The sequence below is a fragment of the Capra hircus genome, chromosome 7 (assembly GCF_001704415.2).
Source record: "Capra hircus breed San Clemente chromosome 7, ASM170441v1, whole genome shotgun sequence".
Taxonomy (NCBI): Eukaryota; Metazoa; Chordata; class Mammalia; order Artiodactyla; family Bovidae; genus Capra; species Capra hircus.
This window is the reverse complement of record NC_030814.1, coordinates 73,656,915-73,729,003: the sequence shown is the minus strand read 5'-3', so window position 1 is coordinate 73,729,003 and position 72,089 is coordinate 73,656,915.

The following is a 72,089-nucleotide window of genomic DNA, read 5'->3' as shown; positions in this document are numbered from 1 at the left end:
TCCAGGTGAGTGTCTTCTTTTTCACCACCTTAGTATCCCAGTGCCAGCCCTCCCAGAGCTGGCCAATACCCGTGAATCTTAACACTCCATGTCATACGTAATAGGAGGTCAGTGGGAATGCTGGCTTATTAAACCTGAAATTTTAACACTAGGCTTGCCCATAGAAACATTTTCAGTTTTTGGTTTTGGCTTCCACTCTTTATACAAATTCTGACCAATTCAATCATTTTCAAAGCAAAACATGAACTTGTGCATTTCCATTACACCATGCACAGTGCTAACCATCAAACAGTTTCTTAATAAAAATAACTAATTAATTGCTCTTGACAATATTGGTTCCATGTGCAGTAAAAATCAAGTTCACTTTACATCTGATTTTTAATTACCTCAAATATATGATTCAATGGGTTTGTCTCAGAGAAAACATTCAGAGAAGCACCAAAAAATGTGAGAAGAGTACAACTACCGAAATATTGGATTTAATATCTTTGTGGTAATTTTTATCCAGATATAAAATTAGACTACACTTCTAAAAGGAATCAGATAGTTTCCCAAGAGAACTCTCTGCATTGGGCCAAAATATGAACACAGAAAAACCCGAATGACTTTCCACTAGATGTATACTGCAGAAGGACTCATCCCCAGAGGAATGACTAATTACTTTTAAAAAGAGAAAAATCCATAGAAATGTAGTAGAGACCACTGTTTCCTCCTTCCATTTTAGTAAGAGTATGTCCAGAAACATCTCTCAGTCTCTCCTCCTCAGTGATGAGTCAAATGACATGGTGGGCTTCCAGGCAATGAAAGTGTAAATGGTGAACATCACTTCTGGGTAGGGACTTTTAAGAGGGAAAGTACTTGACAACTAGCTGCCAATTTTAATCAGGTTCCAGTAGACGGCAGTGATACAATGGAAGAAATTCAGATCCCTAAATCATTGTGTGGAGAAAAACCACCTTGTAAACATCAGCACCTGCCTTGGACATGAGCAAGAATTAAAATTCTGTTGTGGTGAGCTATTATATAGCTAGGGATATATTTGTTATAGCAGTTTAGCATATGTTGTTGTTGTTACTGTTTTAAATAGCTAAGAAATAGTTAACAGCAGGGACTTAAGAAAGTCTCTGGAACAGACCTAAAACCTCGGGTCAAAAGGCAAGCCATTACAAAATATCATCCCATAATAAAAATTACAACTCCCTAGTTTCCTCAAGCACTAACAATGAACTAACAGTTTACAAAGGCGGATCCATCATTCTGTTAGCCATACCACCGAGGACCTAGTTTCTGCAGGCTTGGTCTATATATCATGCTAAAACCCATGTGACCACACTGTCTCATTGCAAAGAGCTGAAGAGTCCTTGACTTCAACTAAGTAAATATTGTAATAAAGCACATTGCTCTGGATAACTTAAATGTAGTGATTTTCTTTCCAAACTGCTTTCCAAAATACTTAAGTATTATTTTCTGTTACCATACTAGGAAAAGATACAAAACAAATCTCTCTCTAGCAAGTGGCCATTCAGAAGCCAAGTTATTCATTCTGATGAAATCTACATTTATCTGAAATAATCATTAGAAGAAAAATTTTTAGGAAGCTCTTTCTGAGTAGCCAAGGCTTCCTCTCAAGTAGTGCCACTTTAGTTAAGAGATGGGCCATGACAATTCACTAGTCCTAATCTCCTTCTTTGCCCTTTTCCTTCCCATGTCTCTCCTTGTAACTATCAGTTCTTTTCCCCCTTGTGTCTGCTCGCTGAGCACTTAATTGGGTGCAAATGTTAAGTACTAAGAAACAGGAAAACACTCAGACCTCACATATTTTCCAGAGACTACAGATACTAAAACTATAGTCTGCCAAAACATGGGAAAGGCAGAGAGAAAGCATTGCTTCTGTAATGATCTAAGGTATTTGTCAAGGCTATTGTACACTGTTAGTGAATTGGGGGTGGGGAGGTGGTTATTGACAGGAAGCCCATTAAGACTCCCAATTCAAGGCCCGTGGCTCTGCAACAAACTCAGGAGAAGCAGAATAGCTGTGTCTATTAAAAAAAAATGATTTACAACTATAAAGGAAGAATTTTTTATGAACTTGAAAAAAAGAGAAGCTGGTATTAAGAAAACATGAATTTAAAAAAACAGAACAAACTCCTTCTGGGGAAAGCACTGATCTGCAGAGACACCAAAAGTACACAAAAGTACAATATACAGGACTAAGACAATTAATAAATAGATGTGAATAGGTATGAGAAATCAAGCTACTTAGAATAAAATAAGGGCCATTGTAAACCAGAGAGGAATCTAGTTAGTGATGACAAAAAATGGAAAAGAGAGAGATGCAAACAGTCAGACACAACTTAGCGACTGAGCAACAACAAATAACTTGGCGTGTGAAAAAAAAAAAGAAAGAGATGGATGTTGAAGGGGAATGGGCAAGTCTAAAAGGAAAGGGTGGGGTTAGAGGAAGACATACAGGTGTTAAGTTATCTTTTGAAAAAAGCAACCCAGAGATCAGAAACTTCAGTGTTTCTGCTTCAGATCTTATAGGAATATATAAGTAGCCAATTTCAGAATAATTCACAGGCTAAGTATGTGCTTGAGACCACATAGGGCAGATAATGATGCTCAGATCTGCCACTTGGAAGATTCAAAATTCAGAAAAATTCCTACAGAAAGCACAGGAACCAAAAATCTCAGAAATCATGACAAAAATACTTGTTGGCTACCCTTCGTGATGAGAAGGTTTGAATGATTGGAACTTTGCCAGCAAGAGGCATTTTTACCTTCTATATGCCATATTCTGACCTAAAATTATAATTTTTTTGTTAGTTTTTTCCATTTAATCTCCTGGTAATAGATATCAAAAAGAAAATTCCATACCTTGTGCCTTTTCCATGCATAAGTTGTACCCATATTGCTTGGGTGTAGTAGCTAGAGGGTGAGGGCTTAGAGGTTTTGAAAAGATAAGCACCCCAATATTGCCTGGTGCACATCACTGTTACTGTAGTTATTACATTACGGCAACCTGGCTTGGGGTTTCGGCTTACGTATTTCTTGTTCTCCTACTAGATTCTGAGCTCCATGAGGTCTGGAAGGCATCTGACTCTTATTCCCTCTGGGAGGCTAGTATCTGGTGTGTTTGTGTGTGTGTTTGGGTTAGTCAGTCAGTCATGCCTGACTCTTTGTGACCCCATGGACTGCAGCCTGCCAGTCTCCATTGTCCATGGGATGCTCCAGGCAAGAATACTAGCCTTGCTGTGCCCCTCTCCAGGGGATCTTCCCAACCCCAGGGATCGAACCTGCATCTCTCAAGTCTCCTGCACTGCAGGCAGGCTCTTTATCACTAGGGCCACCTGGGAAGCCCCTAGTACCTGGTACAGACTTGCAACACAACAAGTGCTTGTTAATTGGATGAATGAAAAAAAATCAATCTAGCTACCCAACAACCTTATAGAAAGTTAGAAGAACATTTGTGTTGAAAACATATGAGGGTTTTCACCTCCAGGGAAATGAAGGAGATGTATTTTTTCTTACACCTCTCACTACAACCAAAATACCTTTATCTTTGTCAGAGAACAAACACAGCAAAATTCTGCAAAGTAGGAAGAAGCTAGACAGCCTAGAGAACTCAGAAACCTAAGGAAAGTTATGGTAGTGATTTCTGAGGCTCTCCTACCCTTCATACAGCCCAGACTTGGAGCTGAAGAAGCTAGGTACTCGGTAACACCAATAGGCACAGACAAGTGCCAACAAAAGCTTGGCCTTACAAGTCAAAGGACCAGGAAGGGAGCACTTACAAGGAGAAAATTTTCAGCCAATAACAGTGCTACTTCAGTTAAGCACCACAGTAAACTGGGTCCTGATCCACACCAGGCTGGAGAAGGCTGAATAGAGCACTGGGATGACACTCTGGCCAAGTTATCACTGAAACCGGGCTCCACGGAGTTAACAAAGCTGATAACTGACACAAACTCTTGAGTTTGTCTTGTGGAGCAACAGAAAAGGGGAACAGCTTGCTAAAACCCCTCTGCTTGTAAAGTGCCTTCAGATTATGCTTGCTTTAGTTGTGTGTGTGTTTGTTGTGTTTTTTTTTTTTCTGTTCTCCCTCTCTTTAATTGTATACCTGGCTGGCTTCACATAGCAACTTCCAGTCAGCTCTTGTTCAGACGGAACTGGCTACAGATGGCTGGGACCACCCGCCCTAAACCCAGGCCAGTGCTGACTGGCCTTCTGACATTGGAGGGCTGGGAAAACTCCACCCTCAGAACATGCTAAGTGCCTCGCTATTGGTTACGCATCTAACCCAGATACACTTGCACAGAACTCCAATTACCTTATCTTTTCCCCTGATTCCAATCACCTTCCCCAGGCCTACATCCCCCCTCACTTCTTATTCTACAAATATTCTAATGGCCTCACCTTCAGGAAGGCAGATCTAAGACATGTTCGCCCATTTCCTCACTTGGCTGCCTTGTGAATCAACTTTCCTGGCACGCAAGTCTTGGCAAGCATGTGGCTTGCTGCACATGGGGTAGATGGACCTGGTTCCGTAATATAATGAAGGACCGCGATCCCCCTGCTAGACTGGTATTAAGATTGAACCGAGAGCCTGGACTTCCGTTCCCGCCCAGCATGTGAAGCAGCCATTCCTTTCCCTGCTAGGATGGTATCAGACTCAGGTAAGGAGGACTGAAGATTTGTGTCACTGGCTCAGTCAGTAAAGAATCCTCCAGTAACGCAGGAGACACAGGAGATACCAGTTCTATCCCTGGATCGGGAAGATCTCCTGGAGAGGGAAATGGCAACTTGTTCCAGCATTCTTGGGAATTCCCATGGACAGAGGAGCCTAGCGCGCTACAGTCCAAAGAGGTGCAAAAAAGTCAGGCACGACTGAGTGGCTAAGCATGCAAGCAGTAGTAATGAGGCCACCCCTATCTACCGCAGGCCCCTTGTGGTCAGGGGAGATATGAGGAGAGCAGGAACAAGGGACTTCTATCCTTAGTAGAGGAGGAGTATCCTTAAGCAGGAGTGTCAGTAGACCCTCGTGGGGAGCCCACACTACTAAACTAACCCCACCCAGAAGCAAAGAAGGTGGGGATGTGAAATGGTGCAGCCAGTAGGGTAACCAGTATGACCATTTCTTTAAAAACTCCACACACAACTAGCATAGGATAAAGCAATGGTACTCCTGAAGATCTAGCTCATAGAAATGAGAATTTTTGTGCATAAGAAATTTTTACTTTTTCAGTATTTTAACAGCTTTAGTTATCACAACTGAAAAGCTAGAAATGATCTAGGCATCCCTCAGTGAGTGAACTCAACATTCTGGTTTATGTTCATACCACAGAATACTACTCAATGATCAAAGGGAATGAACTCCTGATACACAAAACAACCTGGGTCAATTTCCCAAAATTTTTGTATAGTTAAAAAAAACCTCACTCCAAAAAGTTACATACCATATGATTCCATTCACAAAGCATTCTTGAAATGACAAAATTATAGAAATAGACAAAGACTGGGGTGATTTCTAGTAGTTAAGGACGGTGTGAGGGCAGAAGGTAAAATCATTGTGTATATAAAAGGGCAATGTAAGAGGCCTCTGTGATGATAAAAATGCTTTCTATTTTAAATGTATCTGTTACACTGCATTACAAACTTCAACTAGTCATGATACGATACTACAGGTTTTTAAGATGTCTCACTGTGGCAAACTGAGAAAAGGATACATACGATTTCTCTGTACTGTTTCCTAGAACTTCATGTGAATCTCTAATTATCTCAAACTAAAAAGTTTAACGGAAAAACTGTACTTTCTTACAGAGCAGAAATAATACCTAAGGCCTAGAAATGTAATGGTCAATTTTTCATGGAGCCACGTTATTCTTTTATATTCAACAATATAAATCTGGTATTTCTTTTAATACCATTTTGTCCTTCACCACATGGGATATGGCATTATGATTACTTCTGAATTTTTGCTTTACAAAAACTAAGATTATTTTTAATATGTTCTCGTTTTTCACAAGAAAAAAAAGGTGAAGATTACATGTATAAAGTCTATATTAACTGCAAATGGAACTATAATCGAGATTTACAACTGTGTCAGCACGGAAGAATGACAAACAGGATATAAAATGCCAAAAATCTTTTGCTTCGAGCATTAAAATCTACTGTAAATCAATTTTTCAATCCAAGATACAGCAGCTTTCAACTACTAAAATCTCTAGTCTATACCAGTGTTGAATGGTCGTCTGAATAAGAACTAGAGTTTCTATTGAATTTTCTCATTGAGTTCATAGGGTCATGTGAATTTTTTGACAGCTCCAGTCCTGGTTTGGGGAGCAGAAGTTATTGAAATTTTTATTCCAAGATCTGACTCAAACTTGATGGCTAACTTTGAACAAGATATAGTACATTTGCTTTTCCTGAGAGGCTTTCATATATATGTGTGTGTGTGTATATATATATATAAGAATCACGTGTGCAAAGTTTCTTTAGTGTCTCTTTTAACCTTTTTATTCTCCTCTTGGCCAGGCTTAGGAAGAATAAACTGGAGAGCTCCAGCCAGAATCATGGCCATGGTTGATGCAGAAACAACACAACGGGGATCCACAGGGAAAATCAAGACAGCCATCATTCAACTGAAGATGTTAATACATGCCTCCCTTCTGTCAAATCAATTTCAGCTTTTGCCTTCTCCTCTTCCTCCAGCTTCCCTCATCATTGGCAACAAGCTCCCATGGACCTTAAAGTCCCATAGAGCCTGCTCACACAAAGGAATGGATGTTCAGTGCCCATTTCTTCTGGGACATTAGGAAGACATACAAGATATTCTTGGACTAATCTCTTCATTTGTTCATTTCTTCTTCTACACAGGGAATGGAGAGAGAGGAAGATGAGTCTGTAAAACATTAAATTTTAACCCATTGTCAGGTCTCTGACAAGAACACATCTAAAATCATTAAAAGGGAAATTGCCTACTTAGTGAAGAAATGTTCCACCTTATCAATACTCTAAGAAGTCTCAGATGATTGCCTACTTGGACTGTTAGGAAACAGTTCAGCAGCTCCCTGGAATCTACACATGTATAGTTAGGACTTCCATGTTTGCACCACACTTGGCTGAAGGAGGTGTCAGGGCATTTCTAACTATGAACTACCCAAAGATCCCATAATCATGGTCTCTGCTCTGCTTTCCTTTCACGATGCAACGAAGTAGAACTATCAACTGTTGAGAGATCAAGATACTAACAGATGTCCACCAAGCATGTTTGTTTTTAAAACTAGAACCATCATTTGAATTAGAATCACCATTTCAAATAACCAAACTAGACTTGGCAAGAAATAAAGCTTGTAAAGACATATATCTTCAGAAGGTATTGTAATTATGCATCAACATCTAAAGAATGGAAGGAGATAACTCCACCTCATGTGTTCTGATCTTCGGATGGAGACCAGGGGTGTATTACTGAGCCTATAAAAGGGGCTAAACTTGTTTAGTTTCTCCATGAGTTCTTCCTATGGGTGTGAAGGGCTGAGTGGGGAGCTCATATGTGTGTTTCTACAACATTTAGTCTGGAAAATTATCATTATCTTAGAGTGGTGTTTCCAAATAATCTTCAAGGAATCATCTCATCAGAATCACCTGGGGACAAATTAGAAATACACATTCCTGGGCTCTGGACCAGACTCACTGAACAAGAGCTTATGAGGCCCGGAACCTGGGAATCTGCATTTTAGAGAAGCTGCTGCAGTGAGTGCTATGTGCACTCAAACTTGACAAACAATGTCTTTGAGGTTGTACTTTTTTACTGATTGCACTCAGGTCTCATCTGTCAATCTCTGAGGAAAAATATACACTTTGCGTCCTAGGGAGACAGAGCTCTCAGCTGATCAGTTCAGTTCAGTCATTCAGTCATGTCCAACTCTTTGCGACCCCATGGACATCAGCATACCAGGCCACCCTGTCCATCACCAACTCCCAGAGTTTACTCAAAACTCATATCCATTGAGTCAGTGATGCCATCCAGCCATCTCATCCTCTGTCGTCCCCTTCTCCTCTTGCCTTCAATCTTTCCCAGCATCAGGGTCTTTTCCAGTGAGTCAGTTCTTGGCATTAGGTGGCCAAACTATTGCAGTTTCAGCTTCAGCATTAGTCTTTCCAATGAGTATTCAGGACTGATCTCCTTGCAGTCCAAGGGACTCTCAAGAGTCTTCTCCAACACCACAGTTCAAAAGCATTAATTCTTAGGCACTCAGCTTTCTTTATAGTCCAACTCTCATATCCATACATGACTACTAGAAAAACCATAGCTTTGACTAGACCAACATTTATTGGCAAAGTAATGTCTCTGCTTTTTAATATGCTGTCTAGGTTGGTCATAACTTTTCTTCCAAGGAGCAAGCATCTTTTAATTTCATGGCTGCAGTCACCATCTGCAGTGATTTTGGAGCCCCAAAAATTAGTCTGTCACTGTTTCCATTGCTTCCCCATCCATTTGCCATGAAGTAATGGGACCAGATGCCACAATCTTAGTTTTCTGAATGTTGTGTGTTATCTTGGTTGATATCCCCCAACTAATACCAGTTTCCAGAATATTTAAAATAAGAACTACATTAAAATGTATTAAATTATAACATTCACACTCAGATCTTTCATAATCTTATGATTACTGAGTAAACTTCAATGAAAATCTAGCAGAAAGTGCCACCTTCTAGAGTAACATTTGTCTGTAAACAATCTTTAAAGAAAACTTGGTTTTTCTTTAGCCTTTGCTTTGTGAGTTATAACTGACTTGTCTAGTTGAAGTTGCAAAGTGATATACAAATTTCTTTCCTTCAATCACATGATTTCTCAACCTGACCATGTATATCTAGCAAAAGTCTTCATGGACAAAGAAGCTTCTTTGGATCAGAACATATTTGAAGACTCAGATTTGAAGGAAAAAAAATAGCTTTGTGAACATCATGTTGTTTCACTGCTTAGAGTAAGACAGGTATAAGTGCCCCAGAAACATGACATGCAGGTCAAATTTCTCTTTAAATAATGGGATTTCAAATTAAAGAATGTAATGTGGATATTACAGAACATCATGTATCCTGCTCAACCTGCAATAGTTTGTTTCTATTTATATTATAAATTGCACTGCTATTAAAAACTCAAATGGTCAAAAACTCAGTCTCAAGTCAGTTGGTTTTGAGGTCTGTTTGAGCAGAAAGGAGGGACTCATGAGAAGTTCTCACCAGCGGTACAGACTGAAAAGGAACAACATGCCTACTAACCCTTGAGATCAGAAAATCTTTCAGGATACAAATTGTCATTGAACCCACAAGGATTTGCATCTAAAGGATTTGAATCCAAAGGTGTTCATCTCAGAAATGTTTCCCATCTAAAGTGCTAGAGGCAAGACACACTTCTATAAAGTAAAAGACTATATAAAATTCAAAAATAAATCCACCCAGTAAGTAAGCATAGGTGAGAATACAGGTTAAGCGAGTAAGATGACACTTTGGAAACAAAACACGATCTTCTCCCTGCTCCTGGAATATAAAGCCACACAGGCATTTGTCACATTTCTGACAACAATACAGAAGTTAAATCTTCCCCTGAACAGTCTCTGTCTCTTTGCTGTAAAGAATGAATAGCTGAGATTTGAAGACAAGTTGAATGTATCGTCTAGCCAGGCTGTCTTTATGAGTGTAGCAATGTTTAAGTTTGAGAAATTAATGAAAGATTGAACGGTAGCTTCTATCAACACTAAAATGCCTTTTTCATGAGTGACATCACAGACACAGTTGCTAAATATAGATGAGATGGCTTGATTTATACATTCTTTGTTCTACAAAAGAGTTATGCAGATTTTTGCTTCTCAGCTTCATTCATTAGGAACAATGCAACTAAACCTCCAGTTAATGAGTCTTGAACACTAAAAATCATTTCAGTAATTATATTAGACAAGAAAAGACATAACTTAAATACTACAAATTGACGACCTTATTAACCATAACCAATCAAAGTTGCCAATCTTTGCATATAATGTCTTTTATCTCACTTAAAATGATGAACAAGAATTTCATTTTTATAAACAGTGGCATCATGAGAAGGATCCATGTCATCCCAGGGCCCCAGACAGTGGGGGAAGAAAAAAACCTTCCATGGATGAGTGCTTTAAAAGTGGGTCAGAGGCTGGAGTGAAGTCTGACCCACTTATTAGGGCAGTAGCAACATTACCAACCAACATTAAGTGAGAAAATGAGTGTAGTTAAACTGGTCAAGTCCATTGCACACTCACGCTTTAACTCTGAGAATTGGTTATGTTTCTCAATATGCCAAAATACACTCATTGGTTTCTGATTTCACTTCTCCCCAGGGGACAAGGAAAGCTTATATGAAGAGCAATATTTATGCAGAAGAATTCAGGAGGGAAGCTTCCAGGGAATGAAATATGTATGTTGGCTGGTGAAAAGGAAACTGTCTTTCCAAGACTCATGAATAATCCTTGTTTACTCCATAATAGCTATGGAAGTATCAAATGCGCACACACACTCACACACAAGAATTTGCAGAAATCATGATTGAGGAACCAAGTACTGCAATCTTGCTGAAAAACTAAATAATATGATTTGTGTTTCAAAACACTCTTTGATAGCCTAGAATTATCAAAATTAAGGATGGTAATAATCTGGTAATTAACAGCAATTTCTTTTATCACCACAGAAATGGCATGATACAAACAGCAATGACCTATAATTTCCCTCATATGAGATTTGCATATATTATCACCATATTTGTAATTACCTCAGCAGTCACCCTAAATACTGCTCATCATTTGCTCATAAGATGTCAGAGATGTTAAAGTAGACTGGCTCTCCTTATTTTACAGAGCTATTGAACAAAAGGTCATTGCAAAAGGAAAAGCTAAACATGATGAGCAAGTACAGTGAAAAGGTAATTAGCACCATTATCTCTTTCTTGCCAACTCTTGGGTAACAGAAAAACTTGCATGTGTATATATTTATGTATATAAATAAAATTTTTTAAAGCTAATTTATGTTATTGCTTCTAGTGTAATTAAAACTAGAATTAAATAGCACAGAGTTATGAAGCTAAAATAAGCTAAATTCTAATGGAAGGGATTCCTCTCTGGATCTATGCCTGGATCTTCAATCCCTGTGGAGGCCACTTGTGAATGAACACATTGCTACCAGGGAACTTTTTATCTCAGCCCCCAGCAGTCAAATATCTAAGTTCTCTAAGGACACTACACTCCCGGGTTTCCTATTAAGTACCCATCCAATCTCTTCTCCTGTGGAATAACCCAGTAGAGGACTGCCGTACCTTGAAGCGCAACTCATATCCTAATATTACACATCCATGTTCTATGTACATTTCTAGAGCATCCAACCTACTGCCAAGTAGAAGGAGATCAGTACCACGTCCTTACTTGAAATTGAACACTGTAACAGGGAAGAGCAAATCTGACTCCACATTAGATTTGTTACTTTCACTTTAACCTTTGTATTCTATGGCAAAACTTGTTCTCCTCAGGATTGAGGCGTATGAAAGGAAGGGGGGATTGTAACCGAGCAGGATCCTACGGGGGCTTCTAGGACAGGCCATCCCCCATATCCTCTGCTTTGGCTCCTCTCTAAAGTACCTAGATAACAGATGCACATTTTCTGAGTTGTTTTATAGATAAGAACCCCTACCACCCAAAATGGAAGATATTAACTATTTAATGACCAGGAGCATATAGCCCCAGGTCTCCTGGAGCCCAAGGACTGAAAATGTTCACTCCTGTGACTTCACCATCAGCCAATCAGAGAACTGTGCAAGAGCTAATCACAAACCCTCATCTGGCTTTTAAAAATGCTTTGCCAAAACCCTGCAGGGAGTTGAGCTCATGGGTTTTTTAGTGCATGAGCCACCCATCTATTTTCATGGCCCTGCAATAGACCTTTCTCTGCTCTAAACTCCCATGCTGGGTTTGTTTGGCCTCACTATGCATTGGGCACATGAACTTAGGCTAACAACATCAGTGTCTAAGATCCCTTCATGTATATATTTGATAAATAGCACACCTGAATCCCACATGGCAGCATGGGTGTTACATGGCCACTTCAGAGGCAAGAGAACCTGAAATTCAACCTATATAATCTGCCTATTCTAACAGAGCCAGCGAGGGGTGGGCCTTGAATGCAAGTGGACCCCTGGGTCTACACAAACAGCCATTTTCACCATTCATGGGTTTAATCTGTCCACCGTATTTATGTCACACAATTTAAAGAAATCTGACTGGATGCGATCATTTATCATGATGAAGAGAATAACTTCCCACACAATAAAAACATAGATGTCACTATTTACAGAAAGTTAATGAAAGGCAAGATTTCGAGAACTAACGTGCTATTTACCCTAATTTTGTTTGCTCATATGCCTAAGGTAATAAACAGAACATAATGTGTTTCTTCGACTGCTTGATTGGTTCACATTTTTTAAAAAAGAAATAGTTTAGATGGCAAAACAAACCTAACAATATAAAAAAAGCAAATCAAAGGAAAATAAATCAGAGCAATGCCTCTTATAGTTAGCTTACATATCCCAGCAGAATAAGAGCGCCCCCCCCCCCCCCCCCCCGCCGCCACCCGCCAACACACACACACACACTGCCTGCATGCTTGGAGGGTATCATTTTATTCCAAACAAAAGGCAGCACACTACACACTGTTTTCTTCACCTTGTTTTTCACAAAGCAATAGAGCCTAGATAGTTTTCACTTCAGTATATAAACCTGCTTCTTTCTCTTAAGCTCTACAAGGTTTCTATTGTATGGCTGTACCATGCTTCATTGAACCCAGACTGAACCAAAGAACATTTTTGTTATTTCTGCAATTGTGCTATTACAAATGATGTATCAATAAAAATCTTTATGTAGACATCTTTGTGTAAGCATGTAGATATCCTGGAATTATGGTAGTGAATTATATTTTTCTTAAATCAGTGTTTATAAGGATGCAAACCCCAAAGAAATTTGACCTTGAAATACAGCTTTTATTGAGACTTCTTGAAATTGATAAGAAATGTGGTGTAAAGGAAAAAAAGTCAAATTCATATACACAGAGAGTCGAAGAGTGGTTGCCAGGGGCTGCAGGTGAGGGAAGGGGAGATACTGATCATTATTAAAGTCTATGTTATTCATATAATTTTCTATATCTTATGCTTCTATTTAATGAGGTACTTTGAAGATATTTACATAGCAGCACATACAGATCTACTTTGTTTTTTAAAGTATCTGGTACATCATTACATGAATAGTGAAGTACAATTCATTCATCCAGTTCCCTCTAAATGACACTTTCATTGTATCACTATTATTGATACACTAAATAATTCTTCAATGGACATTGTTCACTGGGATATTTTCCAAATATGTCCACAGGGTAAATTTTGTATCAATGTGCATTTTTAATAAAACTGTTTTCCTAACAAAGACTCCTGACAATGAAACATGAATATGCACATTTCTTCAAATCCTCACTAGTACTTAGTATTAAATTTTGCATGTCTTTGGAAAGGAAAAAAATGACATGTATTTTTATTTAGATTTGCAATTAATCTTGAGTGACTTTAAGATTAACGTCCTTGCCTCCACACACATACACATCCACACCCACACCCCTACACACACCCACACCCACACACCAGACTGCCAGTTCAAACCTCTCATCATTTTCTTATTGGGCTGAATTTGATGTCCTGCTTCACAGGTTCTTTTTCCCTTCTTCCTTCTAGAATCACTTCTTTTCTAACTTTTTCCAGTTGGAATTTACGTTGGTATAGGAGTGAGGAAGGAATGTGGCCCGATTTTCCTCTCCCTACACAAGCACTTAATGCTTTCCAATCATACCACTGCATAATACCTTTTTTTCCTGAAGATTTGAAGTGGCACTCAAATTGCACACTGTATTCCCAAACACATTTGGAACTACATCTGAACTCTCCATCACAGACATTCCTAGTATCTATGACATTTCTAGCCAGTGCTTCTCAACTCCTTGAGGTTAGGCAAAGTCATGGCTGACCGAAGGACTTCATTTTCAGGCTAATACAGGGAGAATAACTATGTGTCTTCACCCAGACTTGCTCATCCTGCTGTGAAGACCACAAGAAAAGCTCTGTGTTCCAGGGAATGCTGCTAGATGCCACAGGAGTGAACATGAGACTGGTCCCTGATAGACGACCTAGTGCTGAGCCTCCTGCAATTTCACTGACCAACAGCAAGCTTGGGGCGCAAGCGAGAAAGGAATCTCACTATGTCAGTCCCTATGATTACAGGTTGGTTTTGGGGGGGGTTTATTTGCTTTTACGTAGACTATTCCAATTAATACATGCTGATTTTACTTGATTTATTTTTTTCTATGGTCAAATATTTAGTTGTAGTCATTTTTCTAAAGTATCTTTTAGGTTATTATCTTCTCTATTTCTCTCAGAATTTTTCTAGATGGTCTTATACTTTTCAAGGTCAATGTTAACATTGTTTCAGGTTCTAAAAAAATCAAGTATTTTCATAGGGATTACATGAATGCCTAATTAGACAAAGTTGATACTCTTAAGAGTTTAAAGCCATTTTCCACAGAGTTCTACACAATTTTTGTTAAGCTTAAATCATAATATTTTAACTTTCAAGTTGCTCTTAGAAATGAGATCTTTTGGTTATATTTCCTAACTAATTATTGTTTATATATTAGAAAAAATGGATTTTTACAGGTGATTTTTAGAACTGCTCACTTACTGATTTCTCTTAATCCTATAGTGTTCCACACAATTATTTGGATGTGTTTCATGTAAATACTATCTCTGCAAATAATCATTTTTTTCTTCATTTCAAACATTTTTACACCCTATTTTCTTCTCTAATCTAACAATATTAGCTATTTTTTTTTAGAACTGTAGAGAAAAAGTTTTGCTATAAACAAATTCAAAGGAAGACAGACAAAATGGAAAACACAAGGAAAGAAGCAAATGCAATCCAGAGATGAAACGAAAAATGTGAGCATGGGAATTTGTAGAAAAGACAAGAACCAGATTTAAAACCGAAAACAGCCTCAGACTCAAATTCTTCAGGTCATGCCTTTTTTTCAGTTGACACTGAAAAAGAGGTAAAAAGGTATCCAATGCTAGAGTACATATAAAACAAAAAGATATATTCAGTGCTGTTAATGCTGCTAAGATTTACTGTTAAAGCACAGCCAATAAAAATTTTAAATTCTATTTAATTCATATGATCCACATTATTTAATAATGTATGTAATGTTTTTCCCTCAGTTCCTGAATCTCTTTATCTGTGCCCCCTTCCTTCTTTGTCCAGCTCCTTCTTTAGCTTTCTCTATGAATTTTGGCGTTATTTCTACTTGTCTCCAATTAGCAGCTGTTTCTTTAGCATTATACCTTTCTGGGCATAATGAGAGTCCCTACTTTTTTTTTTTTTTCCTAATGCTTACATTTTGAAACTTTCAATAACGTGGTTTTAGGCAGACTGTATACTCCCAGAGTTACCCTTGCATCATCATAGAGAGCATTTCAGCCCTAACCAGCGGTGTGCCCATGGAAACTAGGAGTCATCGTATCCTAGGAAACTATGGCAACCAACAGAGACAAAATGAAAACAGGCCCATTGTCATCATTTTTAACAAGTCAAAGATGCTGAGTATCCTCTACAATGAATCCAACTGCCATTTGCCAAAAAGAAGATGCAATTCAAGTCAGAGTCGGTAATTAGAACAAGTATTTGAAAACATACATATATGATTTTATCCCTACTGCTTTATGACAATCAGCACTTATTAAGTTTGTTCCTAAAAATAACCAAGATTATTAAACAGATATGATCAGCTGTTATGAGAAACTCCTAACAGTGTTATTAAATACATCACACTGGCCAATGTTTTAACAGTTTATCAATGTACACAGATAAGTGGTTGTTAATGTAGTACAAAGATGCCCAAAGATAACTCTGATCTCTTCTGTGGTTCTATATATATATAAATTACTTGAATAATGAATTTACATCCTTACTCTTCAGTTCTGGCCTCTCCATATGCATTCAACATTTAGCCCCCAGTTTTACGTACAGTCTTCCTCAGATTCGACTCAATAGTTTAGCTGTCTAATCAAACCAAGTTAATGAGAAGCCATACAGGTCATCCACATAGACATAGCATCTATTATTTTGACAAATGAGTTTACAGCATGAAAGGAGATATCCCACTGCACTGCAGTTTGTTGGGTTCATTTATTTTGCATATCACAGAAAGTTTGCCTCTAAAACTTCTCTCCTCAAGAAAATCTGGGTCTTATCTTTCCCTTTTCCTTACAGAACTGTGAAAAAACCCAGCTTACAAAAGGCCTGTGTGTCTGTGTGCATATCATTCTAACGTTACCTTTTCCTTTACAACATGTCATGTGACATTTATTAAGCTCTAGCAGCTCCCAGAAAACAAAGAGGAAAGAAAAGTGTAGAGTATCTGTGGTGGTGCTTTGTAAATTGAAGGGTATACCTCCACAAGTAGTGTTACACAAAGGGAAAAAAACAGTCAAACCCTTGGTAGAAGCCAATGATAGTGAATGACATTTATTGTGTACAAGTATTTGAAAGCATACATATATGATTTTAATCCCTACTGCGTGATAAAGTCAGATCTATTCCTTGGTAAATCAGAAAATCAAAAAAAGCTAAATAGATGAGCATTTAACTTAATCATTAAAAAAAACAGGAATTCACAAATATCAATATGAGACCAAAGCCTCTCCTTTGATTAGAGTTCCCTATCTTCTACCTTTAGAATAATTTCATTACCTATAATCTCAACTTTCAGTTCTTTAAGGAGCACTGAAAAACTTCATATCCTTGTAAAACAATGTGAGTATAAAATCCTTATAGAGTTTTACGAGTTTTACCCTTTCACAATTTTTTTGCTAGTATCTACTTTGGCAGCAATATTAGCGATTTACTTTTCCGAGAATATATTTCATAGAAAATATTGTCTTTATTTCCAAACATGCATATTGTTTTATATGGGGTTGCCCAAAAAAGTTTGTTCAGGTTCTTCCACAAGATGTTAAAGAAAAACCCAAACAAACTTTGTGGCCAACCCAATATAATATTCCATTAAATTACATAAGTTTAATCATAAACAACTAGCATAAACAGGTTTGAGAACAAGCACAACTGCTTATTGGAAAGTATAATTAGAAGGGAACAGAATCATGCAGACACACTAGGGTATGGCCTACAGTCCACATTCAGTAGAATGAAAAATAGTGTGCTTTTGAGTGGAAATCAAAAGGTGTTGAGTTGTGCTGACATCGGTGAAAACAAACTTTCTATAGCATACATTCAATTTTTGTGTGAAAGCTGTGTGGGGGTACCTCAGTGGTATCTAGGTTCCCGTGGGAATGTAAGGGCTGGACCAGAGCTGTGCACATAAACCTGGCCTCCAGTTGATGCTCAATAAGCTTAGGAGACCATCATAAACATGAAGTAGGTATTTTGCATATCCTGTGTGTTCACAAACACCAAAATCTCTTATTTTATTCAGGTGTAGCTCAATAAGGACAGAATAAAGAATCGGATCTATTCAAATAAAGTACAAGCCATGAAAGAAGAAATAATAGTCTGAAGATTCACAAAGATAAAAATGGCTTTGAAAAATGGTCCATAGCATGGAGATAAAAATTTCTAAAAACTGGATGGCTCACGATGATCTAAAATAAAGCTGAGGATAAAACACTAAGATATGTAATGGATACATAAAAAATGCTCTGAGTGTGTGGTGGGCGGGGCCCTGGGGCTGCCTGGGAAGCCCTTGGTGGGGAGGCAGAGAGCTGGGCACAAGTAAGACAGTCCTGGTGTCCTATGAAGGGATGGCAAGAAACGGGCTAAAAAAATTTTTTTTAATATGCTTTTAATTTTTTAAAGTTTTTAAAAGGAATGCTTTCCTGAGGAACTAATGTCTTACAAGAAAAATATTAAAGTTCATTTGGAGTAAACAGCCAGAAAGAAGATCCTGTGAAAAATCAAATCTATGACATAAAAGGAAAACTCCAATTATGTTTCCCAAACACAGAAGGAAACAATGAGAAATAAAGTTTACAGATATAAAAGACAGAAATGAGAATAACTGGATAATTTGGGTTCCTAGAGAACAGAAGGGAACAAGCAGAACAAAACCAACATTCACAGGTATAAACTAAAGACACTTTTCTGAGCTGACTAAAAGATCTGTGTAGGCAAAGTGGATGGCTCACTGCATCTTTGGGGAAAATTACGTCCATACATATTGGTTTTGCCCTTTTCCATCTCATCCTATTCCTTTTTTTTAATCTAAAAAGAAGAAACAAAGCAACACTGCCTATTATTATTAGTGTTATCTCATATAATGCTAGAAGTACTAGCCAATGAAATTAGAAACTAAAGTAAGGGAAATTATAACTTTTATAGTAATAGTACAAAATTAGTATTATTCTAAGATATGATGTATCCTTCAAAAAAACCTGAAAATTAGCTACCATCATAGAAAATATTAGAACAAGTGACTAAAACTATAACACTAAAGTCAGACTGCTTTTTCAAATCCAACAGACAATTTAATCTTTTCAAACTTTTCTTTCTTTATATGTAAAGTATATCTAAATTTCTACCCAGCTCAAGAGTACTGGCAGAATTTAATTAAATAACTGCAAAATTCCTTGTCATAGTAATTCACACCTTAAGTATATTAATTCATATTAATATTAGTAATTTCCTATATACTAACAATAGATAGGTGGAAAATATGGTGAATATTGTTTATAAGTAACAAAAATTACACATATAAAAATAAAGTTTTGTTGAAAGGCGTAAAAGAAAGTGTAACAAATATAACATGCTCCTGAGTAGAAAAGACATTGTTTCAAAATGTTATTTCCTCACTAAACTGCTTTAAAATTTAACAGAATCACAATTCTGAAGAATCTGAAAGATATGATCCATGATCATCTAGAAAAGAAGAAATGCAAGAATAAATTAGATTTTTTAAAGTCTGCTGCTGCTGCTAAGTTGCTTAAGTCGTGTCCGACTCTGTGCAACCCCATAGATAGCAGCCCACTAGGCTCTGCCTTCCCTGGGATTCTCCAGGCAAGAACACTGGAGTGGGTTGCCATTTCCAAACAATAAATGCTGGAGAGGGTGTGGAGAAAAGGGAATCTTCTTACACTGTTGGTGGGAATGCAAACTAGTGCAGCCACTATGGTAAACAGTGTGGAGATTCTTTAAAAACCTGGAAATAGAACTGCCATTTGACCCAGCAATCCCACTGCTGGGCAAACATACCACGGAAATCAGAACTGAAAGAGACATATGTACGCCAATGTTCATCACAGCACTGCTTACAATAGCTAGGACATGAAAGCAACCTAAATGTCCATCAGCAGATGACTGCTGTGGTATATATGCACAATGGAGTATTACTCAGCTATAAAAAAGAATGTGTTTGAGTCAGTTCTAATGAGGTGGATGAAACTGAAGCCTGTTATACAGAGTGAAGTAAGCCAGAAAGAGAAACACCAATACAGTATATTAATATATATACATGGAATTTAGAAAGACAGTAACAATGACCCTATATGCAAGACAGCAAAAGACACACAGATGTAAAGAACAGACTTTTGGACTATGCGGGAGAAGGCAAAGGTGGAAAGGTATGAGAGAATAGCATTGAAAATGTTATCTTACCACATGTAAACTAGATGAGCAGTGCAAATTTGCCGTGTGAAGAGGGCACCAAAAGCTGGTAGTCTGGGAAAACCCAGAGCGATGGGGCGGGAAGGGAAGTGGGTAGGGGCTTCAGGATCGTGGGACATATAAACATCCATGGCTGATTCATGTCAATGTACGGCAAAAACCAGCACAATATTGGAAAGTAATTAGCTTTCAATTAAAATAAATAAATTTTAAAACACATACACACATCCTATTGGTTAACACAAATGATTTAAAACTTAATTAAAATTCAGTGACCCAGTTAAAAAAAAGAAAAAAAAGATGACCCATAGATCAGAATGGAAAACCAATAAATAGGCTGAAAGCACTATTTCAAATAAAGAGAAAATGATGAATTATTTAATAAATTATGCTTTAAAAAACTGTCTCTAATTATTTGGGGTGGCAGGGGAGGTTATCTACTTTAAATCTTACCCTAGAGTAAACTCTAGCTAGATTAATGATCTAAATATGAAAAGAAAACTATCAAGTGTTTTAAAACACACAGATAAATATTTATTTACTATTTGGTGACAAAGTTTTTTCTCTCCTAAAAATGTGACCATAAGCAGAAACCCTTAAGGACAAAGAAAAAAAAAAAAAATGGATTGCTTTGACTATGCACAAACTAAACACACACAGAGTTCTATTTCCACTTAGAATGCATAAAGCTGTATCCGAGCATCACTCCCAATCTAACAATGAGAAAAAGATAATCTGCAAACTCATAACTTTTCTGGGTATGAACCTGTTAGGCAAACAAATGAACAAAACTCCCAAGAGCAGCAAGTCCTTCTCAGGCAAAACATATCAACTGCTTCCCCTCTGACGGAGGAAGAGGTAGCCACCATACAAGCAGGCAAGAAGAAATCAGCTGAAATTCCTAAAAATTCATAAGGGCTAACTATGATTGACTTACTTCACTTAGCATGACAGTCTCTAGATACTTCCATATTTGCTGCAAATGGCATTATTTCATTCATTTTTTATGACGGAGTAATATTACATTAGAGAAGGCAATGGCACCCCACTCCAGTACTCTTGCCTGTAAAATCCCATGGACGGAGGAGCCTGGTGGGCTGCAGTCCATGGGGTCGCTAAGAGTCAGACACGACTGAGCGACTTCACTTTCACTTTTCACTTTCATGCATTGGAGAAGGAAATGGCAACCCACTCCAGTGTTCTTGCCTTGAGAATCCCAGGGACGGGGGAGCCTGGTGGGCTGCCGTCTATGGGGTCGCACAGAGTCAGGGTCGCACAGAGTCGGATACGACTGAAGTGACTTAGCAACAGCAGCATGACCTAGAGTTCAGGATGGAATAGCTGGCAATTTCAGACTCTTGAGAAGTATGCATTCCTCAGCTAGCTCCCCTGACACAGAAGATGGGAGACAGGGCAGGGGACCCAAAAAAACTCCCACCACCGAGAAGTGGGAGGTGATCCATAGCTGCTGGAGGAGAGACACACCCAGGCCCACTTCCCTGGGCCCTCCTCTCCCAAGAACTGAATGCTGCAAACCTCCCTGCCTCTGCCTGCCCCCAGGGCCCGGGCAGCCATCCACTGCTTTCCTGCGGGTGCAGGAAGCTCTCCTTCCTACAGGATATAGGCAGGGATCTGCTGCCACTGGATAAGGAATCCAAGTAAAATGTTTTGTCTTAGAGGAGGCACAGAGAACTCAACTCCCTCTGGTCTTTTATGTTCATATAACATAAAATTAATCATTTTAATGTATATAGTTGAGTGACATTTAGGGCATTTGTAATGTTCTTCAAAAATCACCCTTATCTTATCCCAGAATACATTTATGAACCTCCAGTGTGTGCTCAGTCACTCGGTCATGTCCAACTCTTTGCAACACAATGGACTGTAGTCCACCAGGCTCTTCTGTCCATGGGAATATCCCAGGCAAGAATACTGAAACAGGTAGCCATTCCCTTCTCCAGGAGATCTTCCTTGCCTAGGGATCAACCCTGGGTCTCCTGCATTGCGGGCTGACTCTTTACCATCTGAGTCACCAGGGATTCGATAAATACCTTATAAATGAGTGAATAAATAAAGTAGACAATATGCCTTGCCTATCAGCTTGCCAAAATTTAAAAGAGCTCTATTAATCTAAAGAGCAAAGTGGAATATAAAGAAAAGAGCAGTGCCATATAATGCTGGAGAGAAGTGAAAATGACAAACTTTCTTGAGGGCAATTTGGCAATAAGTATTTAAAAGCTGAAAACTGCATATTCTCCCGTGCCAGTCATCCACTCCTGTATATTTATACTAAAGAACACGATTTCAAAGATGTGGGCTGAAGGATATTTTTGCAGCATTTCAAAAATAGCAAGATGAAGAATATCTATAATATCCAACCATAGGACACTAGTCCTCCTACAGGGCATCAATACAAAGAACTGTACTGCCCATTAAGAGATGATATGTACATTTTTATTGCTGTGAAAATACATTCATAGATTTCTGTCAATTAAAAAACTGGTTACAAAAAAGTATACACAGAAGAATCTAATTTTGGCAAAAGTGATGTATATGGTAATGAGAAAAGGAGAGTATGAGATCAAGATCATAAAACGTATCACTGGGTGATGTGATGGTAAGCAATTTTTTTTCTTCTGGCTCATAGCTAGTTTTCTTAAGTCTTCTAAAAGTTATATTTGTATTATACTTGTAAAAACAAATGTAAATAAATAATAACCTCAGGAATATAATATATTAATAGTTCTCTTGAAGACACAAAACAGAAATAAGGCATTTATCTGGGCATGTACATAATTTAAGAAAACACCAAACTGTGTAGGAATTTTCTGAATTTCAGAATACTTAGAGCCTCTATACTAACTCTCGGTAGTCATGTGTGGATGTGAGATCATAAAGAAGGTTGAACAACAAAGAATTTATGCTTTCAAACTGTGGTGCTGGAGAAGATGCTTGAGGGATCAAACCAGTCAATCAACCCTAAAAGAAGTCAACCTTGAATACTCATTGGAAGTACTAATGCTGAGGCTGAAGTTCCAATACCTTGGCCATCTGATGTGAAGAGCACACTCACTGGAAAAGACCCCAATGCTGGGAAAGAGTGAAGGCAGGAGGAGAAGGGCACAACAGAGGATGAGATGGTTGGATGCCACCACCAACTCAATGGACATGAGTTTGAGCAAGCTCCAGGAGTTGGTGATGGACAGGGATGCCGGGCGTGCTGCAGTCCATGGGGTCACAAAGAGTCAGACACGACTGAGCGACTGAAAAACAACATACTGACTCACCACCTGTATGAGTTGTTACTGCTAATAATACTCAAATTATTAGCATCATAAGTATGACCAATACCTATTTTTTAACTCCTAAAATTTTCCAGTTCTAGGTGGGTGAGGGAGGGATGGACTGGGAGTTTGGGGCTAGCAGATGCAAACTATTGCATATATAATAGATAAACAACAAGGTAATACTATATAGAACAGGGAACTGTATGCAATACCCTATAAAAAACAAGAATATAAAAAAAGAATGGGTACGTGTATGTGTGTGTAACAATCACTTTGACAACACTATAAATCAACTATACTTCAACTGAAAAAAGAAAAAAAATTCCAATTCTGATAACAGCACATTATAAGTCAATCCTTTACAATTCAGTCACTAAGCCATAGACACACAGAGCATATTCAAGGCACTACGCCTGTCCTTTCTCCTGGCCAAACTCAAAACTTCCTTCAGGAGACTACAGTCTCACTTTCTGCTACACACTGTGAGCATGCTAAGTTGCTTCAGTCCTGTCCGATTCTTTTGCGACGCTATGGACTGTAGCCCGCCAGACTCTTCTGTCTGTGGGATTTCCCAGGCAATAATACTGGAGTGGGTTGCCATGCCCTCCTCCAGGGGATTTTCCCAACCCAGGGATCGAACTCGCATCTCTTGTGGCTCCTGCATTGCAGGTGGATTCTTTACCGATGAGCCACCAGGAAACAGGAGCAAAGTGCGTGAACACCCTTGAAAAATAAAAACTCTCGAAGCCTGAAAGAGTTCAGCAACTTGCAAAGATACATCTTTCCATCAAGGTATAACTTCTAAAGGAAGAGCATCTCAAAGCACAATGTCTAGCTGGACCAGATCTACACAAGTCTTGATGTCTACAAGATCAAAACAAGTTGACAAGGGCAAGTGTGGCGGGGCAGAGGCGGCAGCAGCAAGCTCAGAGACCTAAGGAACCTGGCGGTTCTGAGTCACCCGGTGATTCATTAGGACTCTAGGAAAGAAACCAAGCCCAAGGTCTTGATCCACAGCACACATCAACATTCTGGGCCTGGAGGTTTATGGCCTGAGGCACATCTCAGTCACACCACCTGGCTGAGGGAAGATTTCCTTCACGGCCATGACTCTGGTAGGCTTGCAGCTGATGCCCCGCTCAAGATGAGCAAGGGCAGTGGAGGCGTTCATCTCTAGTTGGGACAGGGAGGAAGGCATCAGTGATTTCCCCCATGAGGGGGCAAGGGGAGGCAAACATTGACACTGTGAATGACGCTGCGAATGACATAAGGGTGGAGAAAAAAACAGATCCCTGATTAAGTAATCACGATCTAATTGGGAAAGACAGACAGACGGAGCAGAAATTTAAAACCTCACACAGTGAAAATGGGGTGAGATGCATTTTGAAGAGGAAAAATAGCTGTGGCAAATCTTGGAGGCCTGAATGCAGTGTTTCTATTCTATCCTACAAATTTAGGAGAAACCATTGAAGTTTCTGTGTGAGTGACTTCACAAATGTAAGGCTTCACAGGGATGGGTCTGACTGTAGTGGGTAGGGAGAGACAGCCATCTTTTCCTAAAGATGTATTTTTTAAGCACAATTTGTCTTCTGTCCTTTGGGGCTTTTCTATCTTTTTTTTTTTTTTTTTTAAATTTTAAAATCTTTAATTCTTACATGCGTTCCCAAACATGAATGCCCCTCCCACCTCCCTCCCCACAACATCTCTCTGGGTCATCCCCATGCACCAGCCCCAAGCATGCTGCACCCTACATCAGACATGGACTGGCGATTCAATTCTTACATGACAGTATACATGTTAGAATTCCCATTCTCCCAAATCATCCCACCCTCTCCCTCTCCCTCTGAGTCCAAAAGTCCGTTATACACAGCTGTGTCTTTTTTCCTGTCTTGCATACAGGGTCGTCATTGCCATCTTCCTAAATTCCATATATATGTGTTAGTATACTGTATTGGTGTTTTTCTTTCTGGCTTACTTCACTCTGTATAATCGGCTCCAGTTTCATCCATCTCATCAGAACTGATTCAAATGAATTCTTTTTAACGGCTGAGTAATACTCCATTGTGTATATGTACCACAGCTTTCTTATCCATTCATCTGCTGATGGACATCTAGGTTGTTTCCATGTCCTGGCTATTATAAACAGTGCTGCGATGAACATTGGGGTACATGTGTCTCTTTCAATTCTGGTTTCCTCAGTGTGTATGCCCAGCAGTGGGATTGCTGGGTCATAAGGTAGTTCTATTTGCAATTTTTTAAGGAATCTCCACACTGTTCTCCATAGTGGCTGTACTAGTTTGCATTCCTACCAACAGTGTAGGAGGGTTCCCTTTTCTCCACACCCTCTCCAGCATTTATTGCTTGCAGATTTTTGGATCACAGCCATTCTGACTGGTGTGAAGTGGTACCTCATTGTGGTTTTGATTTGCATTTCTCTAATAATGAGTGATGTTGAGCATCTTTTCATGTGTTTGTTAGCCATCTGTATGTCTTCTTAGAGAACCAAGCCAAGGACCTCACAAAATATAATGTCCTTAGCCACCTCCCTTTCCCACATGAGTCTCCTGAGAATACATAGATTAAAAATATATATATATGTATCATCATCCCTGCATTATAGGTTGCATGTGATGGTCACCTGTTGTAATTCCCACCCAGTTTCTAGTGTCTTTCTCTCACTCTGGGATTAGGTCCATCTTTCCTTTTTATTTTAATTATCTTTCAGACTCCTAGGCTTGTTCCATCCCAGGACTATGACACTCAAGAGTCTCAATGTTCTAAGAAGTAACAGTATTGTCAGGATGACAACAGAAACAGTCATTCATAATGACAACATTCTGTACCCACTATCACTATATAATTGCAAATTGATTGCAAAGCTCTTGGGCTTGAAGGAGCACAGAGAGGATGAGGTCATTGAGAGCATTCGTCAGTCTCTCTAATTGCCAGTGTGCAGTTCCAAGGTTTCCAATAGAAACCCTATTTTCAGGACTTTATAACTTGGCACTTGTGTTTCACTGTCTACTTAAACTTAACATGAAAGGCCCCAGGCACAGGAACATAATCAGCTCGCTTTGAGTTATATTAAAAACATGGAGCACCAAACCTAAACTCCAGTCATTCACAAACAGTGCTGTTTAAAAATGATATTGTACAAGTGGCCGCTCCTCAAGTGACCATTCTGCCATGGCTGACATCACCATCGCCATGCATCAATCACAGAGAATTCTGGAAGGCAGGAGCCACGTACACTGTCAAAAAACCTTTGGGGCTGTTGGGGAGAACGAGTGATTTCAAACCAGATCTCTGTCTATTGTTCCAGGCATGTGAAAAATTATCTCCGTATTAAGGATTTTATTACTGTTTAATTTTTCAAAAGGTGTAGTTGTACCAGTAATCTAATTTCAAGTGCATTTTGCAGAGGTCTCAGCACTTCTCCTCCCTCATCAGTGCTGGTCTCCTGGTGATGACTGGAGGCCACAATTAACCAACTAGCTGCCCTCGGCTAGCCTCTGTTCGGGGCATTCAAAGCCCATCAGATAACTCTCCACATATCATTATCATTGCTAAGCAACAACTGGCTGGAACTGACCCTGCCTGAGTGAAGCAAATGGTGTGTCAGAATTTTACAGAAAAGCATTGTCATGCAGAGACCTAGCCAACCACCTCAGGAAAGAAAAAAATAATAATAAAGCAATGCTCAGGAAAATAATAATGACAGTAGGGTCTATTTCAGGATATATATATGAAAAACAAAAGTCCACCATACCCCATTGCCAGATGCCACTCAAGCTGACTGGGCTAGATTTTCTTACCCTCCATGCATTCATTGGTCATTTGGCACACAGGCAAAATTGTCAAAAGTCAGGACAGAATCCCCATCTAAAGGGATGCATGCAAGGACTTCCCTAGAGATTAAGACCACTGTAGGGGGCACATGTTCGATCCCTGGTCAGGGAACTACGAGTCCCGCAAGCCCTGCAGTGAGGCCAAAATGAGAGGGCTGTGCACCATGCCGCAAAGTACTATTTCTGCTGCTTTTTGAGGAGACATCTTAGAATTCTTTGGTTAACCAGAGAGAAGCAGATGTAGAAGAAATAGTAGAGGAGTTGACAGGCAATACTTCTTATCTATGTTAGTGTCCTTTCAACCACATTTTCCATCTGGGGTTATATATCAACTTCATTATCCACTTTAGATCGACAAATATGGATTAAACTCCAGGTGGCACAGCAGCAAAGAATCCGCCTGCCAATGCAGGAGACTCAGGAGACCCAGGTTCGATCCCTGGGTTGGAAAGAGCACCATAGAGGAGGAAATGGCAACCCATCCAAGGTTCTTGCCTGGAGAAACCTGTGGACAGAGGAGCCTGGCAGGCTATAGTCCATGGGGTCACAAAGAGTCAGATATGGCTAAGCATGCGTGTGCACGCACGTGCACACACACACACAGTACATTCGTGCTCTAGAAGAGAGTCAGCCTAAGCACAAAATATAAACACACACACATACCTAGTTTTAAAATATGGCTGACCTAAACAGAACGACAGGGGGAAGGACATTAGGAAACTCACATGTACTGGGTGCATACCAAGTATCAGGTTTGGTGCTTAACATTTTCCATGAATTGTCTCATTTAGTTTATCAGCAATCCTACAGGAAAGTACTACTATCATCATTTTTAAAGTAAGACACAAAAGCACAAAGGTCATTTTTCCCAAAATCACACAGAGAGAAAGTGATAGGGAGAGCCTTGGATCCCAAATCTTTCTCTGTAAGCCTTTGGCTTAGCTTCCAACTCATGCTGAGGTCAACAGACCTAACTATCAAAAGGGAGAGGTTTACAAATTTTTCTACCAATGGGGTATCATGATTGCCTCCAACAATTCTTTCTAAATCAGTGGTTCTCAAATCTAGTTGGACATAAGAACCACTTGGGGAGCCTTTGAAAATCCAGATGGCTAAGCTAAACCTCAGCCCAATTAGATGAACTTCTCAGCCCAATTAGATGAACTTCTCTCCTCCTTTGCTAGAAGGAAACCCACATTTAGTTCTCAAAAGCCCCAGGTGAAGTGATGTGGAGGCTGAAGGTCTCAAAGGTTAGTTTACTTTTTAACTCAGAAAACCGCTCTGGGAAAAGCTTTGCCAAGGCCAACGTCTATATAGACAATTACCTATGCCTTGGGGACTGCGTATACTAGGAAGACCTCACTTTTCAATCTAGTTCTTCAGATCAAAATGTCCCATTTTAAAAACATTTTCTGAGGCTTCTTAATTCAAGTATAAATTTCTGGTACTTTTAACTAAGCAAAGGAACACACGTGAATAGGTCTGGGAGCTGTTTGGCTGAACCTCACTTGAAAAGCAGGTTCAAAACGAACTGAGTTCATTCCAGCTGTTGCCGCATCTGCCATGCCCTGTTCATTCCCTTGGCGGCTGCCACCAATACACATGTTCTGGCTCTGAGATCAAGGGGGTTTCACTGGATTCTGAAATGCCAAGGGGAGGAATCAGAAGATGATAGCCTCTAAAATCTGAGCACCTTCAAGGCATGATCTGTTTATCCATCAATGCCAAGTGTGGCTTTGATTGGGACCAAAAACATCTCAGAATGGGACTGTGGGCAAGCCTGTAAAACAATCATTTACCCGAATGCTTTGTGTTCTGTTAGGAGCGCTGGTGCCACCTCTTCCACAAGGAGGCACAGGGTTGCCAGTTCAGCCTGCGGGTTTTCTTGAATTGCTCTCATTACCACTCAAGAAGCAGACTACTTTTTTTTTTTTTTTTTTTCCAATTTCCAGTTCTTAACTCAGGGTTACAGAATCCAGTTTATACATCATTTTTGTCACTTGTATCTACATTTTCAACAAGAGTTCTAAGGCTTCTCATTGAATTCTATGATTAGATTCCCATTGTTTAATTCTCTAAATTTACACTGGTTTCAGTGAACCCAGCCAATCTTTTGACACATGCATTCTTGTGTTTTCCTTTTTGCTTGGTCAGCTGGATCCACTTTCAGGGACCCTTCCAAGAAAGGACACACAGTGCTACGTCCTTTAATACCCTCCTATCTCAGAGTCTTGGCATAGGCAAACCACCCATCCAGATTTTAAGCAGCCTTATTCTTTAGATTCTTCCAGCTCCTGCTGCTGCTGTTGCTAAGTCACTTCAGTCGTGTCCAACTCTGTGTGACCCCATACCGGCAGCCCACCAGGCTCCCCCATCCCTGGGATCCTCCAGGCAAGAACACTGCCATTTCCTTCTCCAATGCATGAAAATCAAAAGTGAAAGTTTATTCAATTATCACCAGGCAGTGACTTCAACTTATGGACATCGGGAGAGGGCAGGAGAGGGTGAGATGTGTGGGAAGAGTAGCATGGAAGCTTACATTACCATATATAAAATAGATAACCAACAGGAATTTGCTGTATGGCTCAGGAAGGTCAAACAGGGGCTCTGTATCAACCTAGAGGGATGGGATGGGGAGTGAGATAGGAGGGAGAGTCAAAAGGGAGGGGATATATGTATACCTATAGCTGATTCATGTCGAGCTTTAACAGAAAACAACAAAATTCTGTAAACCAACTATCCTTCAATTTTAAAAATTTAACAAATAAAGAAAATAAAAATTAAAAGAAGACTTCCCAATTTTCAATAGGAGCCTCCAGAGGGGAGAGGTTAAAAATGCATCTAAGGTGAACAATAAGTGACTGTCTCATTCAGAGAGAAGGGAACCTTCCTAGCACCAAACAAGAGGATGGGCATGATAACCTAACTCTAAAGTGTGCTTTGTCCTCAGAGTGTCACTAATTACTCCTCAGAACCCCAACAGTTCAAGACCTGGCTCTAACACATGCCAGTTACATGGCCCTTGCAAGTTACTAACCACCTCCCAACTCGTTTAAGATGGGGTTATAGTAGTTCCTATTTCATCGGGTCAGTACAAGCTAATGCTTAGAACAGGGCCTAGCAAATAGCATATTCTCAATAAATCATAGATTATTGTTTCTATTAGTATGTTCCAAACAAGTCATGCCTCTGGGTCTCATCTACATACATGTGACAAGTTAAAGTACTGGTGGTCTTCTTATTCCCAGTTGTCCTTGGAAGCCAATGAGGCAGTGATTATAAGAGCACTAAGTTGAATGCGGCTTTATTTGATAAAAAATCAGAACAAAATAAAAGAACCCAGAAAGCCAGCTGTGTGTGCACAGGTCTCTGGAAACAGCCTCTGCTATATGTCACTAAGCAAGCAAAGCAATCTCGATCCTTCCTCACTCTTGCCACTGGTGTACATGCTCCCTTCACTCACAGTCTTCTCACTGCAAGCTGCTTCAGAATTCTGCCCAAATGGGCCAACTTGATGGGTATGTTCAAATAAAAGCATCAAGGAAAGATTAAAACCATGGCACAGACATGCTTAGGGCCAGTGACTTTCATGCATTTGAGCTTTCAGAGCTTAAGCAAAGTTTGGACTATATAAGAAGTATCTGCTGAAAAAATGGACACGTGGACTGGGTCAAATGCCCCAAGTAATAAAATAAAGTCCTGATTTTCTTTTGCTTATCAAACCATTTTTAGCAATGAAATCAACTTGGTGCTAAATTAAGGACAAGGTAGTAATGGTATTAACGAGTCAAACAGGTTCATTGATGAATATTTTGACCAAGTAATATTTTTTGTTATTGTTTCTCAGGAACTTTCATAGGTAATATGTAAAGAAAGTATGTCCTCAAATTGTCCTAAAAAAAGTAATCTTTTATAAAACATTTAGATTAATCCATTGCATCTTAATGAGGGATAGTAGTATACTGGTTAGTAATGGTAATATGGGTTCAAACCCCAGCTCTGCCACTTAACTGCTAGGTGACCTCAGGCAAGGTAATGACTCTGAGATTTCTCTCCAAAACTGGAATAATGATACTAGTACAACCACATAGAATTACTTTGATATTAAGTAAATTATCTTTAAATCAGTTGATATATTTGAAGCACTTAGACTGGTACTTATTAATGCTATATAAATATTGGCTTTCAGTTTTATTTCATAAAATACTGAAGAAGTCAGTCTTCTTTGGAGGTGATTACTGCTGCAGTATAAGCTTGGGGTGGTGGTGGTAGTTTCTTGCTAAGATATAAATGACCACAGTTCCTCTTGGGTTGGAGGTCACAATAAGGATTTCTAATCTCAAGTGCTAGATCATTTAGAAGACTTATTTTTCCATTTACCATTTAATGTTCTGTATGTTTTTTACTTCAATACTTAGATCTCAAAGACACCCCAGGCTTTTTCAAGGAAGCATGAATATTTGGTTTCCTAAACATCTAACATCACTTTGCACTCTAACATCAAGCGCAAAGTAATGCAAATCTTTGGATGACTGGATGAATGAGCCTTATTCATTGCTAACTAACATATTTGTATATAAACTGGAATGAGCCCATAGTTCATCATCCAATTAACTGATAACCTGAGATTATTAGCTTATTGAAGACAATTTAGATTTATAGGACACAAGTCCTCAACATGCATGTAGGAACTTCCATGATCAAAATTCTACTTTCTAGCCTCCCTTATCATTTTAGTCTGAGTAAAACTAAACTGGTTATAATCTCCCAAACATCAGACTGCAAATACCTCTGTACTTTTGCTGCTACCAATTCCCTTGATTTTTTCCCCCTATGGATAACTCAAACTCATCTAACTCAATAAAAACAAGTGACCTCCATACATAGAAGGTAATATTAAGCAATCAGCTTTTAACTGTAAGAAACCTCCCCTTGAATAAATAGACCAGTTCTCTACTTTAGTATAACCACCACCCTGAAACTTTTAGTAGTTCAAAATGAGGTTTTTTTGTTTTTTGTTTTTTTTTTTTCTCCTGTCTCTAAAGGTTGACGGGGCTAGCTGGATGGTTCACATGCAGCGTTGTCCTCTAAGTTTGCAGTCAGATGTCAGTAGGGCAGCAGTCATGGAAAGGTCCAACTGGGCTGAACACTGAAGATAGCTTTTCCTCGTGGACAATAGCTAATTCTGACCATCAAGTGAGAGTCCAGCTGTGTCTGGTAATGGAAGTACTTGCACATGGCCCCTAAGTGGACTGAGAGACTCTCATATCATAGCAGATGGGCTACCCAGGGGGAACACTGCAAGTGCAAGCATTCCCAGAGGCAGGAAATGCAAGCTCCCAGTGCCTTAGTCACCAAGTCCAACCAGAACCAAAGGCAGAGAACAAAGACACCCTCCTTTCAATGAGAGAAGCATTAAAGAATTTTAGCTGTCTTGTTAACTGCAATAGTTCTATGTGCTCCTTTAAAACCCATCTAATACCTATTTGGGGGCTTCCCTGATAGCTCATGATGGTAAAGACTCCACCTACAATGCAGGAGACCCTGGTTCAATTCCCGGGTCAGGAAGTTCCCCTGGAGAAGGGATAGACTACCCACTTCAGTATTCTTGGATTTCCCCGGTGGCTCAGATGGTAAACAATCTGCCTACAGTATGGGAGACTTGGGTTTGATTCCTGGGTTGGGAAGATCCCCTGGAGAAGGGCATGGCAACCCACTCCAGTATTCTTGTCTAGAGAATCCCATGGACAGAGGAGCCTGGAGGGCTACAGCCCAGGATGCCGCAAAGAGTCAGACATGACTAAGCAACTAAGCACCACACAGCATACCTATTTTTAACATAGATTGTGTTTTAACTAGAATACTTAGAGTATAACATAAAGGAATTTACAGTGAAAGAGTCTTAGAAGAAATATTGTTTTGGAAGAGAGTTACAGGATTCGAAAGTCTCTAAAGATTCCTATAGACCAAAACTTATTTTGAATTATAGTTCTAGAAAATACCATGCAGTTCCAATAACAATAAAGGATTGAAGGCTTAGCTATAGGTATTTATAAAATTATTTACTTGTATATGTCAGAAGGCAAACCACTAGACCATTCAGGTATGACCTAAATCAAATCCCTTATGATTATACCATGGAAGGGAGAAATAGATTTCAGGGACTAGATCTGACAGATAGAGTGCCTGATGAACTAACGGAGGTTCATGACATTCTACTGGAGACAAGGATCAAGACCATCCCCATGGAAAAGAAATGCAAAAAAGCAAAATGGCTGTCTCGGGAGGCCTTACAAGTAGCTGTGAAAAGAAGAGAAGTGAAAAGCAAAGGAGAAAAGGAAAGATGTAAGCATCTGAATGCAGAGTTCCAAAGAATAGCAAGAAGAGATAAGAAAGCCTTCTTCAGCAAACAATGCAAAGAAATAGAGGAAAAGAACAGAATGGGAAAGACTAGAGATCTCTTCAAGAAAATTAGAGATACCAAGGGAACATTTCATGCAAAGATGGGTAAAATAAAGGGCATAAATAGTATGGACCTAACAGAAGCAGAAGATATTAAGAAGAGGTGGCAAGGATACACAGAAAAACTCTACAAAAAAGACCTTTACAAACAAGATAATCATGATGGTGTGATCACTAATCTAGAGCCAGACATCCTGGAATGTGAAGTCAAGCGGGCCTTACGAACAAAGCTAGTGGAGGTGATGGAATTCCAGTTAAGCTATTTCAAATCCTGGAAGACGATGCTGTGAAAGTGCTGCACTCAATATGCCAGCAAATTTGGAAAACTGAGCAGTGGCCACAGGACTGGAAAAGCTCAGTTTTCATTCCAATTCCAAAGAAAGGCAATGCCAAAGAATGCTCAAACTACTGCACAATTGCACTCATCTCACATGCTAGTGAAGTAATGCTCAAAATTCTCCAAGCCAGGCTTCAGCAACACATGAACCGTGAACTTCCAGATGTTCAAGCTGGTTTTAGAAAAAGCAGAGGAACCAGAGATCAAATTGCCAACATCCGCTGGATCATGGAAAAATCAAGAGAGTTCCAGAAAAACATCTATTTCTGTTTGATTGACTGTGCCAAAGCCTTTGACAGTGTGGATCACAATAAACTGTGGAAAATTCTGAAAGAGATGGGAATATCAGACCACCTGACCTGCCTCTTGAGAAACCTATAGGCAGATCAGGAAGCAACAGTTAGAACTGGACATGGAACAACAGACTGGTTCCAAGTAGGAAAAGGAGTACGTCAAGGCTGTATATTGTCACCCTGCTTATTTAACTTATATGCAGAGTACATCATGAGAAACGCTGGGCTGGAAGAAGCACAAGCTGGAATCAAGATTGCCAGGAGAAATATCAATAACCTCAGATATGCAAATGACACCACCCTTATGGCAGAAAGTGAAGAGGAACTAAAAAGCCTCTTGATGAAAGTGAAAGAGGAGAGTGAAAAAGTTGACCTAAAGCTCAACATTCAGAAAACGAAGATCATGGCATCTGGTCCCATCACTTCATGGGAAATCAATGGGGAAACAGTGGAAACAGTGTCAGACTACTTTTTTGGGCTCCAAAATCACTGCAGATGGTGATTGCAGCCATGAAATTAAAAGACGCTTACTCCTTGGAAGAAAAGTGATGACCAACCTAGATAGCATATTCAAAAGCAGAGACATTACTTTGCCAGCAAAGGTCTATCTAGTCAAGGCTATGGTTTTGCCAGTCGTCATGTATGAATGTGAGAGTTGGACTGTGAAGAAAGCTGAGTGCCAAAGAATTGATGCTTTTGAACTGTGGTGTTGGAGAAGACTCTTGAGAGTCCCTTGGACTGCAAGGAGATCCAACCAGTCCATTCTAAAGGTGATCAGTCCTGGGTGTTCTTTGGAAGGAATGATGCTAACACTGAAGCTCCAGTACTTTGGCCACCTCATGTGAAGAGTTGACTCATTGGAAAAGACTCTGATGCTGGGAGGGATTAGGGGCAGGAGGATAAGGGGACAACAGAGGATGAGATGGCTGGATGGCATCACTGACTCGATGGACATGAGTCTGAGTGAACTCTGGGAGTTGGTGATGGACAGGGAGGCCTGGCATGCTGCAGTTCATGGGGTCGCAAAGAGTCGGACAAGACTGAGCGACTGAACTGAACTGATCATGGCAAATACAATTAAATTGACTCCCTCTCAAATAACACATCCAATGCATTTCCCCCAAATTTCCTCTGACTCGTAACATTTCTCTGCCAGCCCAACAAGCTTTCAATAGTCAGTGTCTGAATCTCTAAGGAGGGTGGTACCTGAAGGACTGCCAAGAAGCAGTCCTGACCCAGTGACAGATAGATAAGGAGATATAAATACTCCAGCTCCTTTGCAGGATGATTTTAAGGCTTATGTTTTATGCTATTTTCCCAACGTTTCTCTATGCAATTAAGCCACCCCCCATGGGAGGCCATTTAATAGTTCACATGTATTTTCTGTCTTTCCTTCCCTATATCAGTTCCCATTTCCTGCGCTAGTGCTCCTTGACCTCCCAGTAACTTCTTGCGCTCAAATTATTGGCTCAGGTCTGCTCTGGGAAAACTGAAACTGAGATAACCAGGGAACAAACTCTGGAGAAAGCAACATGTTTTATCCATGACTAAAACGTCAGTAAAATATAAACTTACTCTAACCCAAGTCATTCTCTGCGACAGATTTAGAAACAAGATATCCCATAAATAGGCCACTACTTGTCACTTCTTAGTGTCAACATTTAGAAGTAACAAGCAGGATTTTTACCCTGTTGCTGAATCTTACAGCCGGGTAGGTTGGAGTAATCAGCTGAAGATCAACACAGATGAACCTAGGAAACTAAAGCTTTTGTTTGTTTTTCAATATTACAAAATCAAGCATCAGAAAATGGCCCCCCAGGGCTCCAAGCTTTCTCCTTACTGTCTCTACTCAGACAGTATCATGTGGACCTGCACAAGACTATGTGTTTTATGGGGTGATCAGGATACTCCAGAGATGGTCACACTGTGATGAACAGAATCAGGCTGGTTTCTTTGTATGTACCAAGTAGCCAGTTCTCAGCTCAGTAAGGGCATCAGGAAAGAACATTCAGAATAAAGAGTAAGCATGTCAGACACGATCAGTTTCTCTAGCCATTTCAAGGTGACAGTCCTATTATTTTTTTTTTTCTCCCATACTTCCTGGAGAGAGGCTTGTGCTCCGATTTCCAGTACAGGAAGAGAATGAACATGAGGGTCAGGATGGGGACTTCTATGCCTACTGGCTTCACTGTACTAAATGTCCTTGCAGCCAGGTCACTTGGCTCTCCCCTCAGCTTTACCTCCTATACTCATGAGGCTCCACGGGCAAAGATGAGGAGCAGAAGCAACATGGGGAGACACCACCCTAAACCCAGCCCTGAAGCTCCAAGTGATCTGAGTAGCAAGGGGCTCACCCCAGCTTCCACCCACACTGGGTCTGTCACCAGTCTAAGAACTGGCCCTCATAGCCTGACAGTCACATTTCTAGTCTCTGACCCTTATTCTAAGAGGGCCAGGTGGGCTACTGCAGCCAGGTGATCAAGAGGGAAGTTAGTTCAAGGGCCAAGAGAGCCCTATGTGGAAGCCCCCTACCTCTCCATTACTGACAATATCACCTGATCACATCACTGAGGAATAAGAAGCTGAGGCTCAGAGTAACTAAGTTTTAAATTTAAATGAATTCATACTTAATTTGATTCTGGGCACTGAAGCAGCATCTGATAAATGGTAAGCATTACCTTTGCCTGCAATGCTTAATACGCTTTCTCTAGATTCAGTCCTGGTCATGTTTATTAGCTAGCCATGTCTTCACACCTATGTGAGAACACAAGCTTTCTTCAAATATTTGAAGAGCCCTAAAATAGCTGCTGCTTTATACGAAATGATTAATCATCTTTTGTATTGCTCTGAGATGTAGAAACTATAGGTACGCAGATTTAATCTCAAGGTAAGAACTTGTCATTTCCCCTTAGAGAAAGATCCTCTAAAACATAATGAGTTTCTAGTCACTAGAAATGTTTAAGTCAGACCAAATGATTACCTTCAGAAAGAGCTTAGACTCTAGATCTCAAAGGTTGCTTCTAGTCTAAGGCTTTATGAATTAGGATTAAGTACTTCCAATTTATTCCCTTTTGGAATAGAATTTCCCCCTTTTCCCATGGACTGTGGTCAAAGAAATCCTTTCAAATGAACCAGAGGGTTTTCAAAACTCATTTGAAATGTGAATAAAAAACAGAACTAAAGTAAAAAGTATTTCTTGAACTTAACCTTAGTACTCAGATTCCTAAGAGTGCATACAAAACAATAAATGAGACAGTCTTTAAAAAAAAGACCAACTTTATCTCTATGGCTGAGCTCTTTAGTTGTAGATATTTTGGAAATTATTAATACATAGCTGCAAAAAATCCTGTGCAACATTGTCTTTGTGAGATAATTCCCATATCACATACTTTTTTACCTGATAGCATCTTCCTATTCAGAAGCTCACATAAAGTAGACAAATGCTAGGTCAAAACCCCAAATTCACAAAAAGTTATTTAAAAGGAAGGGATTAGAGAGTCCCTATGAGATGTCATTCAACTCTCAGAAAAACCTTCAGTTCTGGTTTCTTCAATAGAAATATATCAGATATTTCCATTTTTATTATGCAGGGAAAGAATGTTAGATATGCATTATGAAAATAAAAGCGAAAGTCACTCAGTCATGTCTGATTCTTTGCAACACCATGGATGATACAGTCCACAGAATTCTCCAGACCAGAGCTCTGGAGTGGAGAAGGCAATGGCACCCTACTCCAGTACTCTTACCTGGAAAATCCCATGGGCGGAGGAGCCTGGTAGGCTGCAGTCCATGGAGTCGCTAAGAGTCAGACATGACTGAGCGACCTCACTTTCTCTTTTCACCTTCATGCATTGGAGAAGGAAATGGCAACCCACTCCAGTGTTCTTGCCTGGAGAATCCCAGGGACGGGGGAGCCTGGTGGGCTGCCGTCTGTGGGGTCGCACAGAGTCGGGCATGACTGAAGCGACTTAGCAGTAGCAGCAGCAGAGTTCTGGAGTGGGTAGCATTTCCCTTCTCCAGGGAATCTTCCCAACCCAGGACTCAAACCAGGGTCTCCTGCATTGCAGGCAAATTCTTTACCAACTGAGCTATCAGGGAAGCCCCAGATATGCATTATGATTCCTAGCAAACCAGCTCTCCAATATGGTATGAAGAATGCCATAATGCAACATGTTTAACCAGTTTCCTTTGGAGTCCACTCAGGAGCTTAGGTGTTGCTAGTGATAAAGAACCTGCCTGCCAATGCAGGAGACAAGAGACTCAGGTTCATTCCCTGGGTCAGAAAGGTCCCCTGGAAGAGGGCATGGCAACTCACTCCAGCCTTCTTGCCTGGAGAACTGCATGGACAGAGGAGCCTGGCAGGCTACAGTCCTTGGAATTGCAAAGAGTCAGACACAACTGAAGTGACTTAGCACAGCACGCAGCACAGCCCATGTTGGTGCATGTCACTATTGGAAAGAGCAGTAGTTACTTCTCATCTGTTAATCAGGATTTATCCCTCTTTGACAAGAGAAAATAAAATATTTCCAAAATAAACAACAATCACTTGGAGAGCCTGATGTTAAGAAGCAAAGCAATAATTTTCGTTTCAAATAAAAGACTTCAAAAGCATCACAAGTGAAATGCACCCAATTTTTTTTTCCCATGCATTTGACTTCAAACTTGGAGAAAAGGATAAACATGAAATGTATTTTCTCTTCTTTATGCCTAGCTTTACTTATTCATATGGATTAATTTTGATGAATGGATTAAATTTTTCTCTGAGTTGTATCTTGTCTCTTTTTCTTAGCTTAGAGCTTACTTCAGTCAAAGAATTTAGAGATTGAGATTCTGATTGTCCTCAGCACCGAAACAAATTATGTTAGCTAGTTATGGATAGTCAGGGAAAATACAGAAACCTGTCTTGTCATTTTGCTCATTTACCACTCTCTCATCCATCCTGCTGTAAGTTTGTCCATGTGGCCTTTGCCCTTTTTATAGCCATTTCATAAGATGCCCTACTTATTTTGATAAACCTCTATAGCAATTTATATGTATACAAACATAATCAGACTTCTATTATTAATAGAACAGATTTAAATACCATTATAAGGAAGACAGTGGCATAAACACGCCATTTGATTGAGGTAATTGTCTGAATGTACCTAAACTAAATGGTTATTCTTGAGAAAATAATCACTTCTCCTAAATTAGAGTCCAGAATCTTGTTATAGATGGCTGGTGTTCAAGCCTCTAGGTAAGCTGATCACAGGCCTGTCTTAGGATAAGTGTTTGGTGAATGAACCATTGAATGTGTTCTCCTGGGAAGTAGTAGACAAACTCTAGATGATTCCAATATAGGAACATTTTCATTTTCTTTGCAACCCTGAAGGTACCACTAATTGGTACAGAAAATAAGACTCTTTAAAACATTTATGTTTAATTATGCTACTTTTAATACATACAATCTGTGATAAATGTATATTTAGTCCAAAATAGTTGTCAGTTACCACTATCCATTCCAATTTACTGATGTAACACCCAGAAAATCATTGAAAGAGATCAAACTCATAATACTGGGAGTGCGGGGGTGGAAACTAGGAAAAATGGGAAGAAAGAGCTATAAAATCTATGGAGTGATTTTGGATTAGATACTGGCAACCAACACAGGCTTCCCTAACAGAAAGCATACTGATTCACCAGCTTAAAAGCGGCCAGGGAGAGTCTTTTGGTAGGGCTATCTTTTACCCGTCCCCTAACTAGGTAAACTGGCTCTGTACTAGTCAGTTTAGCCAGTGCCCTGCAGCTAAGGGGTGGCTGGAGGAATACCATCTAATGGAAGTCCTCCTTACAGTCACTGCAGTTTCAACAACCCCATAATAAAATAGGAAGCCAAAGAAGGGAGGAGTCATGCTCCCTTACATGTGGGCAGGTTTACACAATAGTCAAAGAACTGGATGGTCAAGATAAAAGCCTCACAGCAGTACATTCCTGAGATGATATATTTTCATGTGTTCTGCTGGATAAGATTGTCAAAGAACTAGTATTAGTATGGGAAGAAAAGTTGTTCATATATCCTTTGGCAAAAACTGAGTCTGTAGAGATTGTCCCTCATTCCAGGATGAATAAGCAAGAAAATAGCAAAATCAAAAAGATGCTTAATAAAATATACATTAGGACAATGAGAAATATCATCCTAAAAATTTAGAAGATCATAATGGTTATTTGTTGAGCGTGACTACCAAATATTTAATTCCTTTCCCTAATAGTTCCCCTTAATATCTGAGGGACTAATACTTTCTGGGTATAGCATGTGTTTGAGGCCCTGCAGGTCCCTAGATGCAAATTATGACTCAAGTTAGATGAGATACTCTTGCCTGGTATTACTGTCTTCCAAGGTGGTTGAAATTTCCATCCCCACCATCAGTGATGGCTCCTCCCACCAGTCTGCCTGATACTGGGGCTCCTCTCAGTCCCACTGCTTCTTTGAGCCACTTAGAGGGTTAACTCTGTTCTCTCTTCTTTAATTTACCAAGAACCTAGCTCTGTTGAGTTCATCAAAAGAACCAACTGACCCCAAAGAACACTACGATTCATTTCTGAGGGCAACCAGAATAAACTGTTAGTTTTTTTTCAATCTACAAGCATGTAGAATAACTTCCATACATGGCTGGTAGGGATTTTAAATTGCTGTGAAAACTTCAAAACAATCTATGGTTGTTTCTAAAAAAAGTTAACATTTTCCTGCAACTCAGAATTTCACTCCTAGGTACTGACTCAAGAGGAATGAAAACTCACGCCCATAAAAATCTTGTATAAGAATGCTCACACTAGCCTTTTTATAATAGCAAAAAACTAGAAATAACCCAAATGTTTATCAATAGAATATTGGATAAGCACTTTGTGGTACATTTTCTTTATACTCTCAGTGGCAAGGAGAATGCACTTCAACATAGTTAAGGACGTATATTACAGGTCCATAGCTAACATTATACCCAAAGGGAAAAGCTGAGATTTTCCTCTGAGACTAGAGATGAGACAAGGATGTCCACTCCAGCCACTTTTATTTAATATGGTATTGGTAGTCACAACAAGTAATTAGGCAAGAAAAAGGATAAAACATCCAAATTCAAAAGGAAGAAGATGGTGCAATCTTATATAAAGGAAAACCCTAAGTGAAGTGAAGGTCCCTCAGTCGTGTCTGACTCTTTGTGACCCTATGGACTATACAGTCCATGGAACTCTCCAGGCCAGAATACTGGGGTGGATAGCCTTTCCCTTCTCCAGGGGATCTTCCCAACCCGGGGATCAAACCCAGGTTTCCTGCATTGCATGCAGATTCATTACCAGCTAAGCCACAAGGGAAGCCCAAGAATATTGGAGTGGGTAGCCTATCCCTTCTCCAGCAGATCTTCCCAACCCAGGAATTGAACCAGGGTCTCTGCATTGCAGGTGGATTCTTTACCAACTGAGCTATCAGGGAAGCCCCGAAAACTCTAAGGACTCCATCAAAAAACTCTTAGAACTAATAAATTCAATAAGGTTGAAAGATAGCATCAAAGTCAGATTTCCATACACTATTAACTCTACAAAACAGAAATTAAGAAAAAAAAAACTAATATACAATAGCATCTACAAATATTCCTTAGGAATAAATTCACTAAAGAGGTGAGAGATCTCTATACTAAAAACTCTAAATCACTGATGGGAGAAATTGAAGAAAACACAAATAAATGAAGAGATATCCCATGTTTGTGGACTGAAAGAATACTGTTAAGACATCCTTGTTACCTAAAGTTATCTTTTAGATTCAGTGCAGTCTCTATTAAAATCCCAGTGTATTTTTTCACCAAAATAAGGAAAAATCTGAAAACTCATGTGAAACCAAAAAACTGTAAATAACCGAAGCAACCTTGAGCAAATATGACAAAGTGAGAAGCATTACACTACCTGATTTCAAAATGGACTGCAAAGCTATAATCCAAACAGCATGATACTGGCATAAAACAGATATACAGATCAATGAAACAGAATAGAAAGTTCAGAAACAAACCTATACACATACGGGTAATTAATATGACAAAGGATCCAAGAACACACAATGGAGAAAGGACAATCTCTCCAATAAACGGCGCTGCAAAAAGACAGTCAAGTGCAAATGAATGAATAGGATCAATAGGACACTCTCTAATACCACACAGAAAAATAAACTCAAGATGGAGTAAAGACTTGAATGCAAGACCTGAACCATAAAACTTCTAAATGGAAACGCAGGCAATAAATACCTTGATTACAGTCCTGGCAAGGATTTTTTTTTTTTAATTTGATACCAAACACAAACTCAACAAGTGAAACTAAATCAAACTAAAAAGCTTCTGAACAGCCAAGGAAGCCATCAATAAAATGAAAAGGCAACTCACTGAAATGGCAGAAAATATTTGCAAATCATGTGTCTGATAGAGAGTTAATATCCAAAACACGGATGGGGATGACCCAGAGAGATGTTGTGGGGAGGGAGGTGGGAGGGGGGTTCATGTTTGGGAACGCATGTAAGAATTAAAGATTTTAAAATTTAAAAAAAATAAAAAATTAAAAAAAATAAAAAATAAAAAAAAAAGAATGCATGCAACTCAATAAAATAAACCAAGTAATCAAATTTCAAAATGAGCAGATATTTTTTCCAAAGATGATGTAGAAATGGGCATCAGGTACATGAAAAGACATTCAACATCATTAATCATCGGGGGAAATATCAAAATCACAATGCAATATCACTCACACCTGTTATCTCTTTTTGGTTGGTGTTCAGTCACTCAGTTGGGTACGACTCTTTGCAACCCCATGGACTGCAGCACGCCAAGCTTCTCTGTCCTTCACCATCTCCCGGAGCTTGCTCAACTCATCTCTATTGAGTTGGTGATGCCATCCAATCATCTCATCCTAGTTAACAGTCATTCTAACAAGTGTTGGCAATGATGTGGGAATAAGGATACATTTATGTACTGCTGGTAGGAATGTAAATCGGTACAGCCACTACAGACAATGGTATGGAGGTTCTTCATGATAAATATAGAACTACCATACAATTCAGTAATTCCATTTCTGGGCATTTATCCAAAGGGGAAAAAAAAACTAACACAAAAAATATACATACACCAATGTTCATTGCAGCATTACTTACGATAACCAAAACATGAAAACAAACTATGTTTCTGGGAGGGAGGTTCAGGAACGAGGGAGGGGACATGTACATACTTATGGCTGATTCACACTGCTATATGGCAGAAACCAATACAACACTGTAAAACAAATACCCTCCAATTAAAAATGAAAAACAAAAAAACTAAGCTTCTATCAATGCATGATGGATAAAGAAGTTGTGGTATACATAATGGATAATTATTTAATCATGAGAAAGAAAATCCTGCTTTTGTGACATTAAATATAAATGTACCCTGGGGGCATTATGCTAAATGAAATGAGTCAAAACGAATAAGATAAATACCACATGCTCTCATTTATATGTGAAATCTAAAAACACATAACTTACAAACTAGAAAGTCAATTGTCAGGGACTGAGGAAAATGGTAAAATATTGATCAAATAGCACAAATTTTCATTATACTTATGGAAATTTTAAATGGAAAACACACAACTGTTTAGTTAACCTCTTAGCCACCTGGCATATTAAAAGTGACAAACTGGGAATCAGACCAATTGTGTCTAGAATACAAAGCAATAGTTTAGTTATAATTAGCTAGAGAAAAAAGACTTATTTCAACAGTTTTTATGACACATTGGAAAAAATGCTTTTTCGTTTACATTTACAAAAATTAATATGAATAAATGCTCCTATGTTCTGTAGGAGTAATCATCTGCTAAAGAAATATTTCATCAGTTAAATGACCCTAACACAGTAATCAAACATTTTCAATTAAGAGCCAGATAGTAAATATTCAAGGCTTTGCAGAAAAAAGGGAATTAGCAGCAACTTTTCAACTCTATCGTGCAAAGACACGAACTAAAGGATGTGTTGTTCCAACAGAACTTCCCATAAGCAAGTTGCAGGCCAGACTTGACCCAAGAATCATCATTTTCCAATCCCTACTCTAAAATATTATATTCTCACCAGTTAGTATGTATGTCTTCACACGTATGTATGTACACAATGACCTATATGCATACAGAAGCATGTACCTCTGTACTTTGCCCAGAACCACAATTACTCACTAGGAGTTTATTTTCCTTTGAAAATATCAAAAGTGAGTATTCACCTCAATGGCCATACAGCACATCATGTGATAATGACTCACCCCAAAATGTGCCAATGGATGACAATGCTGGACAAGATCATGACAGTTGTGAACCAGTAAGTATATCTCACACACTTGACTGCCGTATCAGTTTTCCAGAATGAAGGCATTTTCCTCCTTAGAGCTAGACCTTTTTCCTCCTTAGAACAAGACCTCAAAATTTTGGTTCTTTGTTTTATTTTATCTTCATTTTCTTATTTCACATGTGTCCTAGAATGTGAACATCATATGCAAATCAAAGAAGCATGGTGAAATAGATTATAATTTAGGTATGACTGTATTTAATAAGAAAAGGTTGAAGTAGTACTCTAAAGATTGTTTCTCAGCCTGTACGAATTCTTTTAATTACATATTTACAGTATATAAAGCGAATGTTTTCCCAATTTCAAACATCCTGAAAATTTTGTTAGCTCTCTTTCTCAGCTTGAGTATAATCACAAAGTTTCTCTCATCAAATCAAGGCTGAAAAGTGCTACCACGTACTTTCATTGTATTTGATTTTTCTTGTGAGTTTAAACAAAGTGAACACTTGAACCAAATGCAGGAGGAGACTGGGCCAGATTGATTGTCAGCTCAATAGGGTCCCACATTTTGTTTAATGCCCTCCTATCACCATCTTAAAATTCTTAATTTGAACACTAGCTACCAATATTCATTTTGCACTGGGTCCTGAAAGTCGTATAGCTGGTCCTCCAGAGCAAGCTTATAACTCAAAGGTAGAAAGGCTTTCCAACTAGTGAAGTTTAAGTTCACACACTGAAATCTCAAGGATTCATTTGCTTGACTTCAAAGAAAGTTCCCTGCGAATATCAATTCTTCAAAAGGTGGAAAATGTTAGACAAGTATTGGGACAAAGGGAAAATTCTTTTTATTTCTCAAAAACAGACAACTTGGTCACTTTGTCTCTGTTAACATGTCAGCAATAGCCAGCTTGATTATTTAAGATCAACTTTTCCTCTGAGTGTATTTTCCCAATAAGGTGAATGGAGGACAAGCAGGCAGCATGATTAATGTAATTCATAAAATGATTAAGAGAAAAGAAGGTTGTTCTTTTTTCTTTTCCAAGGCTTTGGAATAATTACAATAATGGAGGTAGGAACCCAAGGACAAATTATTATATTAACTTTATGGCTGAGAATTTCTTTATGAACCACATAGCCCGAAGCCTGAACCCTTACTGAATTCCAAAAGACTTCAGTAGGAAACCTAAAATCAGGAGCCTGGTTCCATCCTAAAAGATTAAGGGTCACAGAGGAGCAGATCAAAGCACAGAGCATGCAAGATCAGCAGAGTGGGCATAGTGTCAAAGTGGTAATAACCTATCCTACAGAAAGCTCTACCCCATTTTCCTGCTCTATTGCACCTCATCTTCTACCATGCTTTTTTTTTAAGATTTTTTTTGATGTGGATCATTTTTAAAGTCTATTGAATTTGTTACAATAATGCTTCTGTTTTATGTTTTGGTTGTTTGACCATAATGCATTGGGAATCTTAGTTCCCTGATCAGGGATCGAACCAGCTACCTCTGCATGGGAAGGGCACATCTTAAGCACTGAACCACCAGGGAAGTCCCCACGATGCTTTTTAAAGCAAGCTCGAAAAAGGCAGGCATCTTTTTTCACTGACACATCCCAAGCTGCTAGAACAATGCTTGGCACAGAGTTGGTTAAATGAATGACCAAACCAGGAGGAGGATTCCTCACTGCACTTGCCTTGTTCCCACTGGGTGAACACAGCTACAAATCTAAAGCTTAGAGAGGAAAAACAGGCTGTAGTGAGAAAAGCAGTGACTGATAATTATACTGGAAAAACTCCCAAAGGATTTGAAAATGAGTATGACAGAAATTGTGGGCTTCCCAGGTGCCACAGTGATAATCTCTCTACCAATGCCGAAGACACAAGACACACAAGTTCAATCCCTAGGTCAGGAAGGTCCCCTGGAAGAGGGCATGGCAACCCACTCCAGTATTCTTGCCTGGATAATCCCACGGACAGGGGAGACTAGTGGGATACAACCCATGGGGCTGCAAAGAGTTGGACAAATCTAGGCAGGTACACATATAGACCACATGACAGAAATTGCAGGAGTCCCCTGATATTCATCATCTGTGCTCCCAAACTCTTTTCAAAATGTTAAAACCTAAAACATGTAACCACAAAGCCTACATTCTGCTTAGAGTTAACTGGTATAGGTCAACACATGGATTAAAACTGTCTTTTAAAAGCCAAATACTTCTACTAACAGGTTAGCTAATGGAACTTAATCCTTGCTGGATGCCTCCGGCTTACTTATGGCTTTGGTGGCTTATTTGTGACTGCTTCTCACATCAGGGGCCCAATTACCTCTTTAGTGCTCCCAGTCATCCTTTGAGAGGAGGGCTGGAGGGGTGGGGACAACGATTTTTAAAAGCTCTCAGCCTGAGCCATTACTCTGTCCCTGCTCCAACCCCTTCCTTCCCACTGTCTGACCTGAATTTGTTAACAAAATGCACTGATTCCATTATTTCTCCTGCTCAGAACCTTCTATGGTGAAGCAGCTTTCATAACCCACACCCTGCTGGGCTTGCTTAGTTGTGCTTTGGGTGTTTGCTTTATACAACAGAATCACACTGAGCAGAATCCAGAGCTGAGAATTCAGAGCTGCTACCACTCTGTCAAGTTCAGGGTCTTTATATGTCAAGTACGGGTCAAAGCGCCTTCCCCTAGTGCCTCAGAGGTCATCCTTCATGCAAGGTCGGAATGAGATAATGTGATAAAAATATGTTGCAGGCTGCGAATGCTAGCCAGCAGGGACCTGGTGTAAGCCTCGCTGTTCCTTACGTTTGACTGCGGAGCCTACAGGTTGGGTCTGCTAAGCATGCAGGAGTCTTTCATGACAAATAATATGAAAGCAAGCTTATGTGCTGAAGCTGAAACTCCAATGCTTTGGTCACCTGATGTGAAGAACTGATTCACTGGAAAAAGACCCTGATGCTGGGAATGACTGAAGGTGGGAGGAGAAAGGGATGACAGAGGATGAGATGGTTGGATGGCATCACTGATTCAATGGACATGAGTTTGAATAAGCTCCGGGGGTTGGTGATGGACAGGGCAGCCTGGCATACTTCAGTCCATGGGGTCAGTCCATGAAGCTTGAGTAAAAATATGTGAACTTGTTACATTCATGATTGGGATCAAAGAACCAAAATTCAGAGCTCAGGAAGGATCAGAAAGTGGACAGCCTTGGGGCATGCTTCATTCGCCTATCTGTGGGTCCATTTGCTCCTCAGTTTACTCCATGCAATGTGGTCCTATCCACACCTGAATTTACATGTGACCACTCCATCTGGGTTCTAATTACCCCATATCAGTCTGATTGGCTAAGTGAGAGCCAGATGTCCAACCCTGAACTTCTCCACTAAGGTGGGGTAAGTGGCAGGGGCTGCTAGAGACATACCCTCTGTAATGACACCCAGAGTCCCTCACAGGTTCTAGGGAATTCCCGAAGGGAAATCATAAAAACGTGAACCTAAAGAAAAAAGAAAGCTGAGGCACACGTTATTTAGGCTTAAGGAGTTGGCATCTGATTGAGGCCTGATTTTGAGTCTGTCATATGCAATGTCCTAAACCCAATGAAACTGTCTGAAAAGGCCATCTGTATTACTTTCCTAGGGTTGTCAGGAACAGATTCCCACCAAGTTGGTGGCTTAAAATGGAAATTTGTTCTCTCAGTTCTGAAGGCTGGGAGTCTGCAATCAAGGTGCCTACAGGGTCACAGACCCTCCAAAGCCTCTAAGGGAGAATCTTCTCAAAACTCATCTAGATCCCAACGGCTCCAGCCCTTGTGTTGAGGCAGCAAAATTTTAACCTCTGGCTCTGTCTTCGTGTGACCTCAATTTTTTGTCTGGGTCTTTTCTTCTGTCTCTTATAAGGATACTTATCATTGGATTTAGGGTCCACTTGGATAATTTAGCCTTGATGTGCTCCTTTTTCCTATTTGGAAGCAGTCTATTGTTCCATGTCCAGTTCTAACTGTTGCTTCCTGACTTGCGTATAGGTTTCTCAAGAGGCAGGTCAGGTGGTCTGGTATTCCCATCTCTTTCAGAATTTTCCACAGTTTATTGTGATCCGCACAGTCAAAGGCTTTGGCATAGTCAATAAAGCAGAAATAGATATTTTTCTGGAACTCTCTTGCTTTTTCGATGATCTAACAGATGTTGGCAATTTGACCTCTGGTTCCTCTGCCTTTTCTAAAACCAGCTTGAACATCAGGGAGTTCACGGTTCACATATTGCTGAAGCCTGGCTTGGAGAATTTTGAGCATTACTTTACTAGCATGTGAGATGAGTGTAATTGTGTGGTACTTTGAGCATTCTTTGGCATTGCCTTTCTTTGGGATTGGAATGAAAACTGAGCTTTTCCAGTCCTGTGGCCACTGCGGAGTTTTCCAAATTTGCTGGCATATTGAGTGCAGCACTTTCACAGCATCATCTTTCAGGATTTGAAACAGCTCCACTCGAATTCCATCACCTCCACTAGCTTTGTTCATAGTGATGCTTTCTAAGGCCCACTTGACTTCACATTCCAGGATGTCTGGCTGTAGGTGAGTGATCACACCACTGTGATTATCTTGTTCGTGAAGATCTTTTCTGTACAGTTCTTCTGTATCCCATCAGTTCATGGGAAATAGATGGGGAAGCAGTGGAAACAGTGTCAGACTTTATTTTGGGGGGCTCCAAAATCACTGCAGATGGTGACTGGAGCCACGAAATTAAAAGACGCTTACTCCTTGGAAGAAAAGTGATGACCAACTAGATAGCATATTCAAAAGCAGAGACATAACTTTGCCAACAAATGTCCATCTAGTCAAGGCTATGGTTTTTCCAGTGGGCATGCATGGATGTGAGAGTTGGACTGTGAAGAAGGCTGAGAGCCAAAGAATTGATGCGTTTGAAGTATGGTGTTGGAGAAGACTCTTGAGAGTCCCTTGGACTGCAAGGAGATCCAACCAGTCCATTCTGAAGGAGATCAGCCCTGGGATCTCTTTGGAAGGAATGATGCTAACGCTGAAACTCCAGTACTTTGGCCAACTCATGCAAAGAGTTGACTCATTGGAAAAGACTCTGATGCTGGGAGGGATTGGGGGCAGGAGGAGAAGGGGACGACAGAGGATGAGATGGCTGGATGGCGTCACTGACTCGATGGACGTGAGTCTGAGTGAACTCCGGGAGTTGGTGATGGACAGGGAGGCCTGGCGTGCTGCGATTCATGCGGTCGCAAAGAGTCGGACACGGCTGAGCAACTGAACTGAACTGAACTGGATAATTCAGAGTGGTCTCAAGATCATCAAGATAAACTCTTCCAAAATAAGGTCACAGGTAATGGGAGTCAGAACATGAGCTTATATTTTGGAGGGGCCACCATTCAACCTACTACAGCATCTGCTTCACTCCATTTCAAAGCTCAGAATCTATGTAATCTATGTGAGGTAGAAACAGACTTTTTTATTTGGGGCTTATGATTGAATCGTGAAAATATGGATAGAAAATCTCCAACATCAGAAGAAGATAAGGGCATTGGGCCTTCAAGGATCATACTGGCTCCAGAAACAGCATAAACAGCCCAGGCAGCAGCAGGCCTGATGACCATGAGGACGAAGATAGGAAAGATCCCCCAAGGAATCCCAAATTATTGAATACAGTGCTGAGAGGGCCCAGTGCCTCACCCCTGAAAAAAATTTATTTAAGTTTTCTTATGATTGTTGCTGACCTATTACTAACCACCATAGGCCGGGGTATTCTGAGCCATCTGGGTTTTAAATACATATATGAAATTAAATTTCTCAGTTGTTTTTTTTCCTTCTGAAGAGCTTAACATCATAGTTTTATAAAGGATATAAAATTTTTTTTCCTAAGGAAAGCAATACAGCAGTCCTCTTAACACTTTAAAGTATATTTGGTTCACTGGATGAATTTTTTCCCTAAATAGCAATAAAAACTAAGCCAACAGACAAAGGATAAGCAAACTTCAATGGGACCATCATTTATCACGAGCACCCTGCTCTTCAAAATATCTGGGCAGACAAACTGTAGGACTACAAAGGAACCGCATCCATTACCTTGGATCTACAGCATCCCCATCCTACAAAACAAGAATATTTGCATCCTAGGGAAACATGAACAGATAGATGCAGGTAAAAGCAGAGGAATGGAAGTATATAGAATGTTGACTGCCTCTTTTACTGTTTTGCTCAACATGATATTTTGCTTGATTAATCAAAATATAAAACATCAACAACAATATTTCTAGGTATGATGAGTACAAGAAATATAGGAAAACTATTGCCCTCTTTGTAAAGGAAAAAATACTGCTAAGAGAAAAGAGTAAAAATGCAGAATTTTTTCATTTAATATTTTTGTTTGCATTATCTTCACACAAACAATTCTGTTTTTTGTTTTGTTTTGTTTAAGTGTTTATGTAAGCCCACTACATATCCTTCATGGATATCCAAACACCTAGCTATAAATCTCATAATGTAAACAGTCAAAACTGTTTTTACACTTTCATCTTTGTCAGGGGTAACCAGGCTATAGAGAGACTGGCTTCAGGTTTTGCTGATGGAAACAAATCTCCTTATTTTAGTTATAACTCCATCTCTAATAGGCATACTATTAAAAATAAAACCTCACATTTCTCTCAAAGTACATTCTCTCATTTGCAAAATCTCATCTGACATGAGAAGGCGTTTTCCAACATTCCTTCTCACCGGAATGCCTGGGCTGGTAACTTTGGGGAGTCATGGTTCATTGTCTGAGATCGCAGACTGTAATCCCAGTATAACAGTTCGAGCCCTTACAGCTGCCATATCTTGTCACGCAGAGGACAGAAGAGGGACTGTGTAACTGAGCGAGGGGTGGGGGTGGGCTGGGATTGGAGTTGACATGGGGAAGACATCAGAAAAGCAATACAGGGCATGGCAGACAGTCCAGTCTAGTAGACAGGTACCCAGACGGTATGATTCAAACAGGCAGAAGATCGCACAGGCAATGGTCATCTAGACACATGGCGCAGTCCAGGATGCAGGAAGGCCATCAGCGCTTTATCTGACAAATGACATCCACTCACATGCATCCCTCAATGTTTGTCATCATCATGTACCAATTTCCTACTGTAAGTAGTTACTATTTTCTTGAAGTACATATATTTTATTTAAATTTTAAAGAACATTATGCTTGTGAATGAAAACCCAGGATTATCTGCCATCGATAGTAGGTAACCAAAGCAATTAAACAATGCTGTTAAATGCTGGCCACCCCCATTTTTCTGCAGAACTTTAGCCTGCTCTATAGACCTCTAACAAAAAGACCTCTTCCTCTCAAAAGATTAGCAAGTTTTAAAGTGTTTGAAAAACAAGCGAGGCAGCAACTTTCTTCTGGATTTACATGGAAATGTTAAAAGTCAATTGACATAGACCATGCCCAGCATGGACCGTCAATAGTAGTGCCCAATCCACACTTGGGAAATTCCGGATTTGACATTAACAAGTGTCAGGAAGTAGCAAGTTGCAGGCTCTCCAAGTCAGTAACAGGACTCCAGGCCTCTAGGTAAGGAGGGCTCTAGATCAAGGGAGGGGCCAGGTTTGCAACAGAAAGGGGGCAAAGGAGCAGAAGAGGAAATGGAGAAAGGTCCAGTGATAAGTTAAAATGTATACCAAATCTCTAGTATAATTCACTATGCATTATAATATACTCACTATGAAATATACATTGGGCTTCCCTGGTAGCTCAGCTGGTAAAGAATCCACCTGCAATGCAGGAGACCTGGGTTCGATCCCTGGGTTGGGAAGACACCTGGAGAAGGGTAACAGCTACCCTCTCCAGGATTATGGCCTGGACAGTTCAGTCCACTATACAATATGAACTGTATAATCCATGAGGTCACAAAAAGTCAGACACAACTGAGCAAATTTCACTTTCACTATGAAGTATATATTATACAATATACATCACCAGACCACCTGACCTGCCTTCTGAGAAATCTCTATGCAGGTTAAGAAGCAACAGTTAGAACTGGACATGGAAGAACAGATTGGTTTCAAATCAGGAAAGGAGTACATCAAGGCTGTATATTTAACTTATTTGTAGAGTACATCATGAAAAATGCTGAGCTGGATGAAGCACAAGCTGGAATCAAGATTGCCGGGAGAAATATCAATAACCTAAGATATGGAGATGATACCACCCTTATGGCAAAAAGTGAAGAACTAAAGAGCCTCTTGATGAAAGTGAAAGAGGAGAGTGAAAAAGTTGGCTTGAAACTCAACATTCAGAAAACTAAGATCATGGCACCCAGTCCCATCACTTCATGGCAAATAGATGGAGAAACAGTCGAAACAGTGGCAGACTTTATTTTGGGGGGCTCCAAAATCACTGCAGATGTCAACTGCAGCCATGAAATTAAAAGATGCTTGCTCCCTGAAAGAAAAGCTATGACCAGTCTAGCAGCATATTAAAAAGCAGAGACATTACTTGGCCAACAAAAGTCCATCTAGTCAAAGCTATGGTTTCTGCAGTAGTCATGTATGGATGTGAAATTTGGACTGTAAAGAAAGATGAGCACGGAAGAAATGACGCTTTTGAACTGTGCTGTTGGAGAAGACTCTTGAGAGTCTCTTGGACTGCAAAGAAATCCAACCAGGCAATCCCAAAGGAAATCAGTCCTGAACATTCATTGGAAGGAATGATGCTGAAGCTGAAACTCCAGTATTTTGGCCACCTGATGCAAAGAACTGACTCACTGGAAAAGACCCTGATGCTGGGAAAGATTGAAGGCAGGAGGAGAAGGGGATGACAGAGGATGAGATGGTTGGACAGCATCACCAACTCAATAGACATGAATTTGAGCAAGCTCTGGGAGTTGGTGATGGACAGGCAAGCCTGCTGTGCTACAGTCCATGGTGTCACAGAGCCTGACAGGACTGAGCAACTAGACTGAATCAATACATCACTAGGTTACAGTATACAGGTCATATAAGGTCATAAGTAAGTGACTGGATTGTCAAGTCTGCTATGTAGGATTAAATCCAATCTCTACTGCTTCCTAGCTTTGTGAACCCAGATGAACTAATCTCTTTGAACCATAGTTTACTCATCTAAAAATCCACCTGAAAATGGGCATGTAACTAGGATCTATCTCTGAGAATTGTTATGTGGTTTAAATGAGACAAGTATATATAGGCAACATTAAGAATCTGCTAGATAGTAACCACAATGTGTTTGCTGTGTGATAGGCAGAATAAGGCTCCCCCTACAAAGATCTCCACAGCCTACTTCCTGGAATTTGTGAATATGTTACTTCATATGGAAAAAGTGACTTCAGTGATATTATTTAAGGTTAAGGACCTTGATATGGAAAGATTGCCTGAGACTACCTAATTATTTGGGTCCTTGGAAGAACCCTTTTTAGCTGAGGTCAGGGTGAGAGGGAGACATGACCATGGAAAAAGGATCAAAGAGAAAATGAACAAAGAAGGGGTAACAAACCAAAGAATGTAAGTGGCCTCCAAAAGCAGAAAAAAAGGAAACTAGTTCTACTCTGAAAAGTCAAAGTGAAAGGGTTATCACTCAGTCATATCTGATTCTTTGCGACCCCGTGGACTGGGGCCCACCAGTCCTCAGTCCAGGGGATTTTCCAGAAAAGAATACTGGAGTGGGTTGCCATTTCCTTCTCCAGGGAATCTTCCTGACCAGGGATCGAACCTGGGTCTCCTGCATTGCAGGTAGATTCTTTACTGTCAGAGCCACCAGGGAAACCCCCCAAAAGAACAACCCTGTCAACATCTTGTTGTAGTGTCCAGTGAGACTTGTGTTAAGACTAACCTAGAGAGCTATAAAGAAATAAATTTGTGTTATTTTAAGCCACTAAAAGAGGTAACTCATTATAGCAGCAATAGAAAATATGTTGTGATTACTACAAGGTGAGGGCTTGGGCTTACCTGTATGGCAGGTACCTAGCAGAAAGAACTGAGACACAGATTAGAGCTGAGTCTATACCATGAGCATAGACTATACCTTCTCCGTCCTCCCCTGACTTGTAAAGGAATCAGTTTCAAGCCCAGAGGCAAGGCTATATTTCTTTACATGGAGGTTGTGGGGTATAGGCAATGTTATTTAAATTCTTCTTTTCCTCCTGAGCACAGGAGAAAACTATATACATTTTTTTACCTATATTACATCTTGGGAAACTATCCTGGACAATGAATTATATAGAGAAGTCAAGTCTGCCACTTCCAAGCCTGATCCCTAAGGTACCTGCAAATGATCTTCTATGAGCTCTTGGTCCAAGCATGCTCTAATCACATGGTCAAAACTGCAGCAGCACTGAGAGCCCCAGGTGGGCACCTAGAGAACAGATGCCTCAGACCACCTTCCAACCATTTGTTGTGTGTCTTAAGCCAAAAAAAAAAAATCATTTTTAATTGTATGGATAGTTGTGTTTCTCTTATGGTAGCTCACATTACTTATACCAACATAGACCAGAGACAGGGCAACAGTATTAAGCTCCTTGCATCAACCATATCACAGGAACAGATAAGGAACGTAGAAACAAATTAAGGATTGCAGTAGCATCTGTGGATCTGTGAGCTGTCCACCCCTCCCGTGACTTATCAGTAACAGCAGCACCTCCTTGTGTCAGGGTTCCATTCTGTTAGGGCTGAACTGGTGAGAGAAAGAATATTTCCTTGAATAGCTGCTCTTTAGCTATTCTAAGAAGGTAACAGACCCTTGATTTAAATACCGCATAGTAACAGAGGAGGATGAATCTTAGCAAACCTATCTAGCTTCCATTTATGATATCATGATTGCCTCCATAAACAATACGTGCAGTCTGATTTTATGTCTCACATGATCTTTTCAATCACAGAACAAGGAAGGATGGTCCAACTATGATCTTGGTGGCATGACAAACCAACCTGAAAAGTAAAGTATTAGTTACTCAGTCGTGTCTGACTCTTTGGGATCCCATGGACTGTAGCCCATCAAGCTCCTCTGTCCATGGTATTCTCCAGGCAAGAATACTGGAATGCGTTGCCATGCCTTTCTCCAGGGGGTCTTCCCAACCCAGGGATCGAACCCAGGTCTCCCATGTTAAAGGCAGATCCTTTACTGTCTGAGCTACCAGGAAAGTTCAAGCAACCTAAGGTCTGTGCTAAAAAAGCAAATATCAAGACAAGGAGATCTGTGTGGGTCTCTCCCACATGCATGGATCACATCAGCATTCTCTCTTGGGGACATCTCACTTTAAATATATTAAGTAACAGTACAGGAGGTATGTGTATATAGCAAAATGTTTTGAAGACATTGCATACGAGTGAATGAAACTGACAATGTTTTCCATAAAATTTTCTCATTATGTGTCTCATAACATTTACACTTGTTTGATAAATTGCTATAGTTAGAACTCTGGAACAGAAAACATTTTAAATGTCAATAACAATTGTTGATGCAAAGCAGAACTAGACATAGACATAGACATAGAGAACAAACATATGGTACAGGGGCGGGGGGAAAGGGAGGGTGGGATGAATTGGGAGATTGGGATTGACATATATACACTATTGATACTTTGCATAAAACAGATAATTAATGAGAACCTACTGTATAGCACAGGGAACTCTACTCAGTGCTCTGTGGTGTCCTTCCTTCCTTGAAAGGAAATCCAAGAAAAAGGGGATATATGTCTATGATATATGTATATATATAGCTGACTCACTACACTTTACAGCAGAAACTCACATAACAATGTAAAGCAACTGTACTCCAACAAAAATCAATTTTAATTTTTTAAATTTATAAAATGAGGTAAGATACTGCTATATATGCTATAAATTGATTTTGTATTTAATGAACTAGCAAATGATTGCAACATGATTTATTATCATTATTTTTCTGTTTACATTTAAAGTCCAAGTTTGCTTTTATTTCTCTTAATTTATATTTAACTTTTGCAATACTCTTTCCTAAATACAAAACAAATGTGAAGAACAGCTTCACAACATCTCACTTTTTAAAAATGTTTGATTCAAAGTGCTTTCATTTTAATACCAGCAGTCTTTTACTTGCTATTTCTATAAGCAGTTTTCATGAATACAGTTTTTGTCTTTATCACAGATCTTATGTTATTTACAATTCATGTTTTCTTTCTCTTGGATCTATCTAATGGCACTGTGATCAAATACCATTCCAGCATTACTTTTTGAAAGATACCCTTTCCCCACTGAATACCGTGGCATCTTTGTCAAAAATCAATTCCTATATATGATCAGTCTAATTCTGTTCCATTGATCTATTCATTTATCTTTCTGTAAATGTCATACTGCATTTATTACTGTTGCATTATAGTAAATTATAAATTCTGAAGTGTAAGTCCTTCAACTGAGTTATTTTCTAAATAAAACTGTGACTTGTAGGTCATTTGTATCTCCAGATATATTTAGAATTAACTTCTCAATTTTTATTTAAAAATCCACTGTGGTTTTGTAACGAGATAGCACTGAACCTATAGATAAATTTGAGAAGAATTTATATTATAACAATATTGAACCTGTGATTCATGGGGTTGCAAAGAGTCAGACACAACTGAGTGACTGAACTGAACTGACTGAATATTGAACCTTTCAATCCATTTATATGGTATAACTCTGCAATGATTTAGTTTTGATTTGCTTCTTCTGTGTTCCATATTTTTCTGGGTACAAGGTCTTTCCCATATTTTGTCAAATGTATTCCTAAGTATTTCATACTTTGTGATGCTACTGCAAATGAAATTCTTTAAATTTTATTTTCTAACTGTTTATTTCCCTGGTAGCTCAGACAGTAACGAATCTTCCTGCAAAGCAGGATACCTGGGTTTGATCCCTGGGTTAGGAAGATCCCCTGGAGAAGGACATGGCAACCCACTCCAGTATTCTTGCCTGGAGAAACCCATGGACAGAGGAGCCTGGTGGTCTGCAGTCCACACACGCGAGAGTCGGACACTACTGAGTGACTAAGCACAGCACAGAGTCTAGAAATAACTGATTTTTATATTTTGTAAAAAAAAAAAATACAATGGAAGGATTCAGCCAGGATAAGTGTAAAATAATAACTAAAGACAGACATCAGCAGTGCAAATAGTAGACTAGGAAATAAAGGCCATACAGAAGTACGGGGGGGGAAATATCTAAGCAGCACAGTAGACTTGAATAACAGCAAGAATGTGTGCTCAAAAGGTACCTCTGTGTGGAATGCTAGCAAGCTCATTTCAGACCCATTTCATTGCGGAGGTACTACTGATGCACACGACCAAGGATACAAAGTTGGACACACAGTTTTAGGCCAAGTGCCATTGAAAGGAAAGAGCTGGAAGTCCATGAGTGGGTCTAGGCATACTTTTTTCTCACCTTTCTCAAGACTAGGTTGAGCATGGGGAAGAGAAGGTAGCCAGCAATGTGGTTGAGAAACACCAGTAAGGACATGGGAAGAGGCAGCATGAAGATGGTGGAAAACCAATTCGTGTGTGTGGAACCAGCAAGTGACAAAGATCGCCAAGATGAACTGCTGGTCTACCTGAATGCTAAGAATAATGCTGGCAAGTGAACAAAGATGTGACTAAAAATTTGCCTTAGGGGAGGGGGCAGACTGCTGTGGTAATGGTGGGAGTAGAGAAGGGGCTGAATTGGGGATGGCACTTTCCCTGGTGGTACATAAAAATGGAGTAAGGCTATAAAATGACTGTAGCTCTTGTTCATGAGGAACCTAATGATCCCACTAAATGAAAAGGTTACCAGTGAGATCGTCGTCCTCATGAGACATAAATGTTTAATAAAAAGGGGACTTCCTTTAGAATATCATAACAATGTTTTCCCCATATAATTTGTGTACTTCATTATGAAGTATTAATGGGATTTTTCACTCAATTAAATACTGTATGCAAATGCCATCAAAATGTAATTAGTGGTAAATTAAAAGTGGCCATGAAATGGAAATTGGTGTGAGAATAACCTATCCCCTATGGATTAATAAGAGCCACCATTTGTTGAGTGTTGACTATGTACCAGGCAGTATGCCAAGGACTTAAGAGTCATCATTTTTATGGCATTTAGTCCTCCCATCATGCACATAAAGGTAGATACTAGGTTTCCCCAATTTAGGAAAGAAGACGATACACAGAGAAGTCTAAGCAACCTATCCCAAAAGATTTGGCCAGTGGTAGAGTAGACCCAGCCCAGGTTCCTCTGACAAAGTCAGGTACTGATCCACTGTACTGCTGGGTTCCCTGCAGCCCTGTGGTGGTGTCAGGTAGGCAGAAAGACTGCTTTCTCCACAGTGCTCCACTGCTCTTTGATGGGCTCTGGAGTACTCCCAGGAAAACAAGTTCTGCTCCTAAGAATGAACTCTCAGCTAACTTCCAATAGAGAAGTCGAGCAGAGAAGAGGGTTGAGGGCTACCAGCTTTATGACCTAGGGAGAAGAAACTTTCTGGTCCTCCCCCTCTACACCTGTAAAATATGAATGATAATAAAAGTACTGACATTCTAGGTGATGAGATGATCAAAAGATTTAATGGACATAAAGCTCAGAACAGTAACTGCACACAGGAAGCACTCACTAAGCTCAGCCACTGCAAACGAATACTGCACTCAAGCAAATAGATTTTTTCCCACTGTCTTGGAATTCGTGGGGCCCCTACCTGAAGACTCTTTCAAAAGGTGTTCCTCAGATGCTAGTAGCTCATCTCTTGGATAGTAGAAGGCTAATTACTATATAATCCTGGACCTTTGTGTCCATGGATAACCCTTCTCAAATATAATCCTACTCTTCTCTAATACTTCGTGGGGTTTCTCCCTGCACCCAAACTCTGATCAGGCTTTGCCAATCACACAGCACAGTTTAAAAGAAGCACTTATCACAGCCCTCCTTGTTAAATTTTAAATCTCAAGGTAGCTTCCAAGATGCGTGCACGCATGCGTTGCTATGTCACTTCAGTCATGTCTGACTCTGCAACCCCATGAACTATAGCCCACCAGGCTACTCTGTCCATGGGATTCTCCAGGCAAGAATACTAGAGTGGATTGCCATGCCCTCCTCCAGGGGATATTCCTGACCCAGGAATCAAACCCACATCTTATGTATCCTGCATTGGCAGGTGGGTTCTTTACGAGTAGCGCCACCTAGGAAGCCCAGCTTCCAAGATACTCAGTCCACAACCAGCTCCCTCCCATACCCTCAGTCCACAACCAGCTCCCTCCCATACCCACTTATCTGCCCTCCCCAACTATCATTCCCACTGCATTTGTTCCTTTAAATATGTCCATCTAAAACACTGATCTAGGATACGTGTACATATTATTCATCTTTGTTCATCTCACACTACAGTCTTCCCATCCCAAAATATATTCCATATTCCACTATTTGTTCAAAAAATTATTTTTTTAAAGAAATCATTAAGTGGTATTGTGTCTGGGGTCCCCAAGACTACCCTAGGTTCAGCTGACTTACATGACTCAGCACAGAGACATCAGTGAAAGAACACAGAGCAAAACCAGCAAAGGGAAAAGGCACAAGGGTAAAGTCCAGAGGACTTCTAAGAATTTTCCCCCAGCAAGGTCACAGAAGACATGCTTAATTCCCCCAGCAACTAATGTGACAACAGCTGCTAAGTGTTGTTTACCAAGGAAGCTCAGAGACTCCAGCATGCAAGTTTTGTTGGAGGCTGGACATATAGGTACCCTCTGCCCAGCACAGAATACAATTCTAGACTCCCAGAGAACAGGTGTTCTGCATAAACCATTTTATCTGCACAGTCTAGACTCACTGAGCCTCCCTTACGATTTAGGAAAATCTTATCAATGTAGGAACTCTCTAATCAGTCAAGCTCCCAGATGTCAGCCAAGGGCTAGCCTTAAAAACAGACCTTTCAGTAACAGCAGTCTTGGGCCTGGCTATGTTAACATTTTTCTGCACAGGCAAAATAAAATGTAACATCTAGAATGTTCCTTTCAGCTTCTTGGGGTTCTTTTCAGGAGTGGTCTATAATAATGTGAGAAGGTCCTAAGTAACTTAGTGTTAATAACCATTAAAATCCCCAAATTCACTTATATAAATTAATGAGAATTCAAGGCCATCCTAGACTAATGATACTTTATTGCTTTCTACTAAGACTTTTTTTTATAAGAGAGAAAGAGCTTCAGATACAATTAATGCACTGAGATTTGCACTGGGCAGGTCATCACACTTCTCATTTGCTGCAGAAAAGATAAGTTGAAAGTCTGATCTAGTTAAACTCCAATTAAGAGATTTAGAAACTGAGACTCAAGAAGTGCATTCCTCATTCTCAGGTGGAAGCCAGCTGATAAGGGGTAGATACATAGCAACAGGGATGCTGCCTTTGAACTTAAAGTAGTCCCTTATCTCTAAACCTTTCCTTCTTTCCATTACAGAGAACAGTGGTTTTGCTTGTTTCCTTCTCAGTTTCTTGATGGTGGCTTGCAAGAATTTCTTCAGGTCAATGAACGTTTAGCAAGGGAGCCAAGATTATTCAGAAGGGGAAAGGACAGTCTCCAATAAATGGTGTTGAGAAGACTTGATAACCACATGCAGAAGAATGAAATTGAACTCCTACTTATACCACTCATAAAAATGAACTCAAAATGGATTAAAGGCTAAGACCTGGAATCATATAACTCCTAGAACAAAGGGGAAAATGCTTCTGGACACTGATCTCTGCAATGAATTCCTGGATATGACACAAGAAGTACAAACAAAGGCAAAAAAACAAATTGAACTACATCCAACTTTAAAGCTTCTGCACAGTGGAAGAAACAGTCAACAAAATGAAAAGGCAACCTATGAAACTGGAGAAAACTTCTGTAAGTCACAGATCTGATAAAGGGTTAATGGGTGGTGGTAGTTTACTCGCTCAGTCATGTCCAATTCTTTGTAACCCCATGAACTGTAACCCACCAGGCTCCTCTGTCCATGGAAATTTCCCAGCAAGAATACTGGAGTGGGTTGCCATTTCCTTCTGCAGGGGATCTTCCCGACCTAGCGATCAAACCCAGGTCTCCCTGAATTGGCAGGCAGATTCTTCACCACTGCCTACTGTTAAAAACATGACACCAGGGGCTTTCCTGGTGGCTCAGGGGTATGCAATCTGCCTGCCAATGCAGGAGATACAGTTCAATCCCCAGTCTGGGAAGATCCCACGTGCCACTGAGCAACTAAGTCCATGTGCTATAACTATTAAGTCTGTGCTCTAGAACCCAGGAACTACAGCTACTGAAACCACATGCTACAACTACTAAAGCCTAGGTGCCCTAGAGTGATCAGCAGCAAGAGAAGCCACTGCAGGGAGAGGCCCGCATGCCGCAACCAGAGAGTAGCGCTCGTTCACTGCAACTAGAGCAAAGCCCACACAACAATAAAGACCCAGTACGGCCCATGAAAAAATTAAAGATAAAAAAAAGACACCAGGCCCAAAACTGACTCACTTAAACTAAGCTCCACATCACCAAGCCAAGACTTAAATACAGTTTCGGCTCTCCCAGAAACTACATCTTAAAGTAGTCCAGCAGGAACCCCCCCCTGAAGAGCACTAGTAGGTAATCTGCTTACACCTCCCTGCCGTTCACTAGAGAAAGTCACCTTACACTAGACAGAAGCAGATTAACTATGACCACTGCTTTGTTACCACTTTTTCTGCCAACACAAGTCTCCCACTTCAAGCTGTGCTCCTTTCTACCTGCTAGATGAGATGCATCCTGATTGAATCCATTTTGTTCAAATAAACTCCCAACCTTTTTAATATACCTTAGTTCCTTTGGACAGTTCTAGTTTTATAGGTGGGCTTCCCCAGTGGCTCAGCAGGTAAAGAACCCACCAGCAATGCAGGAGACATGGTTTTGACCCCTGAGTTGGGAAGATCCCCTGGAGAAGGAAATGGCAACCTGCTCCAGTATTCTTACCTGGGAAATCCCATGGGCAGATGAGCCTGGCAGGCTACAGTGCAAAGGGTCATAAAGAGCCCTCAGACCCAAGCATCTTTTCTGACCACAATGCAGTAAGATTAGATCTCAATTACAGGAGAAAAACTATTAAAAATTCCAACATATGGAGGCTGAACAACACGCTGCTGAATAACCAACAAATCACAGAAGAAATCAAAAAAGAAATCAAAATATGCATAGAAACAAATGAAAATGAAAACACAACAACCCAAAACCTATGGGACACTGGAAAAGCAGTGCTAAGGGGAAAGTTCATAGCAATACAGGCATACCTCAAGAAACAAGAAAAAAGTCAAACAAATAACCTAACTCTACACCAAAAGCAACTAGAAAAGGAAGAAATGAAGAACCCAAGGGTTACTAGAAGGAAAGAAATATTTAAATTTAGGGCAGAAATAAATGCAAAAAAAAAAAAAAAAAAAAAAGAGAGACCATAGCAAAAATCAACAAAGCCAAAAGCTGGTTCTTTGAAAGGATAAGTGAAAATTGACAAACCATTAGCCAGACTTATCAAGAAACAAAGGGAGAAAAATCAAATCAATAAAATTAGAAATGAAAGTGGAGAGATCACAACAGACAACACAGAAATACAAAGGATCATAAGAGACTACTATCAGCAAGTATATGCCAATAAAATGGACAACATGGAAGAAATGAAAAAATTCTTAGAAAAGTACAACTTTCCAAAATTGAACCAGGAAGAAATAAAAAATCTTAACAGACCCATCACAAGCATGGAAATTGAAACTGTAATCAGAAATATTCCAGCAAACAAAAGCCCAAGTCCAGAGGGCTTCACAGCTGAATTCTACCAAAAATTTCAAGAAGAGCTAACACCTATCCTACTCAAACTCTTCCAGAAAAATGCAGAGGAAGGTAAACTTCCAAACTCATTCTGTGAGGCCACCATCACCCTAATACCAAGACAAAGATGTCACAAAAAAAGAAAACTACAGGCCAATATCACTGATGAACATAGATGCAAAAATCCTTAAAAAAAATTCTAGCAAACAGAATCCAACAATACATTAAAAAGATCATACACCATGACCAAGTGGGCTTTATCCCAGGGATGCAAGGATTCTTCAATATCCACAAATCAATCAATGTGATTCACCACATTAACAAATTGAAAAATAAAAGCCATATGATTATCTCAATAGATGCAGAGAAGGCCTTTGACAAAATTCAACATCCATTTATGATAAAAACTCTCCAGAAAGCAGGAATAGAAGGAACATACCTCAACATAATAAAAGCTATATATGACAAACCCACAGCAAACATTGTCCTCAATGGTGAAAAACTGAAAGCATTTCCCTAGAGTCAGGAACAAGACAAGGGTGCCCACTTTCACCGCTACTATTCAACATAGTTCTGGAAATTTTGGCCACAGCAATCAGAGCAGAAAAAGAAATAAAAGGAATCCAAATTGGAAAAGAAGTAAAACTCTCACTGTTTGCAGATGACATGATCCTCTACATAGAAAACCCTATCAAGACTCCACCAGAAAATTACTAGAGCTAATCAATGAATATAGTAAAGTTGCTGGATATAAAATCAACATACAGAAATCCCTTGCATTCCTATACACTAATGATGAGAAAGTAGAAAAAGAAATTAAGGAAACAATTCCATTCACCATTGTAACAAAAAGAATAAACTACTTAGGAATATATCTACCTAAAGAAACTAAAGACCTATATATAGAAAACTATAAAACACTGATGAAAGAAATCAAAGAGGACACTAATAGATGGAGAAATATACCATGTTCATGGATTGGAAGAATCAATATAGTGAAAATGAGTATGCTACCCAAAGCAATCTATAGATTCAATGCAATCCCTATCAAGCTACCAGTGGTATTTTTCACAGAGCTAGAACAAATAATTTCACAATTTGTATGGAAATACAAAAAACCTCGAATAGCCAAAGCAACCTTGAGAAAGAAGAATAGAACTGGAGGAATCAACATGCCGGACTTCAGGCTCTACTACAAAGCCACAATCATCAAGACAGTATGGTACTGGCACAAAGACAGAAATATAGATCAATGGAACAAAATAGAAAGCCCAGAGATAAATCCCCACACCTATGGACACCTTATCTTTGACAAAGGAGGCAACAATATACAATGGAGAAAAGACAATCTCTTTAACAAGTGGTGCTAGGAAAACTAGTCAACCACTTATAAAAGAATGAAACTAGAACACTTTCTAACACCATACACAAAAATAAACTCAAAATGGATTAAAGATCTAAACATAAGACCAGAAATTATAAAACTCCTAGAGGAGAACATAGGCAAAACACTCTCCAACATAAATCACAGCAGGATCCTCTGTGACCCACCTCCCAGAATATTGGAAATAAAAACAAAAATAAACAAATGGGACCTAATTAAAACTAAAAGCTTCTGCACAACAAAGGAAACTATAAGCAAGGTGAAAAGACAGCCTTCATAATGGGAGAAAATAATAGCAAATGAAGCAGCTGACAAACAACTAACCTCAAAAATATGCAAACAACTCCTGCAGCTCAATTCCAGAAAAATAAATGACCCAATCAAAAAATGGGCCAAAGAACTAAACAGACATTTCTCCAAAGAAGACATACAGATGGCTAACAAACACATGAAGAGATGCTCAACATCATTCATTATCAGAGAAATGCAAATCAAAACCATAGTGAGGTACCATTTCACTCCAGTCAGAATGGCTGCGATCCAAAAGTCTACGAGCAATAAATGCTGGAGAGGGTGTGGAGAAAAGGGAACCCTCTTACACTGTTGGTGGGAATGCAAACTAGTACAGCCACTATGGAGAACAATGTGGAGATTCCTTAAAAAAACTGGAAATAGACCTGCCATATGACCCAGGAATCCCACTGCTGGGCATACACACTGAGGAAACCAGAATTGAAAGAGACACATGTACCCCAATGTTCATCGCAACACTGTTTATAATAGCCAGGGCATGGAAGCAATCTAGATGTCCATCAGCAGATGAATAGATAAGAAAACTGTGGTACATATACACAATGGAGTATCACTCAGCCATTAAAAAGAATACATTTGAATCAGTTCTAATGAGGTGGATGAAACTGGAGCCGATTATACAGAGTGAAGTAAGCCAGAAAGAAAAACACCAATACAGTATACACACACATATATATGGAATTTAGAAAGATGGTAACAATAACCCTGTATGCGAGACAGCAAAAGAGACACAGATGTATAGAATGGACTTCTGGACTCTGTGGGAGAGGGAGAGGGTGGGATGATTTGGGGGAATGGCATGGAAACATGTATAATATCATATAAGAAACGAATCACCAGTCCAGGTTCGATACAGGATCCTTGGGGCTGGTGCACTGGGATGACCAGGAGGGATGGTACAGGGAGGGAGGTGGGAGGGGGGTTCAGAATGGGGAACATGTGTACACCCATGGCAGATTTATGTTTATGTGTGGCAGAACCAATAGAATATTGTAAAGTAATTAGCCTCCAATTAAATAAATTTAAATTAAAACAAACAAAAAAGAATCCTCGGACCACCTCCCTACCCCCTCCCCCCCCCCCCCGCCCCAGGAGCAGTGAGCAACCAGGTGAAGGCTCCCGTGCATTCCTCTGAGCACCACTTGCTCACCACCTCTGAAGGGGGTGGCCAAGCCTCTCATGGACACTAACATCTCAATTTCTGTGTTATAAGCTTTCAGACTCCAAACATTTCTTGCCAACACAGGAGAGCATGACACAAGGGGACCCAACACAAAGGGGCCTTAATTCTCCAAGTCAACAAGCAGTTAACCTTACCAAGGATGATCTTGGACTAAGGTGGCCACAGTGACCAAGTTTTGACCTAGGGACTGGGTTGGCCAAAAAGTTTGTTTGGGCTTTTCCATATACTGTCATATAAAAACCCAAACAAACTTTTGGCCAACACAGTAATTCACGCATTTATGAGATGACCTGGAGGACAAGGAGTGTCAGCAAAGCCCTCACCATCAAGATCAGAAGGAAATTATTTTTCCTCCTCTACAGTTTCTGGAGATGAGGAAGAATTCCACTGAGATAGGATCCTGGGAAAGTTAGCAAAGGGTAAAAAGTCTTACAAAAGTCAGCTCTCTCTAGATATTTACATTTGAGCTTGGGGACAGAAGGTAAAATTTCACTTTGCCCCAACCTTCCCAAATTCAGGTTGGCAGGCAAAAACATATAAAGAATTAGATCTCTGAATTGTGACTTGTGAATCTGCTTTCGGGTATCCATTGGTTATCAATCATTTCTCTCCCAGGGACAATACTGCCTTCTTCTCTCGCCTTTTGTCCTGAGAGCTGGGCCTGGACAGACTGTGGGTTGCCCCTCATTTGTGTTTCAAGTCCTCCTGACTGTTGCTGGCTCTCAGTGGAATTGTCTTTCTTTTGGGTATCTCTGGGAGTCGCCCCATATCTTGGGAGGGTAGTATCTCTAGTAACTTTAAGAATCCCTCTGATGTCCATGAATCTGTTCAATACTCTGCCAGGGATATTTACTGCTTATCCTGGCTGAAACTTTACAAGATATCGGAAAGACTATATGCAGAAGCTGGCCACACTGGAAGCTCATATTTAGAACATCCACAAAAAGTCAATTATTAAGTCTTCAGTGAAGGAGAAAAAAAGAAATACACCCTGAATAAAATAAAGGAAGAGGGAAAATGAGTGGATGTAGAACAGAAAAGACTCACTTGGTGTTTAGGATTCACTGGAAAGAGGACCTAAGATTGCATGAAAAACTGAATTCTCAGGGAAATTCAGTGAAAAGAACCATACCAACTACTTTCTTTCATAAACCGAGTGGTCACTCTTTCTCCTGTGCTCCCATAAAACTTTGTTTATTCTCCTATTCACAAGCAGTCATCACAAGAACAATGTACTGTTAGTTTGCTTTTCATATACTCACACAAAGCAGGACTCAGTCCTAATAATTTTGGGTCATTCAGGCACTAGCACAGAGGCTGCAAAAAGGAAGGAACACCTAAGGCTCTCATTAGAATGGCCTGTTAAGATAGAATAAGTACACACAAAAAATCATAAGAAACTGAATGATTTTTTTCAAGTTGCCTGAATGGAGTTCAATGCGACACTGAAATTTTCTTCTGTGAAGGACATAGTAATTGTAGAAACTGTTGCCAGACCACTACTAAGAGAGAGGCTTCTGGAGCGTTTTCTTGCCTCTATTAGACATCTGTCTTTCAGCCTCAACTGTCCCTTTCCTTTAGCTCTATTAGTAATGTTTCTACTTGCTTCTCTGTAACGCAAGTTCTGAATCCATGCAACACTGTAACTGTGTGTGTGTGCGTGTGTGCAAGTGTAAAGGCAGAGGTGAATGTGTGTAGGCGTAAATGTCTGCACATGTCTTTTAAAGTCTCATTTTATTTCTGGATTACTATGCTGGTCATGCTAATCAGAAAAAAAATAGTTGTTTTTAAGCTTAAGTCCCAAGAGTAAGTACCTCCTCCAGCTAAAAATGCATTCCAAACAGCATTCAGGGGTCTCCTCTAAATAACCATGCATCTGTCTGCAGATGGCTTTAAATCATAAGACAAACTTGTACCTTCTGCTCCTTGGCTGATGGAAAGTCATATTTAATATTATTTCTCTCTGAGCTTCAATTACGAATGATTTTTTTTTAATTTCATGTACTGAAAAAAATAAGCAAAGCAGCTGGGCTTGCAATAAATCACCAGATATATGTGCAGAAACTGTTTAGACCAAACCAGGAGACAAGCACAGCTGCTATCACTGGGACATGCCCGTCCATGCCAACAAGGCTGACCAGAGATAATACCACCTCATCATCAACAGCACTTCTCAGATCACTGGACCCTAAAAGACCTACCTATATAGTCCAAAATGACCAATGTCATAAGGACAGTGCTATCCTGGAAAAAAGACAAGTCAGCTATTGTTTGAAATTTCTCTGGCTTACTTAATCTATATTTCTATCTTTAGTTAATATACAAGAGAACACAATCTTCTTTGCCCTTAAAAAGTCATGAGCATGGTGGAGGCAACAAATCTGAAAAGACAGAATGGTCTAAAGCAGGTTCACCAAAGATGCTTTCTACAACAGCACCCACAAGGATGTTTTCAGGTAGAGAATAAGACTATGTAAGCACTTTTCTGGTGGCTCAGTGGTTATGATTTCGTGTTCCATTGTTGAGGGTGCAGGTTTGATCCCTGGAAGGGGAACTAAGATCCCACATGCCCCGGGACCAAAAAACCAAAATATAAAACAGAAGTGATATTGTAACAAATTCAACAAAGACTTTTAAAACAGCCCACAAAAAAAAAAAGACTTCATAAACCTGAGTCCATTCCTCCTTTCCCCCTGTAAGCTGGGTTCACACCTGTAGATTGCAGCCAGCACCTTTATGGTAGACAGAGAGGACTTCGTTTCTCATGCTAAGTGAATTTTGGTTTATTTATTTTAATTGGAGGATAATTACAATATGTGATGGCCCCGCCTTACATCAACATGAATTGGCCATAAGCATACGTGTTTCCCATCCCTCCTGAACCCCCCTCCCACCTCCCTCTCCACCCTACCCCTCCAGGTTGTCACAGAATACCAGCTTTGGGTTCCCTGCACCAAACATCTAATTCTCACTGACTGTTTTACAAATGGTGATATATATGTTTCAAAGCTATTATTTCAAATCATCCTACCTTCTCCTTCTCCCACTGTGTCCAAAAGTGGACACAGAAGACTTCTGCCAGACACTAATGGGAGATAAAGGACATCAGCAAAGGGAGGAAATGGAGAGACATGGCTAATAGTCTGCACTCATCCTGTTCCAATCCACTTCAAGGCAGTTGTAAAACTGGCATTTCCTACCTTGTATTCCCATCAGTCTGCTTAAGGCAACATTGCTTTTCTATAGCCACAAAGGGTTATGAACAATTAGCACATGTGAAATAGAAGGGAATAGGTTTTTCACTTCAAAGTTTATTAAGAAGCTACATATTCCACATGTTAAAGATGTTCAAGCCCATATTCTGACTAATCTGACCTGAGTTCTGATTGTAAAGATAAAGGCAGTTTACAGATAAGGTGGTGAAAACCCACATGTGCTTAGCACATAGAGACTATCAGTTCCATGAAATAATTGGTTTTAAATAGTTTTAAATTCTCAAGATACATTATACTTGATAAGATGTGAACCTTTTATAAATAGGATGTAAGAGCAGGTTAGGTCTCTGCTGTCAAGTGGGAACTAGACAGTATTTATTATATTAGATTAATACAGTCAATTGGTAGAATTAAAACACACTTGAGCACACGCAGGCCTGCTTTTCCTCAAAAACGTTTTAACTCTTTCCGGCTAAGAAACCATAGACACAAACTGAGAACCATGTTCCCAATTGCAGCTCTGAGTGCTGACAGATTAACACTGCTTCACAACTCACTCAAGGGAGTGTTTTTGGCGCTGAAGGAAACTGGCTCTTGAAGTAGCTTTTTGTAAGTTACTGGTATGCTGCTTTTGAAATAATCTCTTCTCTCCCACATTAATGTACCTCCCGCATGTCCCTTCCTGCTCATGTTAGTGGCTGCAAGGCCTGAGAGAGACGCCAGAGCATCTTAAAGACTGCAGAGCGCTGTCAGCCACAGCTGGGACTCACTTTCCCTGGGCAGAGAGCAACTGTCCAATGGTAACAAGTGGGGCAGAAGTTGGGGAGATGAGAAATCTCAAACAAACAGATATTCTTTTAAGAGTGCTTTTAGCCAAAAATATGTCAAACCCAAAATAGCATCAAAGAATTACCAAGCAGACCATCTCTGAAGCACAGCTTCTCAGCCAGAGGGGAGCTGTCTTTTCAGTTTGGAGGGGTTCTTTGTTTTAGGAGTAACTTGATTCTTTTAAAGTAACTTTTGGTATTCATATATATAGTCTGAAAACAAACCTCTTCAACACTGTCAACGATCCATCAAACTCTGTTGTGATGCAGTTTAGAACCATTGCTCTCAGGACCTCCCCACTGATTGATCTGATCTGATTGTTTTCCACTGCACAGCCTGGGCCCCAAAACTCCCCCTCATTCAAACCTGATACCCACAATAGCGACTGAAAAACTCATGGGACTTATTTTCATTTGTACCTGGATGAGTTCTTTTTAAGGCATAAGTTTCTCAAGAGTTGTGTTCAACTTCCTATGTGTTCAGTAATGAGGGAGTTCTGACACTGAGTTAGGAGACATCATCTCAACAAGATTCTAAGAAGATTGACATCCGATGATATATTCACAATGTGAATTGCATCAAGCAGGTGCAGGGGAAATCCTTAACTGAAAAGCATATGTATTTGTGGTCCCCTTTTAAGTGAGTATATAAAGATATGCCTCCATGTAAGTTCTAGCAGAAAGACGGTGGGAATCTAGATGTGTGAACTCTTATTTCTATCTGGAAAAAGATGACCTCAGAGTTTCAGTTTCTCCCACTGTACATAATGTGATGACAAGAAGTATGGATATCAAACACCCTGTCTTTCCCCCATATGGTATTTATACATTAATAATGGGGGCTATTTGGGATTCCTGCAAAGTAATCTCAGAATCTGATGATCAGGTGAGAGTCACATCAAGACCAAAAACTATCATTTACCATCCACCATGCTGCATATTTTGACTTATTTTAAGGAGGTCATAAAGCCTTTAGAGTAATAATAAGCAAAAGAGTTTAGATACTCTATGTATTATATTCCATTTAATTACAGCCTTTGCAAGAATCATATTGGAAACAGACTTTACTTTGGAGGAATGCTTTTTAACACTCAGAAGGACAAGTTTATAAGAAATCTTGAGTATGTAATCTCAGTTATGATGATATCTCATTTTATGGACACATACTTACAAGTTAACACTGGAAGGTTTATCAAGCTTTGAAATCAACACGAAAGAGAAAGGAAAACCTACTATAAATATACTGTGTATTTACATATGTATATGTATATTTTAAACACACATATATGTATGCAAAAAAACACATAGTTCCATATGGAAAGGTCTTCAACATCAATTTTCAAGTAACTTTCATCAATGAACTAAATCTCCTTTGAAAAAAAGCAAAGTAGAATCAGAAGACAAAGAAGATATTCAGATTTTGAAGTGTTCTTAAAACACCAATAAATCCAACTTTAAGGAAAATAATGAATAATTTTATGGTTAACTTTTAAAATAATATTAAGTTTACACTCAGGGACTGAATAAAATAGACAATGGTGAACTTTCATAAAAATTAATTGAAAGAGAAATTACAAGGAGCTCACATCTGTGCCATACACAATTTGTTTTCATTTCATTCAAATCATTTAAATTGGGGGGGAATTCATATGTTATGATTCATTTCCACACAAATCATAAAAAGACACTGAGTGATGTATTTTCAAGAGTGTCTAATAATGTTTTATATTTTTTCCTTCAATCACAGAAAGAAGCATATTGCCAAGGAGACAAGAACTTATACATGGTGTCTATAACTACTGCTCACCTGCTCAGGGGACAGGAAGTTTGTGGGCTACTAGGGAACAGTGGTTTGAAGAGTAATAATGTACCTATGAGTACATTGAAGTTAGCAACATTTTCTGCTCATGGGACTGGTGGTGTGGTGAAAATCTAAGAACATTAAGCAAAATTCTTCTGGTTGGTTCCTGTATATACATACCTAAGTGACCAAGTATATAAAAGGAAATACTTAACCCATGAGAAGTAACTGCGCTTTGTA